This window comes from Pipistrellus kuhlii, unplaced genomic scaffold, assembly GCF_014108245.1.
Source record: "Pipistrellus kuhlii isolate mPipKuh1 unplaced genomic scaffold, mPipKuh1.p scaffold_m20_p_15, whole genome shotgun sequence".
In the NCBI taxonomy this organism is placed as follows: domain Eukaryota; kingdom Metazoa; phylum Chordata; class Mammalia; order Chiroptera; family Vespertilionidae; genus Pipistrellus; species Pipistrellus kuhlii.
Window position 1 is genome coordinate 44,761,773 of NW_023425460.1, and position 70,135 is coordinate 44,831,907.

General features: G+C 53.1%; 2 protein-coding genes and 1 long non-coding RNA gene across 5 annotated transcripts; 2 read left to right on the forward strand and 1 right to left on the reverse strand.

The window, feature by feature from the left end:
* Window positions 1–13,384: 13,384 nt before the first annotated feature.
* GLRX3 (glutaredoxin 3) lies at window positions 13,385–40,908 on the reverse strand. Its single transcript, XM_036439300.2, has 11 exons — window positions 40,770–40,908; window positions 36,242–36,350; window positions 29,334–29,408; window positions 28,313–28,514; window positions 22,722–22,894; window positions 22,439–22,500; window positions 20,218–20,275; window positions 18,768–18,820; window positions 16,741–16,780; window positions 16,572–16,664; window positions 13,385–13,618 (listed from the first exon to the last, which is right to left on the reverse strand). Exons 1-11 carry the CDS (start codon window positions 40,853–40,855, stop codon window positions 13,568–13,570), a joined length of 1,002 nt encoding a protein of 333 aa, XP_036295193.1. The 5' UTR covers window positions 40,856–40,908; the 3' UTR covers window positions 13,385–13,567.
* A 12,819-nt stretch (window positions 40,909–53,727) lies between these two features.
* Window positions 53,728–66,222, forward strand: CUNH10orf143 (chromosome unknown C10orf143 homolog). 3 transcript variants are annotated; one of them, XM_045582182.1, is made up of 5 exons: window positions 53,728–53,882; window positions 59,678–59,848; window positions 59,940–60,002; window positions 61,118–61,168; window positions 65,726–65,892. In XM_045582182.1, the coding sequence occupies exons 1-5, from the start codon at window positions 53,814–53,816 to the stop codon at window positions 65,753–65,755; spliced, it is 384 nt and encodes a 127-aa protein (XP_045438138.1). In that variant the 5' UTR covers window positions 53,728–53,813; the 3' UTR covers window positions 65,756–65,892. The 3 variants fall into 3 exon arrangements, with proteins under 3 accessions (XP_045438138.1, XP_045438137.1, XP_036295195.2); XM_045582181.1 differs by lacking the exon at window positions 61,118–61,168 and having other exon boundaries at window positions 59,940–59,981; window positions 65,724–66,222; XM_036439302.2 differs by lacking the exon at window positions 61,118–61,168.
* Window positions 66,223–68,560: 2,338 nt separating this feature from the next.
* Window positions 68,561–69,261, forward strand: LOC118719213. The gene is made up of 2 exons (XR_004988065.2): window positions 68,561–69,049; window positions 69,145–69,261. It is a non-coding gene; the product is annotated as an uncharacterized LOC118719213 (long non-coding RNA).
* The last annotated feature ends 874 nt before the right edge of the window (window positions 69,262–70,135 follow it).

Genomic DNA, 70,135 nt, shown 5'->3' on the forward strand with positions numbered 1-70,135 from the left:
TGTAACCACATACCCCTCGGCTCCAGAGGCCCCACACCCTGGCAGCTGCAGGCGCCCTCGGTGGCCAACCCCGGTCCTAAATGTCGCCCGCCAACCCGAGGACACAAACCCCATCAGGAGCCCTCGGGACCTATCCTACCCCCCGCAGGCGTTACCTCCGAGACCAGCGCCTCGGGGGCGAGAATTTAGACTCAGGAATTTGGGGGCTGCAAATGGCCGACCGCCCACAGGAAGGGCAAACCAGCCATCTCAGAGGCCTCAGGCTGCACGGTGCGATCCACGGGGACTGTGCAGTCACTGGATACGAGGCCCGGGGACGGCAGGATTGGTGCCAGCGGGAGGCAGAGCTGTAACTGGCACTCGGGAGAACACGGAACATGTACAGTGCCCGGCTGCAAACCACACTGGGACTCTATAAAACGTGTGACTTCGAGCGGAGTCACTTTCCCCTGTAACTCGGAGCCTCATCCCCCCACACCCCTTGACGGAAAGGGGACAGGCTCACCTGCCGACACACAAGGCCCGGCTCGCAGGTGGCTCTGGGTTTACAGGCAGCGGCCGGGCCTGTCCCCCCGGGTGAGCGGCCTCCAGCACCTTTGCACACCCACCACCTACGGGTGTCGGCCACCTGAGAATGGTGGCTCCGGGGTCCTCGTCTGTGAGAATGGGACTCACCTCCTAGGCTTAGCCGGTGTCCAGCACAGCTCCCTGAGCCAGCACAGCCCGCCGGGTCACAGCGTCCCGTGGGGCGAAAGACGCCGACATTGAGCTGCACACAGCCCACAGGTGCATGCGGGAGCTGCTCTACAGCAGCCACCTGTGGCCAGGGAGCCTTAAAGACACAGCTACGCCGTGGCGCCCCTGGCTACCGGTCCATCCCCCGGGGAGCACGGAGCCCGAGACGGGAATCACTGCCTGCCCCCAGAACGCAATGTGCTAGGAGAGCTGGGGATCAAAACCAGAAATGTGGTGTGTGCACAGACACGCAGGCGGGCACGTGGTCCCACACCCCGTCCCCGCCATGCACACCATCTACCACACGTGCACACACTCACACTGATGAGAACCTCTCTGGTCCGCTCAGCGTCCCTCGGCCTCCTCCAGGAGCGCAGTGTGTGTGTGTGTGTGTGTGTGTGTGTGTGTGTGTGCACTCGTGCGCGTGCGCCCTGCGGCCTGCTCCTTACCGGGTGGACTCGCCCGCCCGGAGTGTGGGCGGCTGGGAGCGTGCTTGGACAGCCGTGTGGAGAGCGTGACGGTGCGCTCCAGGCCGCGGGCCTCAGCCTCTGCCTCTGCCTGTGTCTCAGCACAGGGCCGCCTCGCCCTGGGGAAGCCGTGCCAGGCTCCTTGAGGACGAGAGAGAAGGACGAGGCAGCCGTGAGAGAGCGTCCCAGCCCTCGCACCTGTTCCAGCCACTTCATCAAGGCCCCAGGTATGACAGGGAGGTGGCCGGGTCACTGAGACCAGCCTGACCTGCTGGTGGCCCACAGACAAAGGCAGCCAGGGCGTGGCCCCAGGAGGCAGAGGCAGAACCATCTAGCCCACGCAGGCTCACGAGAAACACTGACTCACTGCTTTCTGAGCCGAAGGAACGGAGCCCACGTGGCTGACCACCTGCTGCACCCTCTCCCCAAGCTCCGAGCCGCTGGGCCCAGCAGAGGCTCCAGCAGGGTGCAGGGGCCTTTCCTCCCTGACAAGACGCACGCGTGCACGCAGTCCAGGCACGTGCACAGGTAACACACACCTGCAGGCACAGCACCAGGGAATAGCGTTTTTATTTCTCATCCTGAACCAAACAATGAGATTTACTGCATCTGCTCTTTGGGGGCCTTTTAAGCATTATCTCTTACAATCCTTCTCCGATGGTGACCCCTCTTCGTGAAGGTTAGTTTCTAACGACTGCGACACGATAGCCACTGAACAGCCCAGCCATGCTGCCCTGGAAGTGATTCGCATGGGAACCACATAGGCCCTTCGCATGTTCCTAATGCTACACTCAGCGGATGTGTGTCCTTCCAGCTGTGTCCTGAGCATGCGTGTCGCACGTTCCTAGCCGAGGAATGGCGCGGTCAAGTGCGAGCACGTGTTCCTGGTGCCTGATGCCAACAGGCCCTCCGGAGGCACCGCCCCAGGCGCGTCCCCAGCAGCCTGCGGCCGCACCCAGAAGGAAGTCAGCTCGGACATGAAGAAGTTGCTGAACAAATGCCCACAGAACAAGGGCACCATGAAGGCAGCCAGGCGGGGATGTGACCCCAGGGGAGCTGTGGGGACCCCGATGCGGGCCCTTCGTGCTGTTACCTCCAGATGCTGCCCCAGACCCGGAACCCAGCTTCTGCGGGAGGGGCCTCCCCACCAGCAGAGACACCCTGGCCCTGCTCCCCAGGGCTCTCCTGTCCCGCGGCCACAGCCCAGCCCCCAGCTCAGCGACCATGGAGACGAGCAGGGTGGTGGGACCTGAGCAGTCAGTCCTCTGTGGGAGACACACCAACTCCCCCGATTCCTGTGGCCTTCAGCTCTGGGGCTTGTGGGGTCTTTACCCAGCAACAAATTTCTACTGTTTTTTGTTTGTTTGTTTGTTTAAAGTTAAGAATTTCAAATAAAAGCAGTGCTGAAGCATATACTATGCGTGGCTTTTCGGCTAGAATGGCTGTTCCAAAGGGCTGCATAGCTGACAGCCATCACCACCTCCTTCAACAGGGGGGAGGGCAGAGCACAGAGAGGTCGAGTCATGTGCCCGGGCCACACAGCAAGAACAGTGCTGGGCCAGGTGGGGCATCCAGGATCCAACCCGTAGCCTGCACGCCCCGCCCGGGCCTGCTGAGAGCGGAGGCTGTGGAGTGTCCAGAGCAGCTGCCCGCTCCTTCACGGGGCCCTGGCTGCCCGCCTCTTCCCTGGTCCTCCCTGGGCCTTGAGGGCCGAGGGGACGGGATCTCATTCTCCTTAGCTCATGAAACCGGCACGGGGCCCTGTGGCAGAAGAAACTGGACACCCAAGAAACTCACATTCTAGAACTTTCTGCAATGCATTCCATTTAGAACATTCACATTCATTGTGAGGTAGACCGGAGACGCCAGCCTCGCCATGGACCCTCCTGGACAGGAAAGAGCTCGGGGCCCCGTCGCTGGTCCTTCCCAGCAGCCTCCCCACACAAACCCCACAGCAGTTCCCTGCAGAGCGCCCGCTCAGGTGACCGTGGCCCCTTTCAGAAACGCCGCATCTGGCTGGCGGAGCTAATTAGCGGGATGAAAATAATGATAAAAGCCAAACGAGCGGACGCCACTCGCCACGGCAGCAGCAAGAGGAAAATAAAGCCCTTCAAGTTCTGAGACTCCAGCGGGCCTATTCATCAGCGTCTGATTAAAGAGCCCGTTCCTGCGGAAAGCGAATTCCCACAACTCCGTCCTCAACCAGACTAATAAGCTGTTACTTCAGTGTTTCCCACTTAAAAGTTTTCCTGGTTCCTCGTTGTCCGCTCTGAAGCCAAATGTCTCCAGTGAGCGACCTGACCAGGCAGGGATGAAGGTTTTAAATCGTCTTTGTCCCTGAATTTTTTATTCTTTAATATACATTCTCTTACTGCTGTCAGTGTCACAGATGTCCCTCGTGCCCCCCTCCGCCCAGCCCCACCGGAACAGGCGGGCAAATCTCAGAGGGGAGGGTGGATGAGGGCAAGAAATGAACCAACGCCCCTGTGCTCTGCCAGCCCCTCTCCTGTGCCCCCTCCTTTGCCCGGAGTCCCTCTCCTCTGTCCACGGTGCTGAAGGGGCCCCCAAGGAGAAGGCACAGCGTGAGGCCACGGCCCTCCACTGACTGATGGGGACCAGGGGCACAGTGGGAGGCCCCTTTGGGAAAGAAGCACAAACATGTTTACAAACACCCGAGGGCACTTTGCCTGCCTGCTCTTGACCCCACCCACTCCCGTCCACCCGACCCACCAGGGGGGAGATGGAGAGAAATGGATGGGATTAGGGCTCAGTCCAGTCCACCTGGGTTCAAATCCCCGCCATGCGTCTGCACCTGGCCTTACCCCTCGGAGCCTGTGCCCATCTGCTGGACAGACTCGGCGACCGCTCCGTGTTGCTGTGAGGCCACGGTGCCTGTGAGACGCCTCGCTGGAGGCCGGAAATGGCCCCGCCACCAAAGCCAGGCCCCCTGAAAGGCGGACACCCGGCCCAGCCCGGCCCGAGAGGCAGGGCCCACATGCAGCCGTGAGCCGGGTCCTGGTACAGCCTTGCCCTCATCTATCGACAGAGAAAAACGTCTCGGCCTATATCATATGAGGATGCAGCTTGATTGCCGCATCTTCCCAGCACACCAGCCCCAGAGCACGCAGGATTCACAGGGGCCATCAGAGAGCCTTTTTGTTTTGTCCGATACAGAACCAGCCTTTTAGTGCACAATTTACAAAGCCTTCACATTTTCAAAGCCAAGGAGCACAAAAGGGGGCCTCGGCACACCAGAAATTACCCCTCGCAAGTATCTTGGGTGGGGAACGAGAGCGGAGTTTGAGATCAATCTCATTACCCGCTGAATGGCAAGACCTGCAGAAACAGAACAATGCCAGGCGTTTGTATTCGCCACAAACACCCTTCCACACCGGCTTCCTGAACCTCAGGAAGGTGGGTAAGTCTCAGGGCCGGCCGGGTTAACATGAAATGACTGTTTGAGAACCCTGTGATGCCAGATTCTCTCTTTTAAAAAAATATATTTTATTGAGTTTTTACAGAGAGGAAGAGAGAGAGATAGAAAGCTATAAACATCGATGAGAGAGGTACATCGATCATCCGCCTCTTGCACACCCCCTTCTGGCCTCTGAATCGGCAGGAGGGGACGGAGCCATCCTGACCACAGGAGGAAAGGGGCAAGGACATTCCCATGTCCACGTCTCTGCACGCACTGCGGCTTGACCCTAACATCCAATGCCGAGCCAGCATCTTCCCTAGTGAGCACCCAAGTCTACCAGGGTCAAAGGTCAATGCCAAAGTGAAGCAGACTAAGGCAGAGAAATTTTTAAGTTATTTATTTATTTATTTATTTATTTATTTATTTATTTGCAATGGTGGTACAATACACAGAATATATTATATTAAAATGGACCATTTTTTTTTTTTTTTGGTTGGTTGGTTGGTTGGTTGTTTTTATTGATTGCAGAGAGGAAGAGAGAGGGAAGTAGGGAGAGAGAGATAGAAACATCAATGATGAGAGAGAATCATTGATTGGCTGCCTCCTGCATGCCCCACATGGGGGATCCAGCCCATAACCTGGGCATGTGCCCTGACTAGAATCGAATCTTGAATTTTTGGTTCATAGCTCAACGCTCAAGACTGAGCCACGCCGGCCACACTAACATGTACCGTGTTTAAGGGCACAGTTCGGTATTCAGTGCCCTCCCCATGGGTGCCGCCATCGCTGTACACCTCCAAGCTTTTCATCTCGCAAACCCAAACCTCTGCTCCCACTACACTGACCCCACACCCCCTCCCCAGTCCCTGGCGCCAACCTGCCCGCCTACTTCCTGTCTCGATGGATTCGATACTTTACCTTCTTCCCCTAAGCGGACTCGCCTGAGGCCGGCTTATTCCACCCAGCATGTCCCCAGGGCTCGCCCCCATAGCAGCAGGTGTCCGAGCAGTAAGCAGCACGAGTCACACTCCATTGCACGGAGGCATGTGGAGTTTCCACAAAACGAGAAGCAGCCGCCAAGGTCGCCTCAAGGCCAGCAGCGTCCGCTGGGGGAGGCCGGTCTGTGGGCCAGGACCAAGGTCGTGGCGGCCGTGACCCTGGGGGTGGGTTCTCTTCCTCCTGTCTGGCCAGCCCCTCTGTCCTCCAGCCCGCTGGGCACACGGCCCAGGGAGCAGCTTTCAAACTAACAAAAGCAAACGGAGTGTGGGACGGCTCCTAACGGGATGACGGGCGGATGCTGTTCACCCGGAGAGGTTCATTCTGAAGGATGGCGCTGATCTCCCGTTATCACTTCGAGGGGAGCGGCGTGGCTCTGGGGGCCCCGGCTGGCTGACGGGTCGGGGCAGGGACTGGCGCTGGGCTCTCACCGGCTGGCCGGTCCTACTGCCCATGGCCAGGCCCAGGACCACCTGTGGGGAGGAGCTGCCGGCTCCAGGCCCCGCTCGGACATGTGCACCTGAGCCCCCGCAGCAGGCACGGAGGGCGGTGAAGGGAGAGCCAGGAGGCAGCATGGCCGGGAGGGGGTTCCAGGAGCTCCCCATGTGGAAAAGGCCCTTCGCCGTAACCCCTAACCCTGGCAGAACTGCGACTGTGAACCTGTGGATCCAAACTGGCGTGCACCCTCCTCCCTGCGCGGAGCCGGCTCCAGGAGGACCGCTGCTCCCAGACAGCGACGCTGACGGCTCTCGGCGTGGGCGCCCGGGGACGCAGGGCGCCCCTCCGAGGTGGGACAGGGTCCCCCCTCCAGGCTGTAGGACTCATCCATGCCGGGGACACTCTGCTCTCTGCGGCCAAGCCTCCGACCTGTATGACACGTGTGCAGCCATCATACAGGTTCTGCTTGTCCCCTATTGCAGTCCTCCCTCAGGCCCCTCCATCCTTCACCCCCGTCTGCCTGGGCTTCACTGCAGAGACCTGGGAGCCTGGCACCTGCTGCAGCCACCGGGCCTCCAGGGAGCATGGGGGCTCTGTCCTTGCCACACCCGCCCACCCCACCCTGCAGCCCGGGCTCCCGGCTCCCTGCTCGGCCCGGCCCACAGCTGTCTCCGGGGCCTGCGGTCCCAGCACCAGCCCGGCTCTCCTTCTCACACCACCTGCACTCCGGCACCTGCTGGCCAACCCCTCCCCGGGCGGGACCCCTCCGGGCTGCTCTCTCCTGGTGAATGGCAGCCCTGACCCCCCAACAGGACCCCTTGGGGGCGGCTCTCAGGGACCCAGGGACTGCACCCCCACACCCTCACGCCCTCGGTGCACCTCTGCGGCCCCACCTACAGGCAGGGCCTCCCCTGCCCCTGAGGCCGGAGGGAAGGACAGGGGCAGTGCCACCCTGGGCTGCAGTGCCACTCAAAGGGGGTCCGTGGGCACGTCTGGACCTGCTGGAGGTTCTGGGGGTGACGGGAGGGGCAGCTGCAGAAGCAAGGACCCCGCAGGCAGCCAGGCTCTCACAGGTGGGAGCAGAGAGGGATGGCACCCCCTCCCGGGGCCACCAGCCTCGCCCCGGCGCCAGGCCGAAGCCCCGGAGAGCTGACACTCACGTGGAAATGCACCCAACGGAGAACTCTGGACAGGCCGTTTGAGTCTGGGAACAACGCTAGTTTGCCAGAACGATTTCTCTCTATTTAATTAAAATCCTTTATTAACTGCCAAGCTAATACCTTTCCCCAAGGCAGACCAGATAACGAGCCCACATCTACCAACCCGGGCGGGCGGCTGTCCAAGCAGCGGGTGGGCTCCGGGGAGGGACTCCCACAGACACGCCTTGCTCCTGGGCTGTGGGCGTGGCCCCAAACCCAGGACAGGAGCTCCACTGGGGCACAAACCCTGGGGCCCTCTGAAGGTCCCCGGGGGGAGCAGGGGTGGCCCGCAGGCGCCCCCAGCTCCGTGCTTGGCGAAGCCGCCCCTCCTCCAAAGCATCCTCACTGCGGCCACAGCGGGCCCAGTCACGCTCTCCATCTGTCCCCGCTGGGCAAGGTTCCAGATGCCAACTGGAGCCAGACCTGTGCCCCGGAGCCATCAGTACAGGCAGGGAGCGGGGGCAGGGCCAGGAAAAGGGGTAGACACCTGGGGTCACCTACATCCGGGACCCAGCCTATCATGGCGGGGCCGGAAGATTATCCTGGGGCCCAGGCCTCAAACACAGCATCCAGTCTTGTCTCAGGAGTGTACCTCTCCATCTGTAACCCAGACCACCATTTCCATAACCCAGGGGTCCAGGTGAGGTGCCAGACTGCCCCCAAGGTCCGAAAAGTCCCTTCCTGGTCCCAAAGCTCCCCCCCCCCCGGACCCAGGCCTCCACTGGGGCCCAGACCTCCCTCCTGGTCGCAGAGCTTTATGGGGAGGACCAGAAGGCCAATTCAAAGAACCTACAGGAAGCCAGCGCCTAAATTGGAGGCCAAATAACCAGGCCAGTCCTGACCACCATTTCATCATCCGGAGCTCCTGCCCTTCCCCAAACCTCCCACCTGGGCCATAGCGCCCCCTAGTGACCACACCCTGCCTGAGCACCCAGACCTACATCCGGGTCCCAGACCTTCATTGCGGGGCCCAGGCCACAAACCGGGAGCTCAGAGTTGTATCAGGGGAGGATGTCTCTATGTGTGACCCAACAACTATTCCTCAGGTGAGGTACCACCACCCCGGAGGCTCAGACTTCCCTCCGGGCCCGAACTGCCCTCACAGGACCCAGACCTCCACCTGGAGCTCAGACCTGCATCCGGGGCCCAGACCATCGTGGCAGAGCAGAGAAGTTTATCCCAGGGCCCAGGCCTTAAACACAGAATCCATTGTTGCATCAGGGGTGTAGTTCTCCATCTTTAACCCAGAATACCATTTCCGTTACCCAGATGTTCAATTGAGATACCATACCGCCCCCTGGTGTCCGGAGTCCGCCACTGCAGGTGGCGCGGGCCGGGCCTGCGTGCTGAGTGCAGGGCTCTCCCGCGGCCACGCGCTCTGGCCCCCGGAGGCCTGGCAGCCAGATCCCGGGCCTGGGCCTCGGGCACCCTAGGCTGCGAGGATGGAGGGGCCCCGGGTGGCTTTTTACGCGTACCCCGCCCATCCCGGCAGGTGAGGAGCCTGCAGGCCCCGGGCAGAGCGCCCCAGCCAGCTCCTCCAGAAGTGGGGGCGCCAGGCAGACCCCTCCGGCAGGGGGTGCCCTGGGACTCACCTCTGCAGGAGAGGCACCCGGACGCGGACCCCTCCCAAAGGTGGGCGCTGGAACCTAACTCTCCAGAGAGGGGGCCCTGCAGAGCGAGGGTGCAGCGGGCAGCAGACCTGGGGGCATGGAGCGTGCACACTCCCCTCCGCACCCGCACCCCAGTGTGCATGCCCAGCTGGGCCCCTTGCACGGGGCTCTCCGCCCACGTGGCCAGCCCCACACTCCGTGGACCGGTGGTTCTGCATTCAGGTGCCGCCTGCGGCCATCGGCAGGTGTATCTGTCACGTAAGGGGGCAGCGCCCTTGATAACGTGACTTAAAGCTTCCGTGTCTGCCCTCGGCCCAGGAGGCTTGCTCCCTGCCACCAGCTGCCCAGGAGGTGCAGGGGTCCAGCCACCCCCTCAGGCGAGGGGCTTGGGAACATTTCTGAAACCCTTTCCCAGAGGACAAAACTAGCACCCAGGGCACCCGCTGCTGGTCCCTGGCATTGCTAAGGGACATGGGCATGCTGGCCCTGGTTTCCCCGGGGCCTCTCCTGGGCCCGCCTGCGCAGCCCTGCCCCCGGGGGCCAGCTGGGCCGGTCTCTGTACCCAGTGCCCTCTAGGTCCCCTCCCCACACTGAGCGGAAGGAGCCGAGCCTGACCCCACACCCAGGGCCAGGCAACCTGACCCAGGACCAGCCCCGCTCCACCTGGACCTCTGCCTGGAGCCTCTGCTCCTGTCCCCCATCGGACAAGGGGCTGAGGCAGCCTCCCGGGGTGCGGCCAGAATTAAGGGACTCGCTGGGTCACGTACTCAGGGCAGCTTCTGACCATAATCAGCACCAGTGTTTGCCGCTGCTCTGCACGGACACAGGACACGGTACACGGTACACGGGACACAGGACACGGGACACGGGACATGGGACACAGGACACGGGACACGGGACACAGGACACGGGTGACACGGGACACGGGACACAGGACTCAGGACACAGGACAAAGGACATGGGACACGGGACACAGGACACGGGACATGGGACACAGGACACAGGACTTGGGATACAGGACATGGGACACGGGACTCAGGATACAGGACACGGGACACGGGACACGGGACAGGGGACACAATACTCAGTACTCAGGACACAGGACAAAGGACACAGGACACAGGACACGGGACACGGGACACGGGACACGGGACCCAGGACTCAGGACACAGGACACGGGACACGGGACACGGGACATGGGACACAGGAAGGCAGGGCAGACACGGGGCGTGCTGCTCCTCCTGAGCGCTTTGCTGGAGGACAGAGAGGGTCCTGGCAGGCCCGTGGCTCCGAGTGGCTCTTCGACAGCATCTCCAGGAAAGAACACAGGGCGCGGCTCCACATCCCAGCCCCCGCCCTCCTCCGTCCACACCCTCCGAGCCGTGGTTCCTGGGCGTGTGACTCCTCTCCCCCTGCCCTTCCTGGGAGCTGTTCTTCAGCTGCGTTTGGGAACCTGCTGTCTCTGGACCTGCGTTTGGCGAGTGAAATCCGGCAGCAGAGGGGGTGTGTGAACAGAGACACATGCATTCCGCCTGTCCACCTGGGCTCCAGGCCCCCTCCCGTTCTCAGTGCTGGGGGGCCGGGAGGGGAGCTCAGTGAGACTCAAAGCCAGGGCAGCTTACTTGGCCCGGGAACCCCAGTGCTGACTCACGGGCCACCCCCCAAACACGGCTCTCCTCTGCGAAGCCCCCAGCCAGGAGGGGTGCTCAGCGGGCGGTAACTCTGGGGTGGGGCCCTCAGGACTCAGGAAAGACGAGGGCCAGGATTGCTCCCACCCCATGCGGTGTCTCCACTGGCCCAGAAACAGCCTGGGCGCCCTCCCTGCCTGCACTGCCACGGCCAAGTGCGCCCTCCCAGGGCCAGAGAAGAAGAGGAAGAGGAAGGAAGGAGGGAAGGGGGAGGAAGAGGAAAGGACCCTCTGAGGACACTCACCTCCCCCTAACTTTTCATTAGAGCACACATGGTCCTTCATTCAAACGCAGGGCAAGAGAATGAACTATTTTAGCTCCTGTAAGGTGGGGCCGCCCGGGACCAGGTGGAAGGTCTGTAAGAAGGATTCTCTGAGGTCGGGGGCCAGAAGGCGGCAGCCCTGCCTGTCTGGGCCCCGGGTGTTTGACTGGAGCCTTTACGTTTAGACTTCAAGCATGAAGAGTGCGACTGATTCTTCAGGAGCAAACGGCTGTGCACCTGCCTCCTCAGGCTCTTATTGGAACATGAACTATTGTAAAATTCACAGGTCAGGTCTGCGGAGCCCCGCACTAGGGAACACCCAGTCCCCGCTTCCCGGTCAGACGGCCGATCCCGATCCCAGGCCTGAGCCCGAGGCGGAGCCTGCGGGAGACAGAAGCCTTCACCCCCGCGGGCATGACCCAGGCCACCAAGAAGGCAGCGCTCCGGGCCCAGGTGGGAGGCGTGTCGCTCCCTCAAACAGCTCGGTTTAAGCAAAGGTGAGATGAACTCCTAAAACGATGGCCATTCAGAGGCAGGGGGCCGGCAGAGGCCTCGCGGCCACACCTTGTGCATCTGGGCACGAAGTCTGAGTTCGATGTAAACTGTTGTTCCAGAAGGGAGGCGCCTGCAGGGGCTGGCGTGGCTGCTGTGTGGGAGGCTCAGAGCGCGGAGCCCGCCAGGCTCCCAGCCAGGCCCCTGGTGAGTGATTCAGGGCCGAGGCCTGCCGCTGAGGATGCAGCCGGAGGAGAGGGGCGTGGCACCAGGGCCACAGCAGCACAGGGACCACCCCCCTGCCACACCCACACACACACCCTCCTCACCGGGCCCACTCCCCCCGCCACACACACACACCCTCCTCACCGGACCCACTCCCCGAACCCAAACGTCCGTAGAGCAGACGCAGCTGGACTTAAAAGCCCCGACAGTGACCGAGTGCGACGCTAACCCACAGGCTTCTCTGTGAAGCTCCCTGCTCCGGGGTCATGGGTGCTGGGCTCTTCGGGGTGACCACTTCCTAAACTACGTAAATGTCCAGTCACTATGTTGAACGCTTGAAATGAATGTAACACTGTATGTCAGCTGCAATTGAAAAAAATTAAAAAGTTTTTTAAAGGTTAAAGAAACTCGCCATTGTGGTGAATGAGGCATCAGCCAGTTAAGGCATATCCATCCCTAGAACTCAGCATCTGGAATATGTTATCAACGAGTGAATTCATGTGCGAAGTACCTTTTTTTAGAAAAAGGTTTTAGTTTTAGATTTCAGTAACAACTATAAATTTTAAGGAAACTGGTTTTAGTTAAAAGATTAAGGCAGAAACTGAAACTGGACACTCATGGGTCCAGGCTGCCTGTCCCTACTTGAGCCAATTCTGACAGGGTTGAATCATATGAGTGTTTACTCCAATCCTGCCGGCAGCGTGGGGGAGCAGGTCCCCTCCACCATAGCCCTTCAGCTGCTTATATGGGTAGAAGGAAAAGACAAACCGGTAATAATGGGTATGGAAAATGGGCAGTTTACAGGCAATGCTGGCCGAGGGTCTGCAACAGAGCCCTCTTGTGGACATTCTGGGAAGAGCACCCCAGTATAGAATTCTGCCAGTCTGAAGGGAAAACTGATTGATAGAGGGCTCTGGTCCTGTGAAGTGTGGCAATTGTGCCCTCTTGTGGACATTCTGAGAAGAGCACTCTCCTAATGAAATCTAGGGAGTCTGAAAAGAAAGTCCCACTGACAATCCTAGAGTGCTCTCCCCGTGCAGGAAGTCATGCAGTATTTTCCTCTTGCAGATATTCTGAGACGAACTGTAGTCATGAATTTCCCAAGTTTGAAAAGAAAACCCTATTGAGCCGAAACCGGTTTGGCTCAATGGATAGAGCGTCGGCTTGGGGACTGGAGGGTCCCGGGGTTCAATTCCGGTCAAGGGCATGTACCTTGGTTGCGGGCATATCCCCAGTGGGGGGTGTGCAAGAGGCAGCTGATCAATGACTCTCTCTCATTGATGTTTCTAACTATCTCTCTCCCTTTCTCTCTGTAAAAAAAAAATCAATAAAATATACTTAAAAAAAAAAAAAAAAAGAAAGAAAACCCTATTGAGACCTACAGGGCTCGCATCCTGCAGGTGTTGCAATAGTGCCCTCTTGTGGACATTCTGAGAACAGCACCGTAGTAAGGAAGGTGTTGCAATACTGCCCTCTTGTGGAGAAGGAGCAAGCCTGGGGACAGAAATCCCTGCTCCAATGCTGCCACAATGTCCTTGAACAAATTATGAATTATGTCCCCAAGTCCTTCACCTGTACAATTCCTACCGCCTTTCACTGTCTTTTTCTTTCCAGTTTTGGTTGCCAAGCCAAGAGTTTAAAAGAAAAAGGCCATCTCTGCAGGCTATTTCCCGAGGGAACACCAATCCCCTGAGAACACTCCCCTGGCAGGGTACCCTTCAGGCCCCCGGTGGAGGCACCCCTCGCTCCCTGCCTGACGCCTGCCGATCTTCACCAGCTCCCGGGAGCCGTTAGGAGGTTGTGAGTTAGCTGCGGTCACTAGGGTTACCCTCCCGGTAAAGGCACACCTCGGCAGGCCGTTAACGGAGCTGGTTTATTGCGTTCTAGTTTGGTGGGAGATGTAACACGTCTTTAGCACAGCTTTGTGGGACACAGCGACAGAAGGGGCCTTTCTCCAGGTCCGTGTCCGAGGGGAGGCGTGGCGGAGCCGCTCGGCTGTAAGAAGTCCTTCCTGCACTGGGCACCGCTGAGCTGGCACTAATTTCCTCCTTTCAGTGTGGGCAGCAGCTCCCCGTTCTCTCTCAGTTCCTAGAAATAAAGGAGACAGTGACAGTGACGTGTACAGGCCCCAGTGAAAAACAACACAGTTAAAGATGCATCTGCATCAGAGAGCCAGACAGACGCCAGCCTGCCCCCCAGCTCAGCACGGAGCCACGCCGCGGGCAGAGGGCGCGGCCAGGCCCCGAGGTTCAGGTGCAGAAGCTTCCGCAGCCGCAGGCTGTTAGCTTTGGCGAACCCGCAGCGGGAACCAACGAGGCCTCCTGCTTAAGCAACACAGAGAGAGGCGGACACCGAGGGCCTGGCGGAAAAGCTCTGCGGTGGAGCGTCCACTCAAACCTGCACACACCACCTGCTGCCCCGCCACTCTCTCACCACCCCGAGTTCCCCCATCCACCCCGCCCCCGGTCCCCAGCCCCCGGCAAAGCCACAGCACTGCTGCGTCAACACAGCGAGAGGCCAGGAACCAGCTGGCCCCAGGACCGCCCAGGAGAGCTGGAAAACCGCCATCAGATGTGAAGTGTGACTGAGATTTCTAGTTAAATGAACATTTACTTTGATGTGACGTGTCGGTTCTTATGAAGCAGCCTGAACACGTCAGTAACCGGGGAGCCTCTCTGGGTCAGACCTGGAGGGAGGTCCTGTCATGCTCGGCCAGCCCGCGGCGATGTCTGGGACCCAGCACCCACAAACAGCAGCCGCCCGCTGCACCAGGGCCCGCAGGGCTGTCCGAGCACACGCCCAGGAGGCCGCGCCCTCGGGCAGACCGGAGGGAGGTCCTGGCTGTGACAGGCAGACGCTCGCCTGCTTCTCCGGGGCTGTGACCCCCTCTGACAGGCGAGGCCTCTCAGGCTGCAGCATGGGGCGGCGCGCTGGCCCGGCAGACAGTTTACAGGGCGACCCGGCCTAACTACTCGGACTCCAAACGCTCTCCAGAGTGGGCTCTTCAGAGCTGAGACCCACTCATGCGTCCATACTGCTCAGCAGCCCGTTCTCAGGACGGAGACTGACAGGGTCACTGACTCTAGCTCCTCAGGTCAGTCGCTCCTTCACCAGAGAAGCACTCTCCCCTAAAGGGGCCAGAACAGACCCGGGAACGCAACCCGGTTTTCACTGAACACAGATTAGGAACCCCGCTCTGCAGGAACACACCAACGTGCCAATCCGGGAGCCGCTCCCAGACCTCCCCACAGCACCCCTCCACGCTCCCTTCCCAGCAAGGAGCACCAAGCCGCACGGCAGACACTGCTCTGTGCCGAGAGAAGCTGCGTGCGGCTCAGCTGCAGAATTAAATGAGACTTATTGATTGCACCGGCCCAAGGGTTACCGATGGCTGAGGTACCGGCTATAAAACATTCAGACAGGATCAGGCTCAGGAGAGTCTGGGTCTGAAGACTCTGTGTTTTACAAAAATAAAATACCCGTGTAAAGGAACAGATGCAGACCTATTCTGTTGCTTCAGGGTTATTCACAAGCTCCTAAGTGAGCCCTTTTTTCCACCAGCAGGAGTTTCCCAGAACAAGGCCTCCCTGGCTGGCCTGCGAGTGTGACGTCACACCGGGAGCCTGCAGGAGGCGCCTGCGCACAGCGCAGCCTCTGCCCTCCCAGGCCGCACTCATAAACCTCGACCAAGCTCCCACGGCACGGCACGCAGGTCCTGCTCGGCTCCCTTCACGTTACCAAGTGCGGCCTCACAGCTCTCACCTCCCACGTAACGAGGAGCAGTACTTCTTCCCACCTGCCTTCCCTTAAGCCAGAGGTGGCCTCGGAGGAAGTCCAGGCAGAGGACGGAGGCCTGGGCCCAGGAGCAGCTCGCTGCCTGGCCAGGCCCTGCTCAGGCCCTGCCGCACCCACCACAGCCCCCTCCAGCACTGTCACCCGGGGACCAGGTTCCCTCACAGTGTCTGCTGCACACAGGTGCCATCGCACCTCTAGACCTGAAATTCTAGAAGAAAAATAAAGGCCAATGAAAATCCAACAGGAGTTTAAAGCCAACAAAGAAGGGAATGAATCCCAGAAGACATGTAAGAAACCATGTCCCCTTCAAATGTGCTCACAGTGTGAGAAGGAATCCAGGTTCCAGCCTCTGAGACCCAGGGGGGATCTGGTGTGGCTAACGCACTGCAGGTTTCCTTCGGGAGCCAGGCAGTAACCACAGGGCCAGGCTCGCACTGCGGCTCAGGCTCCTGCCCACGACCTGATGTCACCCAAGAGCATGTGAGGCAGGAAAGAGAAACCTGAGAAAAGCTCTCTGTAATAACAAACGCATTCAATTAGACCGACATCCTTCCAGATGTCCTTCCAGGACGAAGCCGCGGCTGCGAGGGAGGGATCCAGGCAGCCGCTGTGGCTGCGAGGGAGGGATCCAGGCCGCCGCTGTGGCTGCGAGGGAGGGATCCAGGCAGCCGCTGTGGCTGCGAGGGAGGGATCCAGGCAGCCGCGGCTGCGAAGGCTACTCTCCCACAAAGTCCGGGCGCCGGGCCTCCGGTATTGGAATAATCACAACGGGAGTCTGAAGGCACAGGTGGACTTCAGGAGCAGAAGCAAACGTTTCTGGCTGGAATATTCTAGGTGACTCCCAGACACGAGCGACCTTGATGTTTACAAAGAACAGACAACTATGGAACGAAGGCGCAGGGCGAAGAAAAGCTGAATCGTGCAGGAAGTCCCACCGGACCGAGTGCCGTGGGAGAAATGAAGCGGGAGCATGGCCGCAGGTAAGCTTGGGCGGCATCGCTCAGGAGCCGGAGGGCCCCGAGCAGCAGCCAGTGTCGGGCAGCCCCACAGCGAAGCAGAGCCTGGGACTCGGGTGAGCGGGGAGGGCGGTGACTGGCAGGACGGGCAATGACAAGCTGGACGACACAGTCAGGTCATGGGATGCCTGGACGTGGGCCAGGAGAGGAAGGCGGCAGGGCAGCCCGGAGTCCCCACTGGGAGCGGGACTCTCATCCCCAGCGCTTCGGGTGCCCTGGCACGGACTCACCTTAACGATGTCCAGGCCCCCGACGAGCTCCCCCTTCACGTACAGCTGCGGGTACGTGGGCCAGTTGGAGAAGGTCTTCAGGCCCTGCCGCACCTGCGGAACCACAGATCCCTGACACCGGCCCTCCGCAAGGGACGGAGGGACCAAGGACGGGACAGACAGAGCTTACCTCCTCATCCTCCAGAATGTCAAATGTCTCATAGTCAACACTGCAAAAGGAGAGGACATTTTAACAGACAATTCAGTGCTAAACAGAAACTGTAAACCTACTTTGTGTTTTTAAAATAGTCAAGAAAATAAACCATTTCGGTGCCAACAAAATTTACTATAGAAAAACGAAAACGATTTTACTTTTTAATCTGCCTGGTACTATTCGGAATACGTCATGCCAAGACACAAGCGTGTCTGAATTTTTCTCTGGACAATACTAGGTTGCACAGGGGCCAGCACTTTTTCTTAAAGGGCAAGAGAAACATGCCGCAGGCCATGGCCAGAGGCTGCTGGGCCTCACCAGCCAGGGACCCTCACTGCCAGCAAATGCCGCCTGTGGCAGGGGATGGACGTGGCCAGGACGGTGCTGTGCTCTGACTGCGTGGTGGTCAGGGAGTCAGTCGGCGGGGACCAGGCCTGAGGGCCCAAACATTAGCCAAAGAAAACGCCACATACACAGTCCGAGTTCCCCCTCAGGGGAAACCTTGGTTACTTAGTAAACAAGTTCCTAAGAAACCTATCCATGGCGCAGAAATACTCAAAAAAAAGACAGCAGCACGTCCCAGAAAAGGGATGTTGGAAAGAGCAAAAGGAATTAAAAAGGGCCTAACAAGGTGAGTCTCCTTCAGGGGAATGGAGGGAGGCAGATCTGCAGCCAGCAGTCTTGATAAAAAGCCACCTGTCAGGGACCCAGGGAGTCCGGGGCCCGGGGCCTGGGTCAGAGTCCCAGCGGTTCTGTGTAAGGGACTGTCCACACCTCACCGTGCACCTGGGGCTCCACCCTTATGGCGAGTTAACCTGGACTAGCAAGACCAGAGCAAGGACCAAGAGCCGGGCCTCCTTTCTCCTCACCACGGCGTTCCCGCTGCAGAGCCGCAGAGGCTCCCTGGGCGCCCACCGCAGCGCCATCCTGTTTACCAAGGCTCGGAAGCCCAGGCCCCCAAGGACTGCCCTCCCGTCCCCTGAGGACTGCACAGATACAGGACAGAAAGCAGGCAGGGAGACCGGTCCGGTCCTGGCTCCTGAACCAGCAGAGGGAGCCCCAGGCCAGGCGGGCCAGGAAGGGGTGTGCGTCTCCGTGGAGCTGTGGCCCAGGGAAGGCAGAGGAAGGGCCATAAAAATAAGGACCAAAACCAAGCCAGCTGTCCGCCATCCTCAGGCAGGGAGCAGGACAGCTCAGCACACAGCACACAGGCTGGCCAGACTCTGTCCGGTGAGAGGCCACAAGCATTTTAAGAAATCTATAGTTTTTCTTTTTAAGTCCCTAAAACTGCATGTAAACCTGTACTATTCGACTATTTCAACTCTCCCCACGAATGTCTAAATATTTCAAAGATTACTTTCCCTATAATTTCATAGGGCTGCCTAATCTACTTAAAGCTCTGATTAGAAAACTTATATTAAAAAGTAATTGTGAAATAAAAGAAATAAGCAAAAACACATGACAAACTCTACAAGACATGTGTAAATATCCCCGAGTGGTTCTGTTTTAATTTTGTAAATTGAGGTATAATTGGCATGTAAAAGTGGTTGTTTTTAACCATAAAAATCAATCACAATTTTCTCACCTGACAGCTTATCACTGAGCAGATCAAAAGCAAGGACCTTGCATGTAATTTAACCTCCCCCTCAGATTCATACAATCGACCAGTTCTTGCCCCATCTGCTTTATGGACTATGTAGACACTCCAGTGTTTTTAAAGGAAATGAAAACACCTATAATTCACTCTCCCCAGCACACCTCACGCCTGGAAAGAACTCAGCTATTAACTTCCTCCGGGAGGCAGACCAACAGTTATGTCACTGCTGCCTGAGAACCTCCTTCATGTTACCAGGAATTTGACAATGGCCAGAACATTCTACTGTAATCTACCTTAAAGCATTCACAAAACAGTGTAACAATACATAGATAAAAATACATGGATTTAGATATAACTAAAAGTTAGAACTTCTCAAATAGACCATTTAAAAAGAAAACTGACTTACCCAGTACTATTTAGTATTTCCAGAATCTGTTTGCTGAATCCACACTTGGCTTCCTAAATGCAGAGAGAAAGAATGAGGACGCCCGGCATTTCCCCACGGCCCACAGCATGGCTGTCCCGCTGTCCTGGCCCAGCTGGTGGGCGAGTACGCACCTCAGGGCCCTTCACATCACGGGCAGTCAGGGGCGAGGGCTCAGGGGGCACCTCCAGCACTGACCCGAGACATTGGCTCAGACGCACCCCTTTCCCCCAATTCACTTGGGTCTGTAACCACGTGTCTAGCCGCTTCTCATCTTTGTGGTCAGCAGTCCCTGAAGCAAACCCCCATGCTCTCTCACGGAGACCAGCTCGATAACTCCACCTTCTACCGTCATCATCCCTGTCCTGTTCCAAACTTCTTGGAGGTTATGGAAATCTTACACTTTTTCATGCACAGAGTCTCAATCCCCTCAATCCTGAGGGGAGACTTAGGGCCACACAAACACCTTAATGGCGATAATGATTATGTTCCCAAACGCACGCATACTGTCTGGGCTTCCAGAAAGAAAAAAAGTGTTTTGAGAATAAAAATAATCACCAAAAAGAAAAGCTGGCTTTCCCACTACTGGGAATTACTAGCTTCCTCTGTTTTGTTTAGTAAGTTCATCGGAGCAGTCAAAGAATCTAGGTCCTCATCCGGGGATCACACGCTGAAATGCATCTGACCATTTCCTAGCTGTCCTGCTTCCACTGTAACAGCTACACTAACTGGTTCCTCTGTAACTAACTGGTGTCCCTGTGACCTCGGTCTCGCAGCCGCTGTGGGGGGCTCCAGGCTCTGAGCACCAGGGACAGCCAGGCTCTGTGAAGTGACGGCAAAGCAGCTCCAGGAAGCATCGCCACAGTGCCAATGGTGCTGACTCCAGAACGCGATGGCATCTGGAGGGAAGTCGTGAAGTCGGCCTCTCAGCGGCTCTTAGCCAGGGAGGGGCAGACCCTTGGAGGATCTGATGAACACTAAGAACGTTCTTTTTAGAAAAAGAAGAATGTGCAGTGACAGAAAAGGGAAAAAAATTGCCAAAACAATATCACTCATTCCGCACACAAGCACAGAGCACACAGGCGGCAGCAGGGGTCACACACAAGGATGTCTGAGGCCGCAAGCCCGAAGCCCAGGAGGTTCCAGGACGCAGGAGGCGGTGGCCAGCCTCACCGTGGGCTCGGTCACGGTCCCGACAGCAGCTCGAGGACAGGAAGTGAGGACAGTGCTGCCCGGGGAGCTGGGCGCAATGGGAGGACAGAATCAGAGACGCAGATGACGTGTCTGATGTCCATAAGCACCGATTAGGCCCCGAGAACTTCCTGCTGCCTCCGCGGCTCCATCAGCCGCAGCGGAAAAGGCGGTAAATGTCCCCCTGCCGCCCATGTTTCCACAGAAGAAATTACAAGGAAAGCCATTTTGAGTTCTTTACCTGCTTGTTTCCTTTCATAAAGAGCATCACAGAAGCTTTATTCGTCAGTACTTTGAGCCTAAGGAGAGAAAACTGATAAGGAACGGCTCAGCTCAATTATTCAGCCCACGTTCCTGCCTTCAGGAGCGGCGTGCACGCCGAGGGGCAGCGGGAGGACGCTCAGAGCTCGGAACGGCCTTAAACAGGCACATGCACGGACGTTTTCCTTCATTTCACACTCTCCCTGAGCCGCTGTAAAGCACAATGTGGCTTCTTAAGGCAAAGAATGTTCCTTCAAGTTGCCATTTAAGCCCATCAGCTCACAGTGCTGAGGAAATAGTAATACCCAATCCAATGAGGAATTGTTCGATACGGGCCCGCCCGGAGCCTCCAGCACTCCGTCCTGCCTGTTCCCGCATCCCGAGGCTGCGCAGGCTCCCCGCTCAGTGCCCACAGGGCCGCCCGGGGGGGCACTGCGTCTTGGAGCACCACTCGGCGGCTTCACTTCGGGCTGAACGCATCGCACCATCTTTCAGCACCAGAGCGGACTTGCTGTCAGAACGCGCACATCCGCACGCTAGCCTAGCGCCTAGAAACAGGCCTCAGGAACAGCCAGTGGCTGCTGAAGACCCTCTTGGCCCCGTGGCCCCATCACCATGTTCACCTCCTGCCCCTGGTTCTCTGGATCCTTCGTGGTGGCTCCAGATCTCCTCACAGCATAAAGTTGTCACAAATGGAACCACAAATCACGCACAAAGCTGTCATGTACACTTTCAACAGAGTGTGATTAGCTAATTCTCAAAATAAACAAACGAACAAAACACAGTGAGAAACATGATGCTGATCCCAATCTCACCTAGTAACCTCCACCTGCATGCAGGGAAGCAAACAGGCCCCTCTGTCCCACCCATAGACGTCACCAGCCCAGGGACTCTGGCCCCGCAGGAGCCCTTTATATTGTTACTCAAAGTACACTGCCCTTACTCCCTACCTGATTCCAGCCGGCCAGCCTCCGGGTCTGACCACAGAGATTGGGGAGCACTCAACCGAGAGCGAGCGAAGAGCGAACCCAAGCAGAGCCGGTGCACTGCACTCTCCTGGGGCCACACAGCCTCTGGGGCCGCCCGCGCTCTCTGCAGAGGACCCCAGAGTAACAAGGGGACAAGGAAGACCCCTTTCTTACCAAAAAGGCAAAAAAGGACGTAAATCATTGGAGAAAACCTGAAGGCCGGCTGGACGTAGCCGGAAAACTGTTTACAAGGGCAGGTAAATCAGTGGATAGAGCATCAGCCTGGGGACTGAAGGTCCCAGTACAATTGTGGTCAAGGGCACAGGCCCAGGTTTCAGGCTCGATCCCCAGTAGGGGGCATGCACGAGGCAGCCAATCAATGGTTCTCTCTCATTGACGTTTCTCTCTCTCTCTCTCCCCATCTCCCTTCCTCTCTAAAATCAATAAAATATATTTTTTTTAAATTTCTCAAAATGTGAAATGGCAACACAATGACATGGAGAATGTTTGCCTTACAAACTGAAGCCCAGCCACTCGCCACGATGAATGGCTGATATACTGCTACACTTCACAAGAAATTCCTTCTCAAACCTTTACTTAAATTCATATTTATTACAATAAAAATTCCTTTAAGTCTCCCTACAGGCCAAAGTCCAAAATTTCTGTAAGATAAAATGTCTAAAAGCTGACTGAGATGCTTCATAAAACGAGTCGGACAGACTTCACATTCCGGAACCTCCGGACGCTAAGTCTCAGGGTGTGGAGGCAAGGGGCACCCGCATGGCCCGCGCCCGCAAGCACAGCCCTGGCTCCCGACCCCACGCCAGTGCCCGACGGGACAGGGACAGCTGCAGCGCCAGGGCCCGTGCAGGAAAACACAAGGACCAGCTATGCTGTGAGCAGGACCTGTGACAAAACCCGCACATCCAGACAGCGGGACCCTGGCTCAGAAGTGCAGACACAACTAAAATGGGGTGGCCCGCTGCAGCAGTATCGTTTCTATAAAACCAAGAATACCCTCCGCTTAGTCATCAAACTGACACCCAACACTCCGCTGTCCAAATCACACCGTCCTGCGTGAGGATGACGTGTCTGACTGCAAACAGCAGAATGACGAACTTGGCACATGAGACCAACCTCTGATTTCTGAACAGTAAGGCAATGCTAGGCTGAGAATTTTAAAACTATTTTTAAAAATAACGACAGACTATTTGAAACTCTTAAAACACTTACCTTTCCTCTAATTTGGGGGCTTTGGGGCAAATTGTATCTAGTTCTTCAGATGCTTCCAGCTCCTGAAATAAACACAGGTAAGATGAAGGAACCTTACAGGTAGGCCCTGGCCACACCTAACACACAATGCCAGTCCCAATCATCTTCAGAAATGCCCTCACATGTGCCAGACTCAGCCTGCTACCGGAGAAGTTCTTAAGAAACCGACTCTGACCTCATACAGCACTCAGGAAACCACGCTCTAAATGAAAACTCCCTACCCATCCAACTTCCCAATCCTAACCTTCACGATGTCCAGTCCGCCTATGAGTTCGCCAGACACGTAGAGCTGGGGGTAAGTGGGCCAGTTGGAGTAGGTTTTGAGGCCCTGACGAACTTCTTCATCTGAGAAGATATCAAAACTGCTAAACTGAATATTGTGTTTGTTGAGAATTTCCACCATCTGCTTGCTGAAACCTGCATTCAGAAAAAGAAAGAAAAAACTTGGTTTCTCTCTCTCTCTCTCACATACACACAACTCTGAATTCAGAGTACATGTATGTACTAATCATAGATGTTTGCCTCTGCTTTACCAATGATTTCAGAGAAAACAAATTCCAAGAACCCCTTATCTCATGCCAAACCACATACCACATGTTCACAGGATTTAACTTTTTAATACACTTGTGAATTTTTCTTGTGTGTGTGTGTGTGTGTGTGTGTGTATCAAAATTCCTCTTCCAGGCACATTTTTGCTGTTGTTGTAAAAGAAACAGTACAAGCCAAAAAGCAGAGCCTCAAGCCCTGCCCATCAATCAGGGGACTGACCTGGACCCGGGACTCACCCTGCCAGCTCTGCTGTCCTGTGCCCCTGTCAGAACCAGCACTGGCAGGACAGGGCTCTACAACAGCCATTTTAACCACTGCTTGCCCATTCTGGAGACTCGGTTCAGTTTGTCCTTTACTACTTCCCATGTAACCACTTCAGCAGTTCTCAATCTTTGCCCCTCTAAATAAAAGAAATTAAAAAGCAAGTGAGCCCTAACTGGTTTGGCTCAGTGGAAAGAGCATTGGCCTGCGATCTGAAAAGTCCCAGGTTCGATTCTGGTCAAGGGCATGTACCTTAGACGTGGGCACATCCCCAGTGGGGAGTGTGCAGGAGGCAGCTGAGGGATGTTTCTCTTTCACTGATGTTTCTAACTCTGTCCCTCTCTCTACCTCTCTGTAAAAAATCAATATATATAAATATATGCACGTGAATGTGTTCTGTGCAGTCTAAAAGGGATACTTCCCACACTGGGTTTCAGAGCTATCCCCTCTGTTGTTACATATGAACTGTCAAACTGAGGGAGCTCTTTCTCATCTGGTGTCATAACTTGACAGTTTCTTTTTTTAAACTATTTACATTCCCCCAAGAACGTTATGTGATTTTTTCCCTACACTGTAGTGACAATCTTAAGCTCCATGATTTTATTACATTTTAGTGACACATTTTTGTTCCATACTTTTTTGACATAATTTTCTTAGGATTACATTAGCTATGAAGAATAAGTGTGAATATCAGTCTTTTATAAACCTATTGGTCTTGTCTGAAAAGAGGATATTTTTCTTTCTGTAAGCTAATTCTTCCCAAGTGTTTTCAATGCTTGCAATTATCTTACCTAATAATAAACAAATATGTAAATTGACCATAACTCCACAATGCCCACAGCCAATCAGAGTGAGTATGCAAATTAGAAGGTCAAAGACGGCGGCTGCCCAGTTGTTCTAGGTACGGAGTGGCCAGGCAGGGCAGGATGCCTGCTATAAGTGGGAGGGTGGAGGGTGAAAGGATCTACAGGAGCAGAGTGCCGCAGTGAAGACAAGACTGCAGACTCTGGAGACTGCAGCAAAGACAAAGACAGCAGACTCTGACCTGAGTCTGCAGCAAAGACAAAGACAGCAGACTCTGGCCAGAGTGAAAGCCTGGATCCTGGGTGCCAGAGGAAAATCAGTGCTGGAAGCCAAGGGAAGGAAGGCCTATTGCATGAATCTCTACGTGCAACCAGCCTCTAGTTTATAAATAAAACTGAATCATAAAATTCAGTATAAGATTATTTCCACCCCTGACCAGTGGCTCAATGGTTAGAGCATCAACCTGAGCACTGAGGGGTCTCAAGTTCAATTCCCCATCAAGAGCACATAACTGGTTTACAGGTTTGATCCCAGCCCAGGTTAGGGTACATGCAGGTGGCAACCAATCAATGTGTCTCTCTCACATTGATGCTTCTCTCTTCTCTCCCTCCTCCCCCACATCCACTCTCTAAAAAAATGCGATAGGAAAAATACCCTCTGGTGAGGATTAAGAAAAAAAGAAAACAAAGCAAGCAAGCAAGCAAAGAACAGATTATTTTGAGATCAGGCTCTATCTGATGCCCTGCAAACACACCTTCACCACTAAGCTGTGGATCTATTAGTGAGAACCAAACACCTCCCAGCCCGCAGCCTACTGACAGCAGGTACCAGCACAGGGGGGACAAAAGGGTTTACAGCTGTACGGGAAACACAGTTTATTCTTGCATTATTTATCAATCATTGTATTGTTTTCCATAGGAGCAACTGTAAACCTATTTTTGCCCCCCTATATTTATTTCTATAGCATAGAAGTTGCTTTTCCTACAACTGAAGTGTTAAGTTCATGTACCGCCTCAAGTAAAACACTGACTCTGAGATTTTTTCACTCATCTGGGAGTTCATTAGTAAACAGCTAACGGCTGATTGCTCATGGTTATTCTGTTGCCAATATATTAACTCGTTTCTACTGTAACTGGCTGAGAAAAAGCTTTATTTTAGCTTCAGGCAATTACATGCAGACCAGAAAGATTGATTGGTGGTGCTTCATTTCTAAGGGTTAAAGTGGCTGGCTGGAAATGTTATGCTTAAGGATAAAATAGTAAGAAGGCTTTATTCTAATAACAAAATATTTACACACATTTTTTAAAGAAAAATGCATGCATGCGTGCATGCATGCGTGCATGCAATAAAGATATTTACAAGCAGAAACCCGTTTAACTGCCACAGAATCCCCCCTTCTACCTGGAGTCATTTCTACCACGACAGAAGCCGTGAATAACAAGCCCACTGCCACATTTCATCACTAACAACAACAAGACGCTGCAGACGCTCCTGAGCCCCGAAGCTTTTGTCCGATGTAAAAGGTAAAACCCAATTAGATGACTCTCACTGCAGGAGAAATTTCTGTACTGTGGTTCCAACACCTTTCCTTCTGCTAAAAGCTCTGTTCGCTGAAATAGATAAAAGAATTCCCAGCTAACGTATTAACTGCATGTTGGAGAATATTACATTCTGCGTAAGAAGATGCACAGCTCGGCCCTCGCAAACATCTCCCGCACACACGACGGCTCGGTCCTGTCTTCCTCGGATCACAGATGAGGACAGCTAATCCTGTCGACTGAGACCCACTGGCATTCCGCAGACAGAGCCCGGGAGATGCCAGGGCAGACCCAGAAATAGCTGTCCAGGTTCCTTGATACAAAGTTAGCATTTTTCCTGATGAACTAAAGGTGAGGTAGGTGGGAGCCAGCTAGTCAAAAAGCAGAGGAATCAATGGGAGCCTGGTCATTACCGATGGGAGGGCTTTCAAAGTGAACTCAGTGAAAACACAGAAGTACCAGCCACCAACAGCCATGACAAAGGAGGTCTGCCTGGCTTCCCCCTCACATGCTAAGGAAAAGCAAAACTACTTCCCTCAGCACAGACTCCGGCAGGAAGAGGGTGAAATGGTGCCCGACCCCTTACGAAACAGTTGGAAGAGGGAGCAGAGCTGATGAAGGCAGTGCGGGCAGGAGTATACACACCTCCCAATTCATCCTCAGCTAGATATTTTATTAGAGAACACAGCAATACTGCACAATGTGTTCCCAAACGGGACAGAAAGACCTGTAGCAAAAACCAGACTATCAGGAAACAGAAAAGCCTTTTAAACTGTAGTTACAGGTACTTGAAATACCAGGGGGGAACATTCTGGAAAGTATATGAATGTCTAACAACCATGCTGAAACTAATACAAAACGATATTGAATGTCAAATGTCATTGAAAAATATTTTTGAAAAATGTAGATACAAAAATTATAAAGAATTTGTTAAACCCTTGGTATCTAAACATCTTTTAGTTTCCTCATTAGGTCTTGAATATCTGTCTATATCGTGTTTTTCAGATTGCTCTGAAATGCTTTACAGCTTTTTTTATTCTCACTTGTTATTTGTAGTCTTCTAACTGCCACTTTGACAGTTAATATAAAAATAGCCATGAACACGGCATGCAGTCAGTCTAATGAAGGAATGTAAGCAGGAAAGGACTGTTTCTAAGTGAACTGAAAAGGATCTCCGCGACTGGCTCCCACTCGCACCCCCACCCCACGAGGAAGAAAGGCAGGCACAGGAGGTGGCTGCCTGCACCTCCAGTCACAAGGCGGGAGGCACGGGGCAGAGCCGGGACCACAGCCCACCTCGTGACATCTAGCTGGCCTTCCCCTCCGGTGCCTCAAGCTTCAGTCAGCCCACCTGCCGGTCTCCTTAGGCCCTCACCAGCACAGAGGAAGAGAATGCTATCGGTTTTCTGTAGGTCCACCAGGTCTGACTTGTCACCCAGCTTCCCCCACAATGTGCCGCCAGGTCTGCAGCGCTCCAGACTCAGAGGGCCTGGGCTGGCGTTCTAAGTCCTGTTACTGTCACCACAGCAAGTCCAGAAATGACCTCCATGCCTGACGGCAGGAAGCAAACCAGTGTGCCCTCCACTGAAAACAAGCACCTGCCAGAGGCCGCCCGAGGCCCCGCAGCCAGCGCTGGGCAGACACGTCAGCTCAGTGCCTGAGCAGCAGGCCGCCTGGCATGTGGATGTTGGCAAGGAAATTGTTCAAGTAGAACTGAGAGACAAAGAAATGATTTTCTTGTAGCTTTTTAGGACAGAATTCATCATGAAACTGTATTTTTAAACTAGACATTTTCATAATTTAATATGTAATTTGCTAACCACATGGGGAAGAATTTATAACTGAATTTATTTGGAAACTTGGCTATTTTCATGGTCACCCTAGACAGCCAGTCAATAATCCCACCAATAGCACCCTCCTCACACAGTCCCTCCAACGCAGCTGAAACAAATACTCAGATTCTCAGTAGCGCATCCAAACGCATTAAATGCTCAATTATACAGCATCACACTGTATGCGAGGCATAGTACAAAAAAAAAAAAAAAAAAAAAAAAAAAAAAACAATGTAAGCCCCATACCAGAGGCATCAAATAACTGTAAAACTTAAGGATGAAATCACAAGCAGCTATGAGGTTCGGAAAATAAGAGTGACTATGAGACACAGAATTAGGGATCTTTAAATGAGCAGAAGCTAAAATCGAAATGACAGCGATGGGTGAGAAATACAGTCATTAGATGCTGTGAGACCAGGCAGGCAGAAGTCCCAGGGCAGACACAGGAACACGAGCAAACTCAGCGAGCTCAGGAACGGCTCGGCTGGAGGAGGAGGGTGAAAGGGGAGCTGTGAGCAGCAAAGGGAGCGGAGCAGGCAAAGCCCATTCTGGGGCGGGCAGTGTGCAGTAGGAAGCTGATCCCAGCTCTGCAGCCAGGAGACAGACCGTGGGCAAGCTGCCCTCACGCCTGTGGGTACCTCCGCAAGCATCAACGATCTGGAATTAGATGATTCTAAGGTGCCTTTTGGTTGTTCTGAGTCTGTAGTGCAGACTAATTCACTACCTAACCTTTAAACCTTCCTGACTTTCTGGAGGCATCTGAACAAGCCCAGGAGGATGGCACGGCTGAAACCAAGCTGCCCCATCCTGGAGAAGGCCCGTGGTTACAGGATCCGAACAGCAGCTCTTACCACAGCGCGGCTCCTGCGGCGTCCCCTTCATGAACAGCATGCAGGGGGCGGTGTGGATTAACTTCTTCAGGCGGAGGTTGAGGTCTTCTTTGGGGTGCTCAGTCCCACTGGGTGGGAAGGCGCCCACAGATGCATGTCGCTGGACTTTTTTGGTCAACTCTGGGGCATGGGCACCGTCTAATTGGTCAATTTTCTGAGAATTCTGAAGTTAAAAAAACCCATTTAGTATGTGAGGCATTCCTCCGTCACCTCTATATTTTAGGCTCCAAAATTATAACAATTATGAGTCCATAGTTCTAGTCAATTTTTAAAGGGGTCAACACTATTACTGGAGAACTTTTTAGAAATCTGACTACCAACTGCCTGCAATGCATCTCAATTTTAGAAATAACTAATTGTTCTTGTTTTCTCCCCCCTTTTTTGGGAACATACTAGGAAAACATCTGTCAATTTTCAAATATCAAATCCCTTCAAGCAGTTGATGTTTTTCAAGAGTGGTACAGAATTTTGGGGACACATTCCCATTTACCTGAGACTCACTGGGCTGGCTGTAACTCAAACAGACCAGTCCCACCTAAAACAGAGAGATCTCCCACCCGGGCTGGGACGCGTCCTTTCTCAAGTAGAAAGGAGGCATGTGGGGCTGTGGTAACACCCAGGGGCCCTAAGGACAGACCCGCATGGCTTCATAAAGGAATCATTAATCAAACCGGGCCAGCCCGCTCTTTCATTCCGTCCACACCGCCCTAGCAACCAACTTCTGACCCAGCGCCTGAAACACTGTGGTCCACAGCATGTGTCTGAATTGTTCTCAAGAAGCTCCAGTCTGGCTGCTGGACCTCCAACCCATGTCACTTTTCCAGGCCCCCAGGACAAGCAAACACTGAGACTCCGAGAAGAGACAAAGCAGGAGCAACCCAATGGGAATGGTCAGGGGCCAGGGGAGCGGGTACAGAAACCAAAACAGAAACCCCGCGGCCCAGGGCAGATGGAGACTCTCTTGTGCCAGTTTCATCCTTACCTTGAAAAACAGAAACGTGGGAACAGAACTAATTTCGTATTTTTCAGATACTTCAGGAACAGCTTCGGCTTCCAACTTTAAAGTAAGAGAATTGAAGCTTGATTACAAAAAGGTCCTTTTTGACAACTTCAATATGTAAATCAGTTTCACGTGCATCATTCCTTCTGGTAGGTGACGTTTTTCTAAAGAGTGTAGTACAAAAGTTTATGACACATTTACATTTAAATGAGACTCACTGGGCTGGCATATCATCCACTGAGTCTGCGGTGTCAAAACAGGTTCAGAGGTTTTTATTTTGTTGCACATTTCAAAAGATGCCCGCAGGCTGTGAATAAAATTTTTGGTGCACTAGTGACCTAGTAAATTTTCAATCATATGCAGCTACTACTATATTGAAATCCATAAATCACTGACCCCAGTTATGTCATGATTACAGTGCTTATTTTCTGCCCACAGCAATTCTTGCTGTTTGCTCTATTGACTAATTTCAAGAGGCAGTACATCATGACTGACAGTTGCAGCCTTCTGCAAATTATGAAGCAAAAAGGAGTATTTCTTCAATAAACTATTGATGTCTGATAAATTTTACTTTTAACTCCTGCAAGGCTGCTGGGCACGAAGCAGACACTCGCAGGTTCCCGGCTGCTGGTACACGCGCCCACGTGAATGCCTGTGAACTGAGGGGAGCGCACGCTGTGCGACAGTTCCCCTCAACAAGACCCCCTGTGATAGCGGATGCGCGCATCTGAAACACATTAAGTAACACAATCTCCGAATAATTAAACACGATTACTATGAGCTATTATGTAAGATTTAAAAACAGCCCACTTTGAGAAAAGCCGATGTCTATTGCATTTCTCCCTCCTAGGACCGTCAATGTAATATAAACTTTTTAAAACCAATAAAGACCTGTATTTACATTATACCTGTAGGAAATAAAATTTATTGGTAAATTACATTGTTAAAAGTTTTTAAAATATAACTACTGTATTTTTCCCAGAGTGAGAAATTTCCACTGGGCTTGAAACACTATTTCCAGCCCGAGCTTTGACCAATCCAGCACATCTACGCAAACGAACCTTGACATAGTGGAGGCACAGCCATTTGTCTTTGGTTTGGTTCTCCCACCTCGTATGCTCTTGGGTGCTCTTTTACTCCCTTAATTCTATTTTTCTCTACAACACCCTCTTGAAACAATATTTTTAATTATTTTCATTTTTAAATGTTTATGAGAAAAACTCCATACACTTTAAATCAGCATCAGCGGTCCAATAAAAGAGAAAGAAGAACAAAGAGAAGACTAAGCAAGGGGAGAGACTCTAGAACAGACTCTACAATCGGAGACACGTGTGTTTTCCCCACAATCCCGCAGTCAGACCAAAGAGGAGCAGCAAAGGCAATTCATTATCTTTTGTCTTTTTTAAAAAATATATTTTGTTGATTTTATTTTATTTTTTTTTTTTCAGAGAGGAAGAGAGGAGGAGAGAGAGTTAGAAACATCCATCAGCTGCCTCCTACACACCTCCTACTGGGAATGTGCCCTTACCAAAATCGAACCTGGGACCTTTCAGTTCACAGACATGCTCTATCCACTGAGCCAAATCGTTAGGCTCTTTTGTCTTAGACTGAGATCTGTGGCATGCCCACTGCACACTGGGCACTGGGCAGTGAGCTAGGCTCACTAGATTCTCATCTTTGATATGACTGGATTCTAACAAAAAAGTAAAATCCATAAAAGGGCTACACTAAGACCACTAAGATAATGTGGTCTTAACCCACAACAGGCATAAGTAAAACCAAAGTCTTGTATGCTGTTAAAAGTGGTCTCTTCTCACCCTGACTGGTTTGGCTCAGTGAATAGAGCCTCAGCCTACGGACTGAAGGATCCCAGGTTCGATTCCGGTCAGGGGCATGTACCTTGGTTGCGGGTACATCCCCAGTGGGGGGTGTGCAGGAGGCAGCTGATGGATGTTTCTTTCTCATCGATGTTTCTAACGCTCTATTCCTCTCCCTTCCACTCTGTAAAAAAATCAATAATATATATATATTTTTTAAAAAGTGGTCTCTTCTCACATTCCTGGTTCCCAGCAGGTCCCTTCTGGAAACTCTTCTGGGAAGCAAATAAGCCTCTTGACATCCCCGCTGAAGCCAGAGGATCTTTACGTGTGCCTCCCTCCCCCCCTCCGTGAGCTGCAGACACCAATCTCACAAAGACAAAGGCACTGGTGACAGGCAGATCCTGCTGCGCATGGGCTAGGAGTACCAATGAAGGACAGCCCCACTCCAGGACGTCAAGGGCATCTGAAGTTCAAAAACCTTTGCAGCACTAAAAGTCTTTGGGAATATTTTTGTTAAATGTAAAACATGAGTTATCATAATGAAAATGGAAACTAAGTATATAAATATTTAATAATGACCTACATTCAGAAGACACCAAAGACATCTTTGATGGATAATAGATATCTTTCATGGAAGATCTACTCTGGGTCACAAGTCATGACAGGCCCTCTACATGAGCGTGCGCAGTCTCCTTACACTCGGACAGGTATGCAGCATGCAGCTCACCTTCACAGGTGGCTGGGCACAGGGTGACTTGTCCAAAGACAGTTAGTGAGCAGCTGGGCTCAGGGAGGAAAGAAAAATTGCCAGTCGTGGCAATGAGGCTCCAAGGCTGAGGGGGATCTAACCCGCACTCAGACGTCTTGTTAACCTCACACAGAGCTTTCTTTCTCCTCAGGGCGTGTTGTCAGTACAGGAGAAATTTTCAAAATCAAATTCTTTGTCTATCAAACATAAATTTCAAAATAGATATTTAACTTAACATTTTTGATAACTGTTTAAAAATTTTTGCCAAATTTAGTGCAGTAACAGCTAATCAACTATGTTCATTGGTTTCTTTTATTACCATAACAACATAGATAAAAACTAGGATGTTTTTAAGATTTAACAATTCCACTAGAAGTATCTGAGAGGCATTTATGATAAGATGCCAAATAAACTGGCGAAAATCCTCTGGCAGAGAAAAACAGGAATTGGGCTGGTCAGACGGTACCTAGTTGCACAGCTAGTTGGTGCCCTGGAGGCTGCCCTATGTTGTCTGCTCACACACACCATCTGCACAGACACTGAGAATTAAACAGTGCAGGCTCCAGAGATGATCTATACTGACTGTCAAGAGCTCCCGAAATTAAACAGCGTGAGCTGTATCTTTAAGATGGCTGCACATTTAAGAATAAATCAAACTATAAATATTCCTATTTTTTTAAATCAGAAAATACAAACGGAAGTATATTAACTCCTTCTGTACCCTTGATCTTACAGTATGAAGTTACAATGAACATAAAATGCAAGTACAGCAGCTACTATACAAACAAGACTAACGCTAAATGAAATGCAACAGAAAAATCACACTAATCAGGTGGCTGAGTAGTCTGACTTGGAGAATGTTTGTACCCAAGTGCACTGACTGCAGGGTAACCACAGCCCAGCACCATCAGTGCACTAAACTTGGGGCGGGGGGAGGAGGGGGAGCTACCTGCACAAGGAAAGCAATTAAGAAATGGCAGGGTACAGCTCCCACAAGCACCTACCACCTAGTCCAGAAACCAATCAAAACAAGAGTTAAACAAGTTCCCTAACAGTCCGACCAACAGCACAGACTAAGTTCAAAGACCCTCCCCCAACAGCCTCAGGGGTACATGGGAAAGACTTCACATAAAATGGTTTGATAGAAATCATTGTTAGACACCTTAAATATAGACAATTTTTATTTTTTAAAATAAAATCAAATATAAAATTTAAAAATGGCCACTCCTACAAAAGCATGGGTTTGATTTGGACTTTGGCTCTGACTAGGGGAATCCAACTTGATCATCACCCAAAAAGCCTTATATATTCTTCTTCCCATCTTCTCTACCAGGCACTTTATCTTCAAAGATTTTATCTACCAAACAACTGATACATGATAAATATGTATTCCCATTTTTGTTAGTGCTAGAAAATCAACGTTTTAAGTTTATTCTGAATAAAAATAGGTTTCTAGCCGAAACCGGTTTGGCTCAGTGGATAGAGCATAGGCCTGTGGACTGAAGGGTCCCAGGTTCGATTATGGTCAAGGGCATGTACCTTGGTTTCGGGCACATTCCCAGTGGGGGTTGTGCAGGAGGCAGCTGATTAACGTTTCTCTCTCATCGATGCTAACTCTCTATCCTTCTCCCTTCCTCTCTGTAAAAAATCAATAATATATGTGTGTGTGTGTGTATATATACCCTGTTTCCCCAAAAATAAGACAGTGTCTTATATTAATTTTTTCTCCCAAAGTTGCGCTAGGTCTTATTTTCAGGGGATATCTTATCTTTCCATGCGCTAGGTCTTATTTTCGGAGGATGTCTTATTTTCGGGGACACACAGTATATGTATAAAATAGGTTTCTATGGGGCTTAGCAATAGAAGTAACTCATGTATCACCTCAAAGCCCTTGTAAACATGAGACCCTCAGGATCTGACCGAACTTGGTGGCCTTCACCCCCACACCAGCAGCCCAGGAAATGAGGGCACTCGGACTCAGTGATGGGAAAGCCTCTTCCAGTGAGCACAAACTTGGACCAAAAAAGCATGCTACCTTTTCTCAGGCATATTTTACCATTATCTATAAAATAAGAAATTATTGATGGTCACAAAACTTTACATCCAACTATTAAAAATATCAAGTTTAACATAACCTGCATAGCCAAAACCGGTTTGGCTCAGTGGATAGAGCAGCCTGTAGATTGAAAGGTCCCAGGTTCGATTCCGGTCAAGGGCATGTACCTTGGTTGTGGGCACATCCCCGTTGGGGTGTGTGCAGGAGGCAGCTGGTCCATGTTTCTCTCTCATCGATGTTTCTGACTCTCTATCCCTCTCCCTTCCTCCCTGTAAAAAATCAATAAAACATATTTCTAAAAAAAAGATAACCTGCATATTCTGTAAATCCATATTTCACAAGTCAAAAATGCCACACTACTGCAGTCGTTAAAAAAAAAAAAAAAAAAAAAAGACTGAGTAATCAAATGAAAACACACAGAAGTAACAGAACATCAGTTCCATAGCCCAGAAGTTCAAAAGGCTCCCAATAAGCCAGCTGTTTTCAAATGAACCACATGCCGCTCTGCCCAGGAAATGCCCGTAGATCTCGCCTGTATCTCCTTTCTCCTTTGCTCACGGTGGCTCAGCAATCGCAGCCTTCGGAACAATCACCGCACAGCTCCATGCAAACTGCGCTGCCCTCCTCCGTCCGGGGACAGAAAGCCTGTGCGAGGAGCGAGCGCCGCCCCCCCCCCCACACACACACACAGTCACCCTCCCTGCGAACGAACGGCAGGTGCGGTGGGGCTCAGGTATCCCTGACAGATAAGGGCTTCCGACCTTGGCTTGCTGAGACACTTAAGCACTTGAACAACTCAAAGTCTCACTGCCAAGTCTGGTACCAATGTGAGAAGTAACTGTAGAGTCACTTTAAATAAATCATTCAGATGGCAGCCAGGAACAATGAATGTGCTACCTAAACCGGTAACATTAGACATACAAAAGCAGACTTACAACAATTACCATCATCTTGATTAATCTTATGATTGAAATGTTTAATCATTCATTTCACTTGTAATCGTTATCTTTTATCACTGACCAAACATGCAGTTTTAATGTTCCCTTCCATTATTTATATGGGACATTTTAGGGTTACATTCTAAGGTTACGTTACACATTTCATTGGAATTTTAAATAAGTCCTTAAATTTTAAAAAGCTAGCCATTATATTCACACTTGCTCTATCTGCATAACGAAGGATTCATACAAAATTAATGCGAGCAGTTACTTGGGGGGGGGGACAACAGGACTGATGGGAAAGCATGTGATGAGCCTGCTCAACACAGCTTCGCAGTTTTGATTTTGAGCCCCCTAACCGCAATACCTATTCCGAGCACACTTGTCTGCAGAGAAACTGTCTGATAAATTATACACCTGCTGTACAAATGAATTAGCCTGTCCAAATTCTCTTTTCAGTTTATATATCAAGTGGCGTACAAACCCAGCTGATGTCATTTTTAACTCTATGTACAGGTATACTTGTCAACATGGCTTATGAACTAATAAATTCTGGTTTTAAGAAATAAGGCTTTGGATTTTTAGTTTGTTTGTTTGTTTTAAATCCTAAAGATCCAGGCTTTTGAATACAGAGTGTGCCTTTCTTCCCAATAATTCATTTCTAAGACTCTCAACTCATATGCTGGCCTTTTGTCTAACCCGGTACTAAGTCCTGAATAACAATGTGTCTAAACCAAGCGAGCACAGTTACCACTTTCCTAGTACTTACCCATCTGAGAGATACTGCAAATACACAGCCTGTAACACAGCACACAGCACAAACACAGAGAGCAAGAGAGATGGCTTCCTTTGTCCTCTGCTTCCTGAAGTCAGAAAAACCTTCCGTGTCTCCTGCAGGTCTGCCCCGCCCGGAGAGCAACTCTCCCCACCCCCCAGATCCCAGCACCTGGGACCCCCTTTCCTCAATCACTTTCCACACCACACCTACCTGGTCCGTGAAACGTGTCTGCTGATATTTTTCCTTTAAAATCCTTATTAAAATCACAATTGTCCACAGTGAATGATCTAGTCTGCTTTTGCCCTCCCCGGTGACCCATCCTGCTCTGTATTGGTCCTGTCCGCCCCACACACGTAGGGAAAGACACATGTAGGCAAAGTGTGGTGAGTTTTACACTCCTGATACTGGAGAAATGCAAAACTATTTTAAGATTTTTAAGAATAGTCTATTACAAAAATAACAGATTCCAACCTCCATTATAAGCATGTGGAATTCCTTCCACATTAGCTCATATAAACTCCTACAAGACAGGACACAGAGCAGGATGTACCTTCACAAAGGACACCTGGGGGTGCTCCTTGGCCAGCTCTGCCATCACGTCGTTCATCTGAGCGCACTGCGGAGCCCATGGCGCCCAGAAGTGGACCACGACGAGGGACCTGTAAGTGAGTAAAACGCAGATTTAAAAGACACGGCATCTTCAGAAAGAACAAATGCTGACACAGACTCAGTCTTCCCCACAGGACATCTTTCGTTGTGTTAGAATTTCATTGTATTAAACACGGACTAAGACAGACGGACTTGCAAGGTCTCGGGAATCTTCTAGGAGAATTTTCAAGTTAACGGTATTTCTTGAGTCAATGCTTGGCTCACACAAAGCGGTCCTGAATATTCATCCACCTGAACTAAGAGTCATGGACGTCAACCACCTTTCTGACCCTGAGGGACGGTGGAGACCGGATTCCTGCAGCTGAAATGCCATGCATGTTCGTAAAAACCGACTACAGAAGCATGACTGCTGTGAATGACAGTATGCACCTGTTTCAACACGTACCTATGATGAAGGGCATGATGTACCATCGGAACAGGAATAAACACCGACAATGAGAGCACGCGAGCAGCAAACATGGGAAAAACGGAACTGCGTTTTACAAAGACATACTTTCTATATTATGCTACGAAGATTTTCTAAAAATGGATGGTATGAACAGAATAGATTAATATGCTGTTGATGAAATTCTTAGGAGACTCTGTACATATCTATCAACTACTCTCATATAAAATTATCTTGCCAAAGATATCTCCAAGTCTATCTTCATATCCAACTGAAAAACCCTACAGTTTTATAGAATTCTAAGCTCAAATATGATCCCCCAACAACAAAAAACCCACAAACTAACAAACAAACAAAGATCTGAAAATTCAGGAAGAAAACACCTTTTAAGTATGTTCCATGGAGAGGAACCAAAAGTAACTAACACAGTGAGGTGAGTCGGTGAGAAGGAGCCCACCGCCAGCAAAGGGAGGCGCTGGGGTTCGAGGCGGGAGGGGCAGGATGGGGGGCACTGGAGGCACAGTTTGAGTTGACAGTTCCTGTCTGGGTGGCAGATCCCGGCACAGAAGCTGCCAAGCTGAGAGGAAAGGGAGTCTAACGGCTGTTTGTGATGCGATGGTCTGGAGTCAGGAAAGAAATCCGCACTTGATCTGCAGATTCGGGAAGAGACAGTCCGTGCTGGCACCCGGGCACCATGCAGAGGGACACAGGCCAGGTCAGTCTGGGCTCCTAAGCACTGAGCTGCAGGACAGGTGGCGGCCCAGAGGCACAGGCCGCTTAGAGGGCCTCTCAGAGCCAAGAAAGAAGAGGTGCCAACCAACCAGCTCAGCAGGAAGGAGGCTAGCAATGGGGGGAGGGGTGTCCGGTGGGAGCAGGGTAGGTCCCCCCGCAGCATGGGGGGGCCTGAAGATGAGGAGGTGCAGACTGCTAGAATCTTTATGAGATCTGGCTGTAAACAGAGAATGAGGCAGAGGCAAAGACAGGATCAAAAAGTGGGTTGTTGTTTTTTAAATATATTTTTATTCATTTCAGTGAGGAAGGGAGAGGGAGAAAGAGAAACATCAATGATGAGAGAGAATCACTTATCGGCTGCCTCTTGCATGCCCCACACTGGGACCAAGTCCAAAACCCAGGCATGTGCCCCGACCGAGAATCAAACCGTGACCTCCTGGTTCATAGGTCAATGTTCAACCACTGGGCCACACGGCCCAGGCAGGAATGGGTTTTATTAATACAAGAAAGCCTGGCGGTTTATGTTGTGAGGGAAACAGAGAGAAGCTGAAGAAGGCAGCGGGGTTGAGAGTGCGAGGCCGCAGAGGCGGCAGGGGAGGGGGGAGCTGGAGGAATCCACGTGAGAAGCGGGACTGTGTCCTCTGGGCCCGAAGCAGAGGCATCGATAAACATGTAAGTGTTGGGGGAGGAACAGATAGGAGAGCTTGGGAGATGCGCTGGAAGTCCTGTCTTCCCAGATAAGAAGCAAGGTCATTGCTGACACCAAGGAAAACGGCGGTCCCGGCAGGGGCAGAGAGAGGACCGTGCTGAGGGAGAAACACCAAGGAGAGCAGGAGCCTGAAGGGAGACACCCTGAGTGGGAAGGCACGCTGCCCGAGGGGCCCCATGAGCGTCACCATTTGTACCAGCAGAGCGGGAAGCTCAGTGCGCAAGTAAGGCCTCGGGTGGAGGCCAGAGACGCCGTGTGTCCCCCAGCCTGCTTCCCCTTCCTCTGGGGCAGACAGCGAGGCTGGGTCCCGTCTTCCTCACGGCTGTTCGGACCCTTGCAGCTGTGTGGGTCTGCGTTCTGGCTGCTGGGGTGAGGCCAGAAGTGATCTACTGGCCCCTAAAAGCCCTCCCACGTGAGCCTCTGGCTGCTCCAGCCACATCTCACAGAGCCTCTGCAGAGGGTACGGGGCCCTGAGACCTAAGGCATAGTGAGAGGAGAGGCGAAGCCCCAAAAACCCATGCAAGAATGTTCCCTGTAGCCTTGGACATAAAGGCCAAAGCCTGGACACAACTCAAGGTGCACAAGTTGGAGAACTTGTGAAATTCATACAATGGAATACTACTCAGCAATGAAAAAGAACCAGCTATAGCCACTCAACAACATGGAAGTGTCTCAAAAACATACTGAGCAGAACAAGACACAGACGGGGAGTTGTGTGACTCCACTCACACCCAGTCCACTCTCCAGGCTCTCTGTCCTGTTTCCAATGATGGTCACTGTGTGTACCCATCCAATCACCACGGTCCCTGCACCTAACGAGATCCGGGCATTTATTTCATTATAATAAGTTAATACCTCAACTTTTTACCAAGTTGAAAGAAGATTTTTAAGATCATAATATCTATAATAATAAAGTGTAATATGCTAATTAGACAGGACGACCTTCCAGACAAAGCCAGGGCTGGAGAGAAGCCCGGGTTTCAGGTGCCAGAGGGAAGCGGGTGCCGGCCCGGGGGAAGGAAGGCTTGCTCTTGCATGAATTTCATGCATCGGGCCTCCAGTTCAATGATAAAAAGGATAAAGTGAAATATCCTGCTGGTTAAAATTAAACTGGAACCTTTCAGAAATGCCTTACACTTTAAAGTCTCTATCCTAAGAACACAATTTAAGAAACAAAGGTAGATGAATATAAATACTTGGCTATTATTTTAAATAGCAAGTAACTGTAAACATGGATTGCCCTGGTCAAGGGCATGTACCTGGGTTGCCGGTTCATTCCAAGCCCATGGTCGAGCAGGATTTGGTTGACAGCCAATCAATGTGTCTCTCTCACATCAATGTTCCTCTCTCTCCCTCCCTTCCTCTCTCTCTCTGTTTTGTTTTCTCTCTCTCTCTCTCTCTGAAAAGTAATGGAAAAAATATCCTCAGATAAGGATTAGCAAATATATACATGTATATATGAATATATATGGTCCAACAATATAGTTTTTAATAGTCATATAACAAAATAAATCCATTAAGATTATATGTTAAGTATGTCAAAGAATTTTTAATGACATGGGATATATTTTTTTAACTAAAATAGGTTACTAACCTTTTTTAAAACATATTTTTATTGATTTTGAGAGAGAGAGAGAGAGAGAGAGAGAGAGAGAGAGAGAGAGAGAGAAGGGAGAGGGAGAAAGAAACATCCATGGAAGAGCAGAACATGGGTGGATACCTCGGCTGCCTCCTGCACAACCCTACCCACCGGGGACCAAGCCTGGCCCAGCATGTGCCCTGACCCGTGAATCAAACCAGCAACCATTTGGGGCGCCGGCTGAAGCTCCACTGAGCCACACGGGCCAAGTTCAAACATTCCGCTGCCCTCGGGTCGGTCAACAGCATCGCTGCCTGTGAGCTGCACGCGGGCAGGAAGCGTGCCGGGCCCTGTGAGTGTCACCTCACTGAACCCCCACCCCCGAGCTGGGCACGTCCCGCTCCCCGTCGCGGTGGGGAAACTGAGGCAGGGTATAAACCCGGCCCAGGAACTGGCTGGCTGGGCGGTGGCTGAGGCGGGGACTGCACACGGCCCCCCGCCAGCCTCCCCGCCGGAACCCCCCCGGCCGGGGCCGGAGGACCCGCCACCCTACAGGCCGGGGGCAGGATGGCCGGGGGCCGGATGGCCGGGGGCCGGATCGCCGGGGGCCGGATCGCCGGAGATCCCGGACCCGTGAACCCTCGGGCCGGCCGGTCGGCTGTGGCCTCGGGCCGCCCTGAGTGTCCTCGCCGAGGGCGGCAGCTCGGACCCGGCGGCCTTCCTGCCCGCGGGCGCCGCCGCGAGGGGTCTCCGCGCCCCGCCGACCCCGGCTCGGCCACCGCGCCGCCGCGTCCGGGGCCGGGGCCGGGCGGGCAGGTGGGGCCCGGGCCTGCGAGCGCCCGGCGGACGGGTCTGGCCCGGGGTCCGGGGTCCGGCCCCGCTCCTGCGCCAGCGGCGGCGGGACCATGGCCCGGGGGCCGCGCCCGCCACTCCGCCCGGGCCGGGCCGGGCCGCCCCGCCCGCCGCGGCCGCCACCTCACCCCGCCGCCCGCCGCCCCGCTCACTTGGCTTTGAGGCGCAGCAGCTCCTCAAACTGCCGGGGAGAGCCGACCTCCGCCACCGCCGCCGCCCCAACCGCCCCCGCCGCCATGCTGCCGCCGCCAGACAGGAGCAATCGAGCGCGGGCGGGCGGCGGGGGCGTGGCCTACGGCGGCAGGCCCCGCCCCGCCCCAGGTCTGCGCAGGCGCCATCCGGGGCGGGCCGCCGGGGGCGGGGCTTACGGCCGCCCTTTGCTCCAGAGCCCAGGGCAGCCGCGGGGGGCACTCTGGGCTGGGAAAGCTTGTATTTACTGCACGAAATATGCCAAAACCTAACCTAAATCTTAGGTACACATATAATACCTTAATAAAAAATGGAAAAAGTAAATAAATAAAATAAAAGTTATTGAGAAAGCAAAAAAAAAATTTTTTTTAATAGATAAATAAATAAGTAAAATGGGAGAAAAAATAAAACTCCAAGGCATGGTTGGAGTGAAAGGTCTCAGAACCACAGCACTGACCGTGGACTGCGAACTAGGGCCTGCGGGACCCCAACCCGCGCTCAACCGCGAGTCCAGCCACCTGCACCCAAGGTGCAGTGACCGGAAGTGGCCTTTGGGAGCTGTTCTAGGTGTGCCTCCCTCTGAGAAGTAGGAGGTGAAAACGGTAATTTACAGTATTTATAATGCAACAGGAGAGCAATGCGGAACCATTTTGTATTCTGAAGGCAGATACGCAAACCTAAGCACTGATCAGATGTTTAAGCATGGAACTGAGTGCACACGCATGTGGAGGGGAAACAGGGGAGGTCTGGACAAGATGGGCGGACAGTGGGAGTGTCAGCATCCTGATTGTGCAGCTGCACCGCAGTTGGCAAGGTGTCTTTGGAGAAGGCGGCCCCAGGACCTCTGTGTCACTTCTTACGCCTGCATGTGACTACAGTTATTTTAAAATAAAAAGGTTAATTTTTAAAAATTGACTTGAGAGAGAAAAAAACTTTGGTTTGTTGTTCTACTTACTTAGGCATTCGTGGGTTGATTCTTGTATGTGCCCTAGCCAGATATCAACCCTCAAACCTTGGTTTATCAAGGACAACACTCTAAGCAACTGAGCTACCCAGCCAGGGCCAAAAGGTTAGTTTAAAAAAAAAAAAAAAAGTAAATAAAACCTAGAGATAACCATGGGAAAAAAATGCAACCCCAGCGTGTTGCAAAACAGGATTACATGCCAATAACCATTTTGCAGCAGAACTACATATAAATCAAATACATAAGTATATGTAACTGAATATAGCACTTAAAACGGGCCTCAGCCTGGCTCAGTGATTAGAGCATCTTTCTGCACACCGAAGGGTGTTGGGTTCGATTCCTGGCCAAGGGCACATTCCTGGGTTGTGGATTCACTCCCTGCCCGGGTCGGGGTGCATGTGGGAGGTGTCTCACACTGATGTTTCTCCCCCACCCCTTCCACTCTCTCTGGTTTTGGCTTACCCTTATGCCCCTGTTACTGCTCAGAAGTTCAAAAACAGAGCAATGCAAGATACTGGGGCTGACTTTGGCCTTGTCTCCAAGGTGAGTCCATCGCTGGCATTCTGCTGACGCCATGTCAGCATCCTTGGGCCACATCCTATTCCCGCTTTGGGGCTAGGCAACCGAGTGCCACGTCGTCCCCAGAGGCCTGGGCTCCCAGGGCCCTCTTGGTCAGGAACCAGGAACAGCTTTCCCCCAGCACAGTTCCTTCTCTGGGTGCTGGGTGCCACTCAAGGGCCAGGAGCATGAGGACCAGGAAGCTGGGGCTCTGGGTGCTCGGGGCTGAAGTCCCAGGATGGGTGAGCGAAGCTCCAGACAGGTCTGCGGGGCTGTGGATTGACCTCATTTAAGGAGGGGGATGTGTGATTGATTATTTTCCTGGTAATGACAGCTAAAACTGGTCCTCCGTGGGCAAGGAAGTGTGTAGCCATGCCCTTCCGAAGAAGGACCGTTCATTCCGGCAGCCAACCGAGTGCCACTCCGCCCTCTGTGGCAGGGCACAGCGCTGAGTTCCAGGGGGGCATACGTAACCCAGACTAGAGAGGAACAGCCGTCAGCGGAGATGAGTTCTTGGCATTGAATTCCCTGCTGGTGGGGGCTTTGTAAGCGCCACCCAGAGGGGCTGAGAGACACGGCGGAACAGTAGGAAAGAATTCAGAGGACACTTAAAAAATGTATGTATTTTTATTGATTTCAGAGAGGAAGGGAAAGGGAGAGAGAGAGAGAGAGAGATCCATGATGGGCGAGAATAACGGATCAGCTGCCTCCTGCATGCCCCCTACTGGGGATGGAGCCACTAACCTGACCTGAATCCAAACTTGTTCAACCACTGAGCCACACTGGCTCGACAGAGAGCATTCATCGCTGCAAAGTGTTGTGATTCAGGTAAAGTAGCTAATGTTTCCTTCCTTTTAAGAGAGACTCTTAAATTCCAATTACTCTGCCCCAGAAGACCAGTTGGAAATAACCCCAACTGGAGGGAATTAATTTCCTTAGGAATTTCGCTGCTGGAAGATGAATGGAGCCCCCCTGCAGAGAAACAGTAAAGCTGTAAGTACAGTAGATTTGCACCTGAAGAATACATATTTTAAATTTCTGTTCTCAAGCTGCGATAACATCTCTGGAGCCACTGCTGTAAAAAGCCCAAATGAGCACCACAGGCTGCGGGGAGCCCGCTAACAGAGCTCCCCAGGAGGAAGGAGCCCACCCCCAGCCCCCGCTGGGGACACCAGGAGGGCCCCCCACCTTCAGTCTGTCCAGGAAGGTGGCCAGGGCACTGTGACCACCGCCGGGTGCCTGGCTGGGAAGGGTCCAAACAAGGTTGCCTCCCCATGAGCCCCAACAGGTTGGCCAAATCCCAGAGCACTCTCCCTGGACCCGACTCTCCAAAGCCCATCCCCACGCCCAGCCCTGCCACTAACCGGGCACCTCCTTCCCTGGGCACCGCCTCCTGGGATGCAGGATGGGGAACCAAGAGGTAGGCAGTCTGTTCCTGCCCTCACGCACCCTCCACTGTCCATCAGCTCGGGCGGCTCCAAGAATGGGCCTTGGCTCACGGAATATGATGAGACCTTGGGTGGCTCAGTGGTTGAGCATCCACCTGGGAACCAGGAGGTCACAGTTCGAATCCCAGTCAGAGTGCATGCCCTGGTTGTGGGCTCCATCCCCATTGGGGGGTGTGCAGGAGGCAGCCAATCCATGATTCTCTCTCACCACTGATGTTTATCTCTCTCTCTCTCTCCCCCTTGTCCTTCCTCTCTGAAATCAATGAACACATAATTAAAAAATAAAAGGATGGTGAGATACACTGGACACGCGTCCAACCTCGCAGCCAGCTCTTCTCCTCCTTAGCCCACGGGCCAGCCTGGCAGCCAGGATGCTGCCACGGTCACCCTCGGAGCCACGGACTTGATCGTGGCACGAGCCAGCCGATTTTCCGTGTTGTCTTTCTTACCTGGAACTGCTTTTATTGGAACGGCTCTATGTATATGCGGGCTATAAAGGTGGTTTATGCTGTCATAGCTAGATTTTTATTGGTTGTATTTTTGCTGTACTTGCTTGAGAAGAAAAAAATTATGATTTTCCAAGAAAAGAAGAATTGCATATCCCGTAGACTAAATAAGGCTCATGTTTATTAGGGTCTTCTGACAGCTCCTCAAACGTGACAAAAGACCCCGAGGCAGGAATGGACAATTTATGTGCCGGGGTATTTGTAAAACAGATTTCGAGACATACTTCATCTCGGCTCCGCCAATAAAAAGACATTTCCTTTCTCCTCAGAGGTGTGCTGTCGGATGGCTTCGCCGTATTCCCGGTTTCCTCTGAGAAGATAAAACCTGGACAAGGAGGGACCCCCTGACCTGCCGCGTTGGGCTGGATGTTTGGGGGTGATATAGATGGAGGGGGGGAGGGGCCTGGCCCATCTGTCAGGTGCTCCACAGAAGAAATCAATGTCTAAGAAATGTGGTTCATGGGCCTTAATCTAATTGCTGCAAGCTCCAAAAACTCTTGGGCCAAAATACATTTTGAACAGTTTTTAGCTGTTGACAATCCATCAGGAAAGAATGCATCCGGAGATCCAATGCCCTTCACCCCCCCTCGCCTCCCCCTGCCTCCACCCCCAACACACACACATGCACCCTAACCACCTCTCCCCCCAGCCACCCGCCCGCCAGTGCAGAGCCCGTCTCGGGCTGCAGGTGGCACCCTCGCCCTCCAGGCTGCAGAGCCTCTTTGTTGAGTGCCCTCTCAGCCTGCAGAGGCTCAGAGTCACAGCCCCGCCGCTGCTCACCCAGCGACAGCAGGAGCCTTCCCGCCTGCGGACACTCACACCTCCCGGCCTCTCATGCCCACGCGTGGGTATTCGAGGTCCTGCCTGTAGTTTCCCCGAGTCTGTGCTGTGAACACGCTGGCACTGAAGGGTGTGTGTGTGTGTGTGTGTGTGTGTGTGTTGTGGGGGAGTGGCGGGGGAGCAGAGCATGTTGTCACCTGCACACTCGCCTCGGCGTGCATCCTGGTTTACCCCAAGGGCCTGTCCCGTGTGGTCACCCAGAGGCAGCGTCGGGCACACGCTGGGGCCAGGAGTGTCCGCGGTAACGGCGTGTTTGTGGGCAGCCGCAAGGCGTCCCGCCAAAGGCTTTACCTGGAAACGCTGGTGTGTGCGCCCGTGTGCGCCTGTGTGTTTGCTCCTCACGTCCACTGGGAGTTCACTTCCTGCTCTGACTTGTAATTGTTTCAAATCTGACAAACGGAACGAAGGGCCTGGGTGCCCTTGCCTCGGTGCCACAAACAAGAACGCTTGTAAAGTCAGTAGTAATTCTTTCTTTTTTTAATTAAAAAAACATGTTTTTATTGATTTAGAGAGGAAGGGAGAGGGAGAGATGGAAACATCAGTGAGGAGAGAATCATGGATCGGCTGCCTCCTGCCTGCTCCGCACTGGGGTTTGAGCCCAAAACCCGGGCATGTGTCCTGACCGGGAATTGAACTCCGACCTCCTGGTTCATAGTTGGTGCTCAACCACTGAGCCACACCGGCTGGGCCAGAGGTCATTCTTTTTTTTCTTTTTTTAATATATTTTATTGATTTTAGAGAGCTAGAAACATCGATGAGAGAGATACCTCGACCAGCTGCCTCCTGCACACCCCCCACTGGGGATGTGCCTGCAACCAATGTACATGCCCTTGACCAGAATCGAACCCAGGACCCTCTATCCACTGAGCCAAACTGGTTTCGGCCAGAGGTCATTCTTAAGAGGACTAAGCAGAAGTTGTAAGCAGGTGGCTCCAAGAGCTCACACCTCAACAAGGAACCTTCCAGACACGGAGTCTCCATGGACGCTGCCCCATTCGAGCTGACGGGCGCTCTGTCCCACTGACCTGGGCGCTCTCACACAGGCTGCTTTTGCACAGAGACATCACCAAGCAGAGCTGGCCCTCCCCATCTGTACAAGGGACTCAGGGTGCAGAGGGCCGGGACATGGAGAACACACGTGTGGCCCTGAAAGGCACAGCTCGGTGACATGCCGCTGAGTCCTGGGGCCCGAGCTGGGGCCGAGGACAGTCATGGGTCCTCTGTGCCATGGCAGACATTGTCCCAACCTGGACAGTGAGCCGGCTCCACTAGTTAAAGACCTGACCTCGGTATCTCCTCCCGGCACAGAGCCTCCAGAGGGCCACCCCACGGGCACTCCCCCCTCCTCTCCGCCCTCTGAGTGCAGGGCAAAGGAACACCGAGGGTGTTTGTAAAAGTTTCTTATTGACCTGCTAGAGAGAGAGGAAGGGAGAGGGGGAGAGGAACATTGAACCGTCAATTGGCTGCCTCATGCATGCCCCCTACCGGATATGAAGCCTGCAACCTGGGCATGTGCCCTGATTGGGAATTGAACTGGCAACCTATTGGTGTAGGTCAGTGGTCGGCAAACTCATTAGTCCCCAGAGCCAAATATCAACAGTATGACGACTGAAATTTCTTTTGAGAGCCAAATTTTTAAAACTTAAACTATATAGGTAGGCACATTGTTATTAACTTCATTAGGGTCCTAAGCTGGCCTTTGCTAAAAGCTCAAGGGGCCAAAGAGCCCCATGTGGCTCGAGAGCCGCAGTTCGCCGACCGCTGGTGTAGGGGATGGTGACGCCCTGCCAGCTGAGCCACAGCAGCCAGGGCCACGTACTGTAATCTTCTGAAACCGGATTCTTGAGCCTCTCCCGCCTCCTGTGCCAGCGGTCAGCAGCTGATCCCAGCGCGGCTCCGGGGCCCTCGGGAGCAGTGACACAGAGCGGTCCTGAAGGCGGTGCCGCGTCCCCAATGGCCTCCACTCCTGGAAGGACTTCCGGGTCAGAGGGCCTCCCATCGGGCTGCCTCCCATCGGGCTGCCTCCCTCGGGCTGGGTGGCTGGGATATGCTTCCTGTAGAATGATTGCCAACCCCACATGCCTTCCTGTAGACCCAAACAAAAAGAGAAAGGAGCCGAAGCCGGTGTGGCTCAGTGGATAGAGCATCGGTCTGCGGACTGAAAGGTCCCAGGTTCGATTCCGGTCAAGGGCATGTACCTTGGTTGCGGGCACATCCCCAGTGGGGGGGGTGTGGAGGAAGCAGCTGGTCCATGTTTCTCTCTCATCAACGTTTCTAGCTCTCTATCTCTCTCCCTTTCTCTCTGTTAAAAAAAAAAAATCAGCCGGGACCGGTTTGGCTCAATGGATAGAGCACTGGCTTGGGGACCTAAGGGTCCCGGGTTCGATTCCAGTCAAGGGCATGTACCTTGGTTGCGGGCACATCCCCAGTGGGGGGTGTGCAAGAGGCAGCTGATCGATGACTCTCTCTCATCTATGTTTCTAACTCTCTGTCTCTCTCCCTTCCTCTCTGTATAAAAATCAATAAAAAAATATATATTAAAAAAATCAATAAAATATATTTTAAAAAAAGTAAGAAAGGAAAAAGGCAACCCAGTGATTTTCAAACGGTGCGGAGGCCTACCGCCCGAGCTAGAGGTCATAAAATAAATGGGCATTAGTTCACGTTCTCACGTTCGAGCTGCTGACGTTTGAACCTCGGTGGCTGTGTCCTCTCTCCAGGGGAAGCAAACACTGGTGGCTCCATGGTCAGCCCGAGCCTAAGGGAGTTTCTGCTCCTCGCTCATTCCTGGGGAATCAGTGCCTCACTTCAACCACTTAGACACTTCAATGCCAGCTTTCCTTTTAGACGTTCCCACGTGACATCATGCTTTTTCCAGTTCCTACATGGACTGAGAAAGTAGACCCAGGAGATGGGGGAGTCTCCTTCCTAGGATGAAGGACAGATGGGTGAGACCCTACAACGGGGGGGCCCCTGTGCTGCCATCTGAGGGACAGACGGGTGCTGAGCCACAGCCGGCCCATCTGCAGGCAGACAGGAGGGCTGTGCCAGGCCCCGGGCCCTCGAGCGGCGAGACGCAGCTGCAGGAGGGTGAGGAGGACCAGGCTCAGAGCTCCGGGTGCCTGGGCGTCCCCAGCCGAGGCCCGCTACCCCCCACCCTCAGCCCTGCCCCAGAGGCTCCGCATGGTCCCACCGTCTGAACTGCTGGGCTTGATCCCAATTGTCCCGAACCCGCCTTCCTCCCGGACTGGGGAGGATTGGCAGGGATGCTCTCACCCGCCTGGAAGAATTATTTTCTCTTCCCCACACGTTCACCGTCACTGTGTCGCCGCTGGGAGTGGCTCCAGGCGGCACTTGTTAAGGGATCCCAGGCCCCCAGCTGCCTCCCTCCGTGAAGCAGTTATTGTATCACTCCCTGCCCAGAGCCGTTATTGGCCATCAGTGTGTTTACCTACAGAGATGTGTCCTTTTATGATGGGGCATGAATAGTAAAGAGCGGTGTTCTGGAAGGCCTGGCCACCAACACGGCAGGCTAAAGCCGGCTGCAGACGTCCCAAGGCCCACTCCCGGCCTTAAGGAGACATCCACAGGAATCTTTAACACCATTTAGCAGAAGGAGTTTGTCTCTCACTTACCAGGCGATGGAATGCATGCGTTTGCGATCTTTGCTTCTGTTTTATCATTTCCAAGATCCAGAGAGTACTGCACCCGCTGACAATCAATTTATCTCGATTGGTAAAAAGGGGTTAACAAAACCCCCTTAGAAGCACAAACCAGGAGGAAGTGATATATCTTTCCGGTGCCTTCTCCGCGCTGCCCATAAAGAGAGCACGCCGTTTCTTTCTTCCCAGCGAGCCTCCCCCGGCTTCCTCTACCCGGCGAGTCATTTATAATCCTTATTATTGCCAAGCCACGCGCAGCTGCGACATCCGTCATATTTCCACGTGCGACGGTGTGAGCGCTGAGAGGCACAACGCCCTCTAATTTATAGGAAAATCCGCGCAGAAGTGGGTTATCAAACATCACCAACGTGACTTCATACACTCGAAAGTAAAAAAAAAAAAAAAAAAAAAAAATTAGCATGAAATATAAAACATGCTAAAATTTAATCTCTTGTTGGAGCACAGCACAGCGCAGAGAGCACCCTGTGTGTGACACGCAGGGGTGGGTGTCACCAACAGATCAGAAGCAGGGGTGCGTTCAAATGAGGCACAATGAGCACTTCCCGGTCAAACCCGGAGCTGTGGCGTTAAGGAGGCATGTCTGTGGTGTAGTGATAGTTTCATTGGCCCACAGCACCTGTGAGGAAAATGCAACGTGGCAGGTTAAAAATCCCCGCTACGCACCCAGCGAATGCTCACACGGCGGGAAGGAGCGGGCCTGTCCACCGCCCAGTCTCCTGTAAATCTCTCCCCCACACCAGTCCCTCTCCCAGTAGGAAATACTTCTCTGGTGTTGGTCATCCCTGAAGAGCACACATGCCGTCAGGAAATAATTCAGGGCACCGGCCAGATCACAAAGGCCTCCACATAGAGGGATTATTTAGGAAGTTGGAAAGCAGCGGGTTATTGTTTTTTGCCTTAAGGAAGTATGTCTAGATTATAAGGATTGTATCTAGGAAAATCTTATACTGAGTCTTGTCACACATTCCAACAAAAAACAAACAATCAAGAAACCTGAGCTACGATGACACTGGAACAAAATCATGACCCTCAGCGAACAGATGTGTGCTGACCTCCTAGAGACACGTTTCCTGCAGATCCAGTCCTCCAGGACCGACACCTGTCTGCCTAGAGTGGACTGTCCGCCAAGAGTGGACTGGACAGGTTACCTGTCTGCTGCAGAGCTGATCGCTGAGGCAGAAGGTGAGGGCCAAGTATGGGCCCGAGACAACCCTGATCAGCCACTCTGCAGTAACACCTTGATTTGAATAAAGACAAGCGGTGAACAGGTGCCATATTGGCCATCTTTAGGGGCAGCAGTTGGGGGGCAGGGCACCGCTTTGAAGGCCTTCCTGGGCCCTTTGGAGCAGACGCCACACAGCTAAATGCTGACCTCACCCTTCACTCACCTTGCCCTGAGTACCACCTCTTTTAGACCCAAAGAAGATAAAAGGACAGCAATTTTTGAAAGAGGCCATGAAGGTTGAAAGGGGGAAGGTTATGTCAGTGGAAGAATAGAATGGCTTTGCAACAATTGAATGAAAACTGTTACTCACTTACCCAGCCAATATGGCATGGTGGTTGAGTGTCAACCTATAAGCCAGGAGGTCATGGTTCAATTCCCAGTCAGGGCACATGCCCGGGTTGTGGGCTCAATCCCTAGTGGGGAGTGTGCAGGAGACAGCCAATCAATGATTCTCTCTCGTTATTGATGTTTCTGTCTCTCCCTCTCCCTTCCTCTCTGAAACTAATAAAAATATATGTTTTTAAAAACTGTTTTAGAAAACCTCAATACCATCCCCACCACACCACACACACACACACACACACACACACACACACTATTGGCCAGGAGCTAAGCCACTTGTTAAAGGTAATCCACAGCTACTCCTTGAAGTTTTGTCTTCCCCAGAAGGCAGGTGACAGGATTAGGCTGTTGTGTTCCTATTTACAGAGGAGGGGACTAAGACCGAGAGGGCGAGTGTCAGGAGAAGTTTCATTGGCACACATCCTTGGTTAAGTGCCAGTGAAACTTCTCCTGACCCTTTCTGAACTCCCACTGGTCCAGAGCCCAGCTGGGAGAGAGAGGAGATGGTCCCAGGAGGGACAATGAGCAGGAGCTGACTGTGTCCTGAATGGCAGGCTCACTGGGAACCCAGAGCGCCTCCTTGAGGTAGACCCCTTGTCAGCACCCCAATTTGTCACCCCGGGGTGGGGACTGCCAGGTGAGAGCACCTTGCCCTGGAGCTGAAGTCCCCATGGGGAAACTGGAGCTCAGGTCACCTTCCTCCTGAGCCACTCCCCCTGAAGGTGGTGTGCAAGGCGGTGGCAGGAAGTGGTGCACGGATAAGCACCTTGTAACAGGAATGTCTTACTGTCGTAAAGCATACATGACATAGAGTGTATGTATATAATCATTCTTTGATGTACAGCTCAGTAGCATTAAGCACATTCACCTTTTTGCCAACCATCATCCCCGCCATGTCCACAACTCTTTTCATTTTCTAAACTGAGACTCTGTCCCCATTAAACAGTAGGTCTCTGCCCGCTCCCTTCAGCTATTCCCGGAGAGAGCCCGTTCTATCGTCTATTCCAGTACTTCAAACAGTGGCATCACATTGCGTTTCATTCAGCATAATGCAGAGATGCTTTGGAATGAAAGCTGCATTTCCTTCCTTTGCAGGCTGAGTAATATTCCCTGGTAGGTACCTACCACATGTCGTTTATCAGGCCACTTCTACCTTTTGGCTATCATGAATGGTACTGTTTTGAACATGTGTATTCTAATCACTGCTTTCAATTATACTCAAAAGTGGAATTGTGGAATCATATGATAACTTTTTTAATTTTTTGAGGTGCTGTCATACAATGCACCAGGAGTCCAATTTCTTCCCACCTTAGCCAACAATGATTGCCTTTTTTTTTTTTTATTACAACCTTAATGGGTATGAAGTGGTATCTCACTGTGGTTTTGATTTGCATTTCCCTAATGATTAGTGATTTGAGCATATTCTCATGTATTTACTAGCCACTTCTATAACCACCTTTGATGTATAAAAGTTTCACACTCTTCAAGAGTCCAATTTAGGTATTTTCTCTTTTGACTGTGATTTTTCTTAAAAGTATCTTTATTGTTGAAAGTATTACCTTTGTCCCCTTTTTGTTGACTGTGTTTTATGCAAGACTCCACCAAAGTCTCCCTTTTTCTTCCACCGATTAATGTATTTAACGTTTAAATAACAAGCACTTTATCCTTTTATTATGTTTAACGTTTAAAAAAATTTTAAGATATTAATGTTGTGGAGTCGAATCCTGGAGTAAAAAATAAGACCACCGGAGGCTGCTAATTGATTAACAAAAGCAGGCAAGGATTTATTGAACTGGCCAGGACGGCCGCGAGAGCACCACACGCAGGTGGAGTCCACACTCATGACTGCGCCGTTCCAGGTGTAGGCAGTCCTTTTAAAGGTCTAAACCACAAACATTTTCCTTTGTTCTAAATTCTAAATTCTACAATAAATGCTGGGAACAACCCGCAGGGTGGTTCCCAGCCAAATCCAGCTGGACGCTGGAATGTGGCCCTATCTTGCGAAAGCAATTTTTACAGGAGCAGAATTAAGCAGAGTTAGTAATCTCTAAAGGTTATCTGCAGTTTCTACTCCTGGAGCTACTGAGTCAGTGGGAATCAGTCTACTGTGGTCCTGGTCCAGAGGCACAGGAAAACTGCCTTAGCCTCCAGGTCTCAGTCTGGAAGCTGAGGCAACTACCCTATGGTTTAAGCGAGTGAGTGAGTGCCGAAGCCAGAATAGCAGGGTTAAATTCAAACAGCAGTTTTTACCTAAGTATGGTTGCTACCATACCTCAATTAAGAATTCAATAAACATGCTATGTAAATAGGGTACAAATTCCCACTTGTTTTTGAAGTCAGAGTTGAGCGGTACTACCCTCTCTTCCTTCTTCGAACCCCAATACTTGTCATGATGGTCCCACGGGGAAAGTCTGCCTTGCCGTTTTTAACAAGTGTCACAAATATCTTTCCTCTAACATGGCATACAGTAGGTGTACTTAGAAGGCTGCAGTGTAGCTAAGCACTGTTTACAATAGGGGTGTCGAACTCAATCAGAGAAGGGGCCAAAATCTAAAATCCAGCCTAAATCGCGGGCCGAATGGTTTACTGAACAGTCATAAACTGTCATTGTGATGGAAACGCAGCGGAGTGCAGTGATGACAGCGTGGTATGGGCCACATTGCAAGGCCTGGCGGGACGGATTTGGCCCGCGGGCTTTGTGTTTGACACATGTGGTTTACAACGTCAGTGACCTGGGCACCCTGCTCACCATGCACACAGCTGGAGTCCCACACCCGAGGGTGGGACTGAGAGGCCACGGTTCCCCCTTTGTATACAATCCAAGGGCCCGCAGCGCTGCCCTCAGCCAGCAGAGAAGTACTGCCCCTAAGGCCTTCCAACCGGAAGCCACCATGCACCTGGCCAAACCGGGCTGGAGAGCATGGAGTCATCACACACTCCTCCTGGCCAGCTCTGGCCAGGAAGTGTGGCTGCCTCACTGGAACTACAATTCCCAGCGACCCCCGCGGTCTCGCCCTTGCTGATTGGCTCACGGCGCCTTCTATCAGGCAACCAGCCAGGAAGATGGCCAATTACGAGGGCGAGAAGGCGGGCGCTCCTCCCTCCGATCCGAGGCCTGCAGTCCAAGCGTGGTGGGTTCCTTAAAAAGTTAAGAGCTTCCAGACTGCTTTAGTGATGTTAGAAGCGAGAGGCCGGCCCTCGCTGCAAAATGAAGACCCGGGGCAGGCGTCCCTTCCGTCCAGAAGACTCTGGTCTCCGCTACTCCTGCCTGAAGCGCCCGCCCGGCGGGACTCCAGTGGCCCGGCGGAACCCCGCCCCCATTCCTCATTGGCTCCCGCGGGACACGTGGAGGCAGGGGGCGCGGACGCGGCGGCGTGGGCGGGGCGCCCGGCCCCTGGGGGAGATGATCGATAGTCCCGCGGACTCGGGCCTGTGGGTCGCATGGACGCCCTGGCGCTGGGCCGGTGGCGTCGGCGGAGGCCGGAGGAGCTGCAGGTTCCGGGGGACGCGGTGAGCCCCCGGGGGTCTGGGCGTGAGGAACCGGAAGGCGGGGTCCTCGGGCTGGCCCGCAGTGGGCTTCGCGTCTGCCTCCCGGCGGCCCCTTCCGTGTGGAGGCCGGGCTGGCAGCTGCCCGCGCGCACCTGCTGGGGCGGGGCCAGAGGTGGTGGGCGGGGCCAGAGGTGGGCGGGGCCCTTCCTCCTGCCGCGCCTGCGCAGAAGTCGGGACTGGTTTGCCGCCAGACCAGACCTGCACGCTGTCCAGGACCAGTGACCGGAGGTGCAGGGGCCTCCCTGCAGGGCTCGAGGCCTCGGAGTCTGGGCCAGGGGGTGGCGTTGTTCCTGCGCCCCGCCTCCCCGTGCAGGCGCTGGCTGGTGCGGTAGGAGTGCTGGTGGGGCAGACTGATCAGTCTCGCCTGGGTTGAGTGTTCTGACCGGGGAGAACCGGGTGGGAGGCGATGGCGTGGGTGGGTGGTCGGGTGGGTGCGAGACTGGGAGGGAAAACAGTGTGGGACGTGGGAAGGCACCTCCTCCCCTTTCCAGGAACCCAAAGAAGTCCGTGGGGTTGAAGCGGGCATCGCTCCCTGTCATCTTCCGCCTCTGTCTGCCGATGGCTGGCTCCTCTCCACCTGGGCCATACTGGGGTTCTGCCCCAGGGCACGGGGTGCTGCCTGCACACCCTGCGGCGGACTTCCTTCTGTCCGCTTCTCCTGGCCCTACAGGCTCCAGGAGACAGATCTCGCACAGTAGGATAAGTGGCTTAACTTTCTCCCCTGCAGCATCTCTTTGTTTCCCTGCCACCCCACTCACTGCCTGGTCACTAGGCCAGCATCACTTACGTCACAGCCACACCCCACTTCCGGGGACCATGTTCCTAGGGCACAGGTGTAGCTTCTGAAACAGGGCGACTTCATACCACATTGGCTCAAACAAGGCTGGCAAGGGGGTTAGTTGGGGGAGAAGGTCAGCAGAGGAGAGCACTTGGGGGCTAGCAGGCCACCAGCAGAGTGGTTAGGGGTGATTAGGCAGGCAGGCAGGTGAGCAGTTAGGAGCCAGTGGTCCTGGATTTTGAGAGGGATGTCCAAATGCCAGTTTAGGCCTGATCCCTCTAAACCTGCAGTCAGACATCCCCTGAGGGTCCCAGATTGGAGAGGATGCAGGCCGGGCTGAGGGACACTCCCTCCCCTTCCTCTTTTCTCCCCCTCCCATTCCCCCAACCCCCCCCCCCCCCCCCCGCACAAATTTCATGCACCAGGCCACTGGTATAACAGATTTATATTGTACTTGATAAATATTGCAAGCCTAAGATTACTCCCCAATAAGTATAATATGTTCATTTATGTCTTTTTACTTTAATTCGAAATAAAAGTGATTTTTCTTTGCTCTTCTTTGCTTATCTTCTTCTAGATAACACGCTCTCATAGAATGAAGTTGCATTCTTACTTCTGACCGCTGGCTTGCCTTGTCTCCTCATAAGTTTCCTTCTCTTTGCCAGGCTAGATTGGTCAAGAGTGTGGACACGCACAGGAAGCTGAGTGTGAATCTGCACAGAAAGTTGAGGGGGTCTTAGGACATGGTCAGAGCTGGGTAAAGCACAGCATCAAGATGCTCAGATCCGGTTGACGTCCTCTATGCCCTGCTAGCATGGGCGTTGATGGGGGACTCCTCATTCCCGGTCTTCCCTGTAGCTGACATTGTGCCAGATTTCACTGTGTTGCAGAGAACGCCTCCCAAGTGCAAGGTCATTTTCCAAATGAAAGTGTCATCGAGGAGGAATCTTTGCTTGATGGAAACCGTGCTCTCTTTCTGAATGGCGGCCTGTAGGGCCTTATTAATCTCTCTCATCAGCATTAACGGTTCCGTACTCAGGCCTGATGGACGTCCGGATCAGCCACTCCATATCAGCAGAAGGAAACTTCCCTTACTGTGGTAGGATTAAAACCAAACTCAACTAAAACCCTCACTCAGCAAACTGTTCCTAGTAACTAGGACTCAATTAGCCAGCATTCCACATTTAGAATACAAATGAGTAAAGGCCATTAGTCAGTAAAAACCCTCAAATGCCTCCAATCTGAAAGGTTAGGGGTGTGTGTGTGTGTGTGTGTGTGTGGAGACTTACCACTAATTACCTTCTGAGTCCTAATGATTTACCTTGGTATTCTAAGTCACAGTATATATGCTTAACTCATATATCAGCTTATGTGTTATATACGTTTAGTTCAAGGTGTTTGATTTTTAGGAACGTGGCATTTTCTTGCTGTGCTGATGGAAGAGAGAGAGCACACGGTGCTCTGCTGTCGGTGTTGGAGGAAGTTGGTATCTTCTTATTCTCCACCTTCTTCTCCGGTGGAGGGCGGCCTGCGGGTGCAGCCACAGCACGGCTGGTACCGCCTGTCCCTGTGCTGTCACCGGCTCCCGGTCCGCGGGGAAGCCTCTCCAGTCTGGTCGCTGCGCCCGCTCGCTGGCATCCGCGCAGAAGCAGCGGCTTTGAATTTCATTTGTGCCCGATTGTGAAACCTTTCACCCCTCTCCCCGCTCCTCACGTCCCTCACCCGGCTCCCGGGCCCCATCACTTCCCATGAAGAAGCAGGTCCTCCGCAGCACAGGAGCGGCCGCACCTCTCGGTGCGGGCAGCCCGTCTCTCCCAGACCTGTCCGCTCTGCTCCATCACTGAGGCAACCAGATACATATCTTACGTTTTAATGTATGCGTCGTATCAAGTGTCTTCTCTTAATCGCATTCCTGCTTCAGCTGTTCTCTGGCGAGGCTGCTGTTCGATTGATCTCCTTCAATTATCGTTAAGTAATGGGGTCTTTGTGTGGACGTGGGTTTTAATTTTGTTTATTCAGTGCGCGTGTCTTTATAGTCGGCAGTAAGTCTCCATCGGCCTTATGAAGGCTGACAGGGCCTCGCTGGAAGCGGGGAGGGGGAGAGCCGAGTCACGCAGGCATCCGGCGCCCGATGCCCCTGCAGCCTTGCTTCTCCCTGGGCCCAGGCAATCCTCGTGACCCAACTATTTGCCGAGTGAGTGTACGGGTCAATCCCATGCAGTCAGCGCCCAGTAATCCACAGCAAATAGCAGGAAGCATGAATAATTTAACCCACTCAGCTGACGGAGGGCCATCAAGCCGGTGATCCCCGCCTTCCCCGGGGAGCCCAGCCTCAGCCCAGCACCTTGGTATCAGCGTGGGTCCTCCTGCCACCTGCCACCGAGGCGGGAGCCGGCCTCCGCGGCCACCTGAGCCCCCAGGAGGACCTCGGCTTGTCGCCATGGATACTCACCAGTCCGCTGACCTTCACGTGCCAGTTGTTCTGTGACCCCGCCCAGACATGCTTCCAGATGTCACCCTGGAGGGTGGGGCGTGTCACGGAGGCAGTAGCTTCTGCCTCCCATCCCCCACCCAGCCCTGCGCTTCCTTCTCAGCGAGGCTGATGTCACTCCGAAGGCAGGGAGATAGCAGGAGTGCTTCTTGCGGAGGGATGTTGCTGATGGGAAGTCCACGCCCATGTATGAAATGGCATGGGCCACGTGGTGTTCCCTCGTTTCCCTTTAACACGGATTATTATTTTTTTAATTAAATACTTTTTGTTGAAAGTATTACATTTGTCCCTCTTTTCCCCTCATTTCTCCTCATCTCTTCCAGCCTATCCCCAACCCCCACCCCAGGCCTTCACCTCCCTATTGTCTGTGTCCATGGGTTGTGCTAACACAGGTTATTGAAAACTGACAATAAGCCAGTTTTAACATGTCATGCCTCTTTTTTACATTAAGTTTATTGGGATAACAGTGGCTAATGACATTATATAAATTTCAGGTGTCCAACTTTATCACGCAACGTGTGTTCTGTGCTCGCCACCCATGTCTAGCTCTCTTCCTCACCATGTATTTGACCCCCTTTACCCTTTTTTATGTCATTTTCATTCTCTTGTGTTCCTTCTTTCCCCAAGGCCCCTCACTAGTTTTCGTTTGAATTCTCCTTGGGTACTTTACAATGTATTCTTCATTTCTGACATAATTTGGATTCCCCTTCCATTACTTTTCCTGGGTTCATTCACCTCTCTCCTTCTTCCTCCGTTTTGGTCCCTTTCTGTTTTTAATTGACATCTCTCATTCAGGGTGATTTTTCGTCTCCTCCATTGTTTGAGTACGTCTAGTTATGTTTGCAGACTATTGAACTACAGTTTTCGTTGGTTCACGGTGGTTTTTCACGAGGGAATTTCTATGGCGTTGGTCTTTCTACAAGACCCTGGTCTGAGGGCACCTGGTCCAGTCAGTGCAGCCGCTGTGTGTGTGTGTGTGAGAGAGAGAGATGGGGGGCCTGAGCCTCCTGATAGTATGGTCCTCTTTACTTGTGGGACCCGAAAATTTCCCTGTTTTTCTTCTTTCTATCTTCACCACCACTCCTCTTTCCCCTATTGCTCCCGGAAGCTGTGAGTTTGAATCAAGCCTCTTTAAATGGCTTGTTCCTTAGAATTGTGTGGACTTCCAAGTCCCTCCCCGCGTCCATGCTCTGGACCACACACCTCCTGTCATAGCTCCTTTGTGTTCGTAGTGGTCTCTCGGGGCCGTGGAGATGGCTCTCACCCTATGTGAGTGGCGCATCGCAGAGCCCGCATCAGTGGGTGTGGGCTGGGAGCCGGGGACCCACACTCGGATTGGGCAGTGTGTCTCTTTTTACCAGCCTTACTTTCAGATTTGGGCATCCTCTGTCTTTAAGTTTTGCTCAGGGTGCGGTTTGGGTAGAATTCTGAGTTTCTCAGGCTTCAATTTCCTGTCATTTGGGAGGAGCTGCAGGAGGTGGTAACTGTCTTCTGCCCCCTAGAGGTCAAGCGCTTACCCCGAGGAATTACAACCAAGTGGCTTACGGGCCACAGAGTCCAACATTTTTCATTTTAATCTCTACGTATCTGTCCTAAGGCACGTTAGGGAACAGTAGAACCAGCAGCCTAACCCTCTGAGATAAAGCTTCTCTATTAAATCTATTAAATAAAGAGGTGTCACTTTAGAAAATATGAAGTCAGTAACAGTACAGATAATAAATAATTTGGCATAAATCATGATGAGGGTTTGCAAGTGACTGGAGAAGGTGTGGCCATGGGTGTCACGGGCAGGAGCTGTCCAGCAGCCGGGCCTGAGGCTGCCCGGGGATCCAGAGACAGTTACACCTCTAGCTGTGTCAGAGCCCGTGGTGCCCTCCCCGCCCACAGCCTGGGCACTGGGAGAGTGATGTTCCCGTTAGCTTGAGGGGAGGGCTTTGGTAGTTTACCGTTAGTTCAAGCGGAAGCAGAAACCAAATGCTCACTTTCCCAAAGGTGATCATTGAAGACTGGGTGTGCAGCTTTTGCAATGAAATGAACTTGGTCTTTGGTGTCCGTCAGAGAAAGAAAGAATTCTTCAGGTGTGGCTTCTTCCTGTTGCGTTGAGAAAGTGTGCCACTCACCACCAGCAGAATGCGTGGCAGCATAGAACTAATTTCTTGAACAAAATTTACGGGGTTTGTGCATTTTCAATATCAATAAACCAGTCACAATAGTTTATGGCGAGATTTTCCGCTCAAATTGTGAAAATGACTGTTTTAAATCTGCAGAGCTAAGTAAACACCAGACAATTTAGGAAATAATGAGGTTAAGTGTAATTGATGGCGGTTATTCCTGAAGATCGAGTTTAGAGTCATCTCCTCAAACGTCCCATAAACTTGCCAGCTCCACAGGGTGGCACCTGCAGCTGGAGTTCCCGGGAAGGCAGCGGATCGGATTAGCGCCGGGTGCTTTGCGAGGCCATCCCCAGTGACCCTTGCTTCCTTTCAGAAGCGGGTGTGCCGGAGCCGGAGCTGCGAGGCGGCTGCGCCGGAGCGGGGCTGGCCCCCGGTGAGGGCCGGCGCCCCGGGGTCCTGGGGCAGCCGGGAGCTGGAGGCGCCGCCCGGAGGCCGAGCCCCTGCGCCCAGGCCGGCCGGCGGCCAGGGGCCACCGAGTGTGCGGGTAGGTTCCCGTTCCTGCCGTTTAGATATTCTAATAAAGAGGGTGAGTGACCGTGGTTCTGATCCGAACGCGGCTGTCATCTGTCCACCAGGTCCCTCCGCCCGGTGGAAGGAGCCCCGCGCCGCCCTGCCTGCGATGCGTCGCGGGAGAGTCTGTAAGTACATTCACCTTCCCGTGTCACACAAAGGGTAGACTTGTTCTTAAATATTAGCCCCATAAAACAAAGTTAATAAAAAAGGCAATTACGCTTCTCAGGAGTGAGGGATGTGAATGAAAAGGTGCCGTTTGATTTAAGCTTTTCTTGGCATTCTGCTGGGGTGCAGGCTAATCTGTCTCCAGCTTCAAGTTGGAAACAGGAATTGCACGTATGTTTAAGATTCTCTTTAAGAGCAGGGTGCAGGGCAGGGAACAGGCCGCTGGGTGGGATGAGCGCGGATCTCTTGAGGACATCTGGGGAGGAAGGCCTGCCCTCGTGTGATCATCCACAGAGGAATCGGGGCTGTTTTCCCTCCTCTCTGGTAAGCTTTTCTCTCAGGTTCCCCTGAACATCCCATAAACCGAAGATTTCAGGAGAAATGCAGTATTCACACCATTAATTCAAAGTCAAGGGCGGTCTAACACTGCCAGGGCCCTGTTCTCAGTCTCCTGTGTCAGGTGGAATATCATAAAGTATACATTAGCATAATCATGCCTTGGTTATTAATTTTGAGCTTATTCTAAGAACAAGTTAATATATCTTTGATAACCTCTGTAATTCTTGGGGGTTTTTCAATTTAAAAATTGGAATCTTAATATTGTAATAAAATAGAATTATGTTTAATTTTACGTAGAAACCGGGAGTGTGTATAAGTGTGTGTGTGCGCGCGCATGTCTGTGTATTTCTGCTTTTGTTCCTTAAAGATTTTTACAGAAGCGCATTGTTCTGACTTTGATAAGCAAAAGATTGAGTCAACAAATTAGATCTTCAGTTGACACTTTGCAAGTTATTATGTTTTTTTTTTTAAACATTTTAAAATATATTTTATTGATTTTTTACAGAGAGGAAGGGAGAGAGATAGAAACATCGATGAGAGAGCAACATTGATCAGCTCTTTCCTGCACACCCCCCACTGGGGATGTGCCCACAACCAAGGTACACGCCCTTGACCGGAATCGAACCTGGGATCCTTCAGTCCGCATTCCGACATTCTTATCTACTGAGCCAGACCGGTTTCAGCTGCAAGTTATGATGTTTTACAGTGATAGGCAACGATTTTGTTTTATTCCCAGAACTGCAAGCGTGTTAGTTGTCACCTCTGCTCCTGTGAAGTCATTAGTCAGGTATGAAAACAAAGCCCCGTGCAGACTCGCCCTGTAAGGTGGGCTCTTCCTCCTCGGAGCTGCCTTTAGGAAGCTCTGCTCTCCCAGGTAATGTGCTTCCGCCCTGGCAGTGTTAGACCGCCCTTGACTCTGGAACTTACTCTGCTGAGGCCGAGTCACGTGACTGCCACGCTCCCTGTGCAATGCAGAGAAGTAATATTTACCTTGAGAAATGTGACCCTTTCTGGGCCCATTGCTTATTGCTGCTGCCCTCCCTTCTCCTCTCATTTCAGTCTCTTCCAACCCCCTCCCACCCTGGGGCGCCCCCTGGGAACGAGCCAGGGGTCTCTGTGCTCTCAGAGCTGTGCGCTGGCATGAGTGGCTTAAAGGAAAAAAATTTGGCTCGAGCAACTGATTGGATCATTTTGGCTAATATTCTGTTTGAACAACAGTACCTATTTGATTAGGGTTTTTCCTTCCTTTGTAATTCCCCAAGCTTGCCTCTGTTAGGTTTCACAGGAAATGAGTCTATGAGCAGAAAACCTATATTGATATGTAAATATATCAGGTTTTGGCTAATGCTTGATATTCCTTTTCATCTAAATTTCAGAAACCGACTTTAAAAAACCAGTTTCTCTCTATTTGTAGTTATTTTCAATAAAATTTCACCCAGCCTTGGGTGACTTAATATTTACACCCACTATTTCTAAAAGTCTTATGTAAATAAAGATTGAAATATGAATTCGAAAAGTCACACCTCTTGATATTTGAACAGACTCCAGCTGCATATATCTTCTTTTTCTAATAATATGGCTACTCACCCTCCTAAGCTTTTAAAATAATAAGACACTGTTTTTGCATTTTAGAACATTGGAAGTCCAGTGTTAAATAAAAAGCAAATAGTGTTTTTAGCGATGCAGGATCCCCGGGAGCAGTGCTTAACACAGATCACCAGCGGGCATAGCCCTGCATGTCAGACGGCTTCATTAAACATGCCATGCCACGCACCAGGCCCGCCACGCACCAGGCCCGCCACGCACCAGGCCCGCCATGCACCAGGCCCGCCACGCACCAGGCCCGCCACGCACCAGGCCCGCCACGCACCAGGCCGTGCCACACGCCAGGCCGTGCCACACGCCAGGCCGTGCCACACGCCAGGCCGTGTCACGCACCAGGCCCGCCACGCACCAGGCCCGCCATGCACCTGGCCCACCACGCACCAGCCCCGCCACGCACCAGCCCCGCCACGCACCAGGCCCGCCACACACCAGGCCCGCCACGCACCAGGCCCGCCACGCACCAGCCCCGCCACGCACCAGGCCCGCCACGCACCAGCCCCGCCACGCACCAGGCCCGCCACGCACCAGGCCCGCCACGCACCAGCCCGCCACGCACCAGCCCCGCCACGCACCAGGCCCGCCACACACCAGCCCCGCCACGCACCAGGCCCGCCAGGCACCAGGCCCGCCACGCACCAGGCCCGCCACGCACCAGCCCCGCCACGCACCAGGCCCGCCACACACCAGCCCCGCCACACACCAGACTGTGCCACGCACCAGACTGTGCCACGCACCAGGCCGTGCCACGCACCAGGCCCGCCACGCACCAGACTGTGCCATGCACCAGGCCGTGCCACACACCAGGCTGTGCCACACACCAGGCCCGCCACGCACCAGGCCCCCACGCACCAGGCCCGCCACGCACCAGGCCCGCCACGCACCAGGCCCGCCACACACCAGCCCCGCCACGCACCAGGCCCGCCAGGCACCAGGCCCGCCACGCACCTGGCCATGCCACGCACCAGCCCCGCCACGCACCAGGCCCGCCACGCACCAGGCCCGCCACGCACCAGGCCCGCCACACACCAGGCCCGCCATGCACCAGCCCTGCCACGCACCAGACTGTGCCACGCACCAGACTGTGCCACGCACCAGGCCGTGCCACGCACCAGGCCCGCCACGCACCAGACTGTGCCATGCACCAGGCCGTGCCACACACCAGGCTGTGCCACACACCAGGCCCGCCACGCACCAGGCCCGCCACATACCAGGCTGTGCCACACACAAGGCCGTGCCACACACCAGCCCTGCCACACACCAGGCCTGCCACGCACCATTTTTGTTTGGTTTTTGTTTTTAGTTAATGCTCACCCGAGGGTATTTTTCCTTTTTCTTTCTTTTTTTTTTTTTTTTGGAGAGTGTGGAAGGGAGAGAGACACACACACACAGAGAAACATTGACCTGAAAGAGACATGGATGTCTCCTGCATGTGCCCTGACCAGGGCCGGGGATCTAGCCTGCAACCCACGTATGTGCTCTTGACCGGAATCGAAACCCAGACCCTTCGGTCCGAGGGCCAGCACTGTCTCCCCTGAGCCCCTGGCCAGGGCAGAGACTGCAGTTCTGCACGCAGGCCTCTGGGCCTCGGGCCTCCCCTCGTGCCAGGGTCCCGGTCCAGGCTCAGCGTTCGGAGTGTGGCAGGGCCAGTCCTGGCTGTGAGTCACGGGATGCGGTGGGGGGAGGGATGTAAAATTGAAAAATACCGTCAGGCCCTCTACTATGGCCTGTCACTGGGGTTCCTTCGCTTTCTTTTACCCGGCGTCACTGGGCTTCACCCCCCAAACTGGAACCCACTACGGAACCATGCTTGTTGGTATTGCTGACCAGCACCCCACCCCCACTTTCCAACGAGCTGACTGGGGATCCTGGCCTGTGCGAGGGGCTGAGGGCAGCCGCTGAGGGAGTGTCTTCAGCAGCCTCTGTGCTGCTCGCCGTGTGACCCTCGCTCTTCGACTCCATTGCCCGATGGGGGGACTGGGCCACCGCAGGGGTGGGAATGGAGGGCCCCGGAGGGCGTGTGGGTTCATCGTTGCCCTGTAGGGACGGCAGGAGGAGCCAAGCATGGTGATGACTCTGATTCTAAATGGACATACTTTTTTTTGTACTTTTATCTCCAAGTGGGTGACCTTTAAAATATTTGCTGTATTTGTTTGCCCGCCTGTCTCATTGGTGATTGCTTTGCACGCCTGCAGCGTCCAGGAGCGCGGTAGCAGAGCAGGAGGGCAGCAGCGCAGGAGGGCAGCAGCGCAGGAGCGGACCCAGGCCCGGGGGGGACCAGACTCGGCCTGTCTCCTGTGCCCGCCTGTGCTCGGTACCGCAGGCCCAGGGGGCAGGCGAGACCAAGGCCAGGGAGGGAAGGGTGGCGTCCTGACACAGATTAAGGAAGATCCATGTGCATGGCTCGCTCCATGTGTCCTGTTTCAGCAGCTAGTTCTTGTCGTCCTTTATTCTTCCGTCCTGAGAGAAGAAGGTGCAATCACGGAGTCATCAACAGGATTTCACTGGTCGTTCTGTAAGAATGGAATTGTCTCCATGCCCTCCCCCTGGATGGGTCAGGGATCCTGAGTTCATCGGTCTGACCCCGTCAGGTTAGAGAGAAGGGCAGTGAGGGCCTCAGGGGCGTGGTGGAGGGGGCGGCTGGCTCCAGCACCGCCCTCCTCCCTGTTCTTGGCTGGCGTGCTGTTTGCAGCCAGCGTGCCAGCGTCACTTCCCAGTGCCGGGCACAGCGGCTGCCGTGACACACCAAGAAGGCAGCAGGGAGACGATGGGTCTTCGTGGACCTCATGCCCAGACATAATGAGAGCCGCTTGGCCCAGGCGCGGGGCTGAATTATTCACACTGAGAACGCATGAGCTGGCCAGTGCAGCCAAATGTGAGTCCCAAAATAGATGCTTCTGAATAGACTCCCTGACGCAGTCTTCCGATGGAGCGTCTGATAGCGAAAGCTTTCTCTGGAATGTGGGTACCAGGAAGGGAGTGTTACTAGAAAGGCTTCACGTCGATCATTGCTGGGCTCTGAAGGCAGAAGGCCGTGGCCGGATGGGGAGGAACCTGGGCTGCTTCCACGTCCCGTCCGCCCAGGCGCCACTTTCTGTGTGGAATCCCGACTCAGTATCTGGACATCATTTTAACAAATTCTATCTTATGAATATATAGATATTTTTATTCTCCTTTTCCTCAGAGGCGAGAGGAGAAATAACATTTATTAAGAACATTCTACATACGGGCGCTGTAGGAAGTGCTTTAACTATCTTAACTATAACATTTTTATATTTATAGGCATACCCCGTTTTATTGAGCTTTGCTTTATGGTGCTTCGCTGAAACTGACTTTTTTTTTTTTTTTACAAATTGAAGGTCAGACCATCCACCAGCAAAAAGGATCAGGTGATGCATAGTATCCTTACCAATGAAGTATTTTTTAATTAAGAGAGATGCATTTTTAGGCGTGGTGCTATTATTACACACTTACTAGGCTGTAGTGCAGGGTAAGCAGCTTCCACGTGCCCTGGGAAACCAACAGATTGGCATGATGAGTTCTATCGCGATACTCACTTTATATACTCCGAGTCCGCCCTGTCCACTCCGTAAGCACGCACCTGCCCCCGCAGTGAGGCCTCGTTCACCGGGGTAGCGGTCACTGCAGGGGTAGCAGGTCTGTGTGTCGGTGAACACGCAGCCACAGTAGGTGAATTTCGTCCATGAAAATCCATTCCCACGGGCGCTGCTTTGTCTTTCAGGGCCACTTTAACCACGCCGAGCCTCGTTAGAAGACGGGAGCTGGAAGAGGGAAATTCCGATATGAATCTCCATGTGATGGCGAATGTGAGCCTCTTACAGATGGGTGTGGGTGCACACCTGTGCCCTCACCCCGGTAACCCACCGCCCTCCGCGACCCAGCCAGGAGGCCCTGCCACTTCGGAGACTGCGGACCGCCAGCGCCGTCCGAGCCGTCTTCCCCGCAGCCCGGTGGGAAAGAGCTCCGTGGTGCCAGTGAAACGCCATCCAGTGTCCTGGGAGAACCCTGTGGCTTCTGGAACCGTGGCCTCCCTGTTATGCTTCTCCGTGGCTTTGTGGGTGTGTCCGGGGCTGCTTGGCATTCTTTTTAATGAAGACTTATTTTTATACTTAAATGCCCTCTCTTACCACATGCTGGTGTCCGCGCCGCTCTGTGTGGCTGTGCCCCGAGGCCATCAGGCACGGCCCCTCTGACATTAAACGGCAGATTCTCATTTTCTTGGGTTTCGATGTGTCGTCTGACTGCGGAGACCAGTGCTATTGGCCCTGAGTCAGAGGCTCCCAGGGGTGTCCTAGGACGAGGCCCTGACAAACCGAGCTGGCTAAGGGATTGCTGGATTCTTCCCCTTCCCCAGCCTGAGCTAGGTGATCTCGTTGTGTTAGCCACGTGGGCCGGTTCTCTGCAGGCCACCACCACCCCCTCGGTGCTCTGAGGAGCCCGGACCATCAGCGGTCGCAGTGTGCAGTTGTGGAGGGAATGCACGTGGGAAAGACAGACAGAGGGGACAAGGAGCCGGAGGACACTAATAAATGCTGCCAGTGATGTGCACGCTCAGGACTGCTGGAAAGGAAGCTGGCACTCCAGCCCAGCCAATGGCCGAGGCAGTGGCGGGAGGAAGGGGGGCTTTGGGGGTGCAGGTCATGGGGAAAGGGGTGCCTGCTCCCAATTGGCCTGTCCCCCTGGCCAGTGGATGCAGTGCCCACAGACTGGGGCTCCATCCTTGGCTTTGGTGGGTGGGGCCAGGGAAGGAACCCAGCCTCCCTCGTCCTGCTGTCCTCCAGCTCAGGGAGGGAGCGGGACAGTCAGTGATCCACAGAGAGGGAGGCAAAACCAAATGCCATTTGCTGAGCCCGAGGGTGACGCATGGAAGAGAGTGAGGTCCTTGGGAGGGTGCTGCGGGCACTGCTGGGGCCTGAGGCGCCTCTGGGAAAAGCCATTGCCCACTATTTCCCTACCAGGCACCCAGCCCCCACCCCTGGCCCTGAACAGACCCTCAGGTGTCCTGAGTGGACACGGGGTGAGAGAGAGCAGACTGCCTTCATGACCCACGCCATAGCCATGACGCTAACGCGGTAACAGTGAGCGCTTGGGTGCAGCCAGCATTTCTCTGGCTCGGCCTTTGATGGACACCTGATTCCCATGACGACGCCGTGGGCATGTTCCAGCCTCGCCCACTGTGCACATGGCACCAGGTCCAGAGAGGCTGCGCCGTGGGAGGCCGCTCAGCCGGTCGGAGGGCTGCTCTCAGAGCCCACCTGGGGTCAGCAGGGGACTCTGGGCCACTCAGAGCTGTGAGGTAGCAGCCAGGTGAGCATCGTGGACGGAAGACACGCCTATTCCTTGCAAACACCTGGGTGAGAATGTGTGTGCCTCTACTTGCAACCAGAATACTGCCTGTTTCTGGAAGGCAGAGCCTCAGAAAGCAAGTGCGCACAGATACACACACACACACACCCCCACACACACCTGAGAGGGATGGACACTGCCCACTGCCCTACTTGGGCAGGTAAAGGGTCTCCCCGGGGAGACAGAAGTGGCCCTCCAGGGAGATGGAAGCCCACCCTGTGCAGAAGCGCGATGGGTAAGTTAGGCTCTCATGGGGTGTGCACTGGAGCCGCTGGAGTGCCCGTGGCCTTCAGCTCCAGAAACGGGCACCTGGGGCAGCGCCGTCGTGACTTCTGCGGAGATGGCAGCTTCCCACACGGAGGGGAGTGTGGCCGGCTCCTATCTGAAGTGTGCTTCCCCGGAGAGACCACCGCCATTTGATCTATTTTTGATTAACATGTAAAAATTAAAAATTAAATCACATGGCGTCACTCCTTGGGGAAAACACACTCGGGTTGTGAAGTATTCCCCACAGTAACCTTGAGACTCCGGCAGCATTGTCACATCCCTGGATGGTCCTGGTGCGTCCACGTAATTAAAACGAACTGCCTGCCTGCCCACATCTGGGCGGTGGGCTGGTGCCTCCGGGGCAGGTCCTGGTGGGGGAGGCCCCCGCCAGCTCCCTGGTTCAGTCTCACCCATCATCAACGAAGGTGCTCCCGCTCCTGCTCAGCAGCCTAAGCACATCACACGTAACACCAGCGGTGACGGACATGGCCCAGAAACAAAGCAGGCACAATTGGATTTCCTAGGAAAACGTGCTCTGCAGAATCGAATCTAGGACTCATTTGTACCCAACAACTTTGTCAGTCTGCCTCGGCCTCTGGGAAAGCCAGTGCTTATGGGGTCCGGGCAGGCTCCTGGCAAATGAGATGCCAGCGTTTGCACCCACGCTGCCCATGCGCACGTGCTGCACCGACGTGACGTGACAGGATGTGACTGAGCCGTGACTTCATCTCCACTCGTGTGGGGCGTGACTGGGCAAGGTCGGCCGCCCAGGGGCACTTTCCTGGGGCCGCCGAATAACGACGTTTCTGGAGTAAAGGGTTTAGCGTGGCAGCAGGGGTGCCGTGAGGCAGCTCTAAGCGAGTGGAACGTGTAAGGTTGCTGGGCCCAGGGGTGGCCCCAGAAACACCGAGCCCCGTGTGTGTGTGTGTGTGTGTGTGTGTGTGTGGCCCCCGGGGCTGCGGCTGCTCTGTCGTCAAGGGCACACGAGGGGGTCCTGCACCCTTTTAATCAGCCAGCGTCAGCCACGTGACTCACATTTCCCTCCGGGCTGGAAGGTTCTGTTCTGGCAGCAGGTCTGGCTCGGGCACGTGGTTAGGTGATAGCTAACCCAGCCCAACGAACAGTGACTCCCTAGTGGAATCTGACACTAGTTCAAGTTCAGTGTCCTCCACGTGCTGCGGCCCCGCCTTCCTTCTCGGGACTTCTTTCCCTTCCTTCGTGGCCACTTCCCTGCTCTCTCGCCTTCGCGTGTCTCCTCCGCCGAGCGCCACGTGCCTGCAGACGCCTTCCCTATGGCAGATGAGAAGTTCTCAACTGGAAGCCAGTGCGTGCCTGGAGCCCCCCCGGGGGCTGGGCACCCTCGCCCTCTCCCCACGCCGGGACCCGCCGGACGCCTCTCACGGTCAGGAAAGAATTAAAGACAACATCCAGGGTAGGAAGCAATTGCGGAGGGTGCAAGTTTCTGGCCAGGCAAATAAATTGGATTTAAGTATATTACAGTCATAATCTTTTCCTGCCTCTCTCCAGACGGTCTCTGTACGTGGAAGAATGAGAATGTATTCGCAGACAAAGCGTGACCTGAGGGAGAAGCCCGCCGGAAGCTGGATTTTCAATAACATAAGACAATAAAGCTCAGACGCCTAACCTGCCGCAATATGGTCAGAGCATAAAGAGCTTAGCTGCTAATAAAAGGGAAGGGGCTCCCCCTCCCGCCCGGCGAGGCGGACCCCCAGAAGGACACTTCATAAAGATCATAATGGGTTAGCTGGGATCACGCAGACACGGGGCCCCTTGTTGACCGATTGTCTGACACTTGTCACCTATGGGTCTGATATTAATAAGTTCCCTGTTGATTTCCTTGGGGCATTTTTGTCCCTGTAATTGCACACCTTCCCGCGGTGACCCCGGGCGGAGTGACATGTGGGCTACAGGTACCTGATGGCAGGATGCCTATGCGTCCCTCTCTCCTTTCCGGGCTGTGCCCACCAGGCCGTGGCACCTCCCTGGATGGACAGAGGACAGAGCCAGCTGCCCCTCCCCGGGAAGCCACGTATCCCAGCTTCTCCCACAGCGGGGAGCGTTGGTGAGATTCAGGATCCGGAGTGATTTTCCTCTGAGTGTGTTAGCTTTTTACATAACTTTATCAGGGGGTTAATGGTTGCCAAGCTGTTCCCCAGCCAGTGTAATGGAGGCAGGTTTCATGAATGTACCAGGTGAGTGTGATGCAGAAAGACAGCCGGGAGAGGAGCAGTGCTCGGACACAGATGTTCTCTGACCTGTGAGATGTCACTGAACCAGAGCATGGCTGCAGAGAACTGTGACATCACACACACGTCCTGCCTGTCTGCCCCTGCCCCCACCACACACCCTCTCCACCTGGACTGTCTGGTGGTGCCAGGCTGGTCCATGCCTTACTTATCCTGCCAGGCTCTTCTCCTTCATCTGCAATTTAAAATGACATTGAAGCCAAGTTTTCCAGAACATTCTACTTCTGCTAGTTCCAGGCGTTGCTTCATCC

Coding starts and splice junctions, on each gene's coding strand:
- GLRX3 (XM_036439300.2), bottom strand. CDS start 40,855: ATGGCGGCGGGGGCGGTTGGGGCGGCGGCGGTGGCGGAGGTCGGCTCT. Junction 28,515..29,333: donor CCACGTTTCTGTTTTTCAAG/GTAAGGATGAAA, acceptor TTTTAACTTCAG/AATTCTCAGAAAATTGACCA. Junction 16,665..16,740: donor ACATTCTGGAGGATGAGGAG/GTAAGCTCTGTC, acceptor GTGGTTCCGCAG/GTGCGGCAGGGCCTGAAGAC.
- CUNH10orf143 (XM_045582181.1), top strand. CDS start 53,814: ATGGACGCCCTGGCGCTGGGCCGGTGGCGTCGGCGGAGGCCGGAGGAG. Junction 53,883..59,677: donor TGCAGGTTCCGGGGGACGCG/GTGAGCCCCCGG, acceptor GCTTCCTTTCAG/AAGCGGGTGTGCCGGAGCCG. Junction 59,982..65,723: donor GCCCCGCGCCGCCCTGCCTG/CGATGCGTCGCG, acceptor GCTTTGTCTTTC/AGGGCCACTTTAACCACGCC.